The sequence below is a fragment of the Nicotiana sylvestris genome, chromosome 7 (assembly GCF_000393655.2).
Source record: "Nicotiana sylvestris chromosome 7, ASM39365v2, whole genome shotgun sequence".
Lineage (NCBI taxonomy): Eukaryota > Viridiplantae > Streptophyta > Magnoliopsida > Solanales > Solanaceae > Nicotiana > Nicotiana sylvestris.
In genome coordinates this window covers 106,538,215-106,610,303 of record NC_091063.1, presented here as the reverse complement: position 1 = coordinate 106,610,303, position 72,089 = coordinate 106,538,215, and the positions used below count along the sequence as shown (strand labels likewise).

The following is a 72,089-nucleotide window of genomic DNA, read 5'->3' as shown; positions in this document are numbered from 1 at the left end:
TCCCAGTAGAGTTAAACTCCCCTTCCCTTCTCCTTTCTTACTCTTCCGAGGATGGTTCAGGGGGAGCCGGTTCCGCCTCCGGCTGAGGAGGGAAATTTCAATCGATACGCGGTTATTTCTTTTCTTAAAGCTTAGTGTATGGTTGGGAAGGGGTGTGATGCGTATTTAGCTTATGTGAGAGATGTCAGTATTGATACCCCTTCAGTTGATTCAGTTCCAGTAGTGGATTTTCCCGATGTGTTTCCAGCTGACCTTCCAAGCATGCCGCTTGATATAGATATTGATTTTGGCATTGATCTATTGCCGGGCACTCAGCCCATTTCTATATCTCTGTATCGTATGGCTCCTCCTAAGTTGAAGGAGTTGAAGGATCAGTTATAGGAATTACTTGATAAGGGTTTTATTCGGCCCAGTGTATTACCTTGGGGTGCTCCTGTCTTGTTTGTGAAGAAAAAGGGTGGTTCTATGCGTATGTTTATTTATTATCGCCAGTTGAACAAGGTTACACTGAAGAACGGTTATCCTTTGCCTCGTATTGATGATCTATTTGACCAGCTTCAGGGCACATGGGTATTTTCTAAGATTGACTTGTGCTCATGGTACTATCAGTTGAAGATTCGGGAGACAGATATCCCGAAGACTGCTTTTAGGACTCGGTATGGCCATTACGAGTTCCTTGTTATGTCATTTGGGCTGACCAATGCCCTAGTAGCCTTTATACATTTGATGCACAGTGTGTTTCGACCGTATCTTGACTCATTCGTCATTGTCTTTATTAATGATATTCTAGTGTATTCCCGGAGTTGGGAAGATCATGAGCAGCACCTGAGGAATGTGCTTCAGACTCTAAGAGAGAAGAAGTTATATGCTAAATTCTCAAAATGTGAGTTTTGGTTGGATTCAGTGGCATTTCTAGGCCACGTGGTATTGAGTGAGGGTATTCAGGTGGATCCGAAGAAGATAGAGGCCATGCAGAGTTGGCCCAAACCATCCTCAGCTACAAGATCCGCAGTTTCCTTGGTTTGGCAGGTTACTACCGTCATTTTGTGGAGGGGTTTTCATCGATTGCAGCCCCTATGACCAGGTTGACCCAAAAGGGTGCTCCATTTCAGTGGACGGAGGAGTGTGAGGCGAGCTTTCAGAAGCTCAAGACAGTTTTGACCACAATCCCAATTTTGATACTACCTACAGGTTCGGGGTCTTATACGGTCTATTGTGATAACTCGAGGGTTGGTCTAAGAGTGGTGTTGATGCAAGACGGTAGGGTGATTGCCTATGCGTCTAGACAGTTGAAGATACATGAGAAGAACTACCCTGTTCATGACCTAAGTTAGCTGCCATTGTTCACGCCTTAAAGATTTGGCGCCATTATTTATACGGGGTTCCCTGTGAGATTTATACTAACCATCGAAGCTTGCAGCACTTGTTCAAGCAAAAGGATTTAAATTTGTGCCAGAGGAGGTGGTTAGAGTTGTTGAAGGACTATGACATCACTATTTTATATCACCCGGGCAAGGTCAATGTGGTGGCCGATGCTTTGAGTCACTAGGCAGAGAGTTTGGGGAGTTAGGCTTATTTACCAGCATCGGAGAGGCCTATGGCAATGGATGTTCAGACCTTAGCCAACCAGTTTGTGAGATTGGATCTTTCAGAGCCCAGTCGGGTTTTAGCTTGTGTGGTTTCTCGGTCTTCCTTATTTGATTGTATCAGGGAGTGGCAGTATGATGACCTTCATTTGCTTGTCCTCAAGGACAAGGTCCAGCACGATGATGCAAGAGATATGACTATTGGTGATGATAGAGTATTGAGGATGCATGGCTGTATTTGTGTACCCAATGTTGAGGGTCTTCGGGAGTTGATTCTGGAGGAGGTGTATAGCTCGCAGTATTCCATTCATCTGGGTGCCGCGAAGATGTATCAGGATTTGAGGCAGCACTACTTGTGGAGGCAGATGAAGATGGATATAGTTGGATTTATAGTTCGGTGCCTCAACTGTCAGCAGGTGAAGTATGAGCACTAGAGACCGGGTGGGTTGCTCCAGCAGATAGAGATTCCGGAATGGAAGTGGGAGCGGATCACCATGGATTTTATAGTTGGGCTCCCACGGACTTTGAGAAAGTTTGATGCTATTTGAGTGATTGTGGATCGGCTGACCAAGTCCGCTCATTTTATTCCTGTGTGCACTACTTATTCCTCGGAGCGGCTAGCAGAGATCTCTATCTGGGAGATTGTTTGTCTGCATGATATTCTGGTTTCCATCATTTCAGATAGAGGTACCCAGTTCACATCACGATTCTGGAGAGTCGTTCAACATGAGTTAGGTACTCGGGTAGAGTTGAGTACAACATTTCACCCTCAGACGAACGAACAGTCCGAGCACACTATTCAGATTCTTGAGGATATGCTCTGTGCGTGTGTGATTGAGTTTGGAGGGTCTTAGGATCAGTTTTTGCCATTAGCAGAGTTTGCTTACAACAACAGTTATCAGTCCAGCATTCAGATGGCACCGTATGAGGCTTTATATGGTAGGCGGTGCAGATTTCCGGTGTGCTGGTTTGAGCCGGGTGAGGCCAGATTATTGGGCACAGAATTGGTTCAAGATGCTTTGGAGACGGTTAAGGTGATTCAGGATAGACTCCGCACAACCCAATCTAGATAGAAGAGCTACGCGGACCGGAAGGTTTGGGATGTTTCCTATATGGTTGGAGAGCGGGTTCTGCTTCGGGTTTCGCCTATGAAGGGCGTTATGAGATTCAGGAAGAAAGGGAAGTTGAGTCCGAGGTTTATTTGCCCTTTTGAGATATTGAGGCTTGTTGGGGAGGTTTCTTATGAGCTTGCGTTACCTCCTAGCTTGGCAGGAGCTCATCCGGTATTTTATATTTCGATGCTCTGGAGGTATCACATCGATCCATCGCACATGTTGGATTTCAGTTCAGTCCAGTTGGACAAGGATCTATCTTATATTGAGGAGCCAATGGCAATATTAGACAGACAAGTTAGAAAGCTGAGGTCAAAGAACATTGCATCAGTGAAGGTTTAATGGCGGGGTCAGCCGGTCGAGGAGGTGACCTGGGAGACCGAGCAGGATATGCGCAGCCATTACCCTCATCTTTTCACTACTTCAGGTATGTCTCTATGCTCGTTCGAGGACGGACGAATGTTTAAGTATAGGAGGATGTGACGACTCGGCCGGTCGTCTTAAGAATTAATGCCCTGATCCCCTATTAACTGCTTTCCCCAAGTTTATTTCTGCTAATGTAATTTGCCGGGATGTTCGGTTTTGAGTTTTCGGGAGTTTGAGACACTTAGTCTCTAAATGAGAGCTTAAGTGTTGGAAAGTTGACCGTAGTCGGCCTCGGAATGGAAATCTGATGGTTCCGTTAGCTCCGTTGGGTGATTTTGGGTTAGGAGCATTTTCGGATTGTGTTTTGGAGGTCCGTAGCTAATTTAGGCTTGAAATGCCGAAAGTTGAATTTTGAAAGTTTTCGATTCGACAGTGAGATTTTGATCAAAGGGTCGGAATTTTCGTTATGTCATTTGGGATGCGTGTGCAAAATTTCAGGTCATTCGGACGTGTTTTGGTAGACTTTTGATCGAAAGCGTATTTTGAGGAAATTTGGAGTTCTTAGGCTTAAATCCTTGGTTAATTCGAGGTTTCGATGTTATTTTAGGTGTTTTAAGGATTGGTACAAGTTTGAATAAGGTATTAGGTGATGTTTGTGCTTTTGGTTGAGGTCCCGGGGGCCTCGGGGTGATTTCGGATGGTTAAAAATGGTGCAGTTGTTGTATCTTTTGCTGCTTCTGGTATTTTCGCATCTGCGGTTTGGGGACCACAAAAGCGGCTTTGGGTCAAGTCCTCAGGAACCGTAGATGCGGTGAATGTCTCGCAGAAGCGGAACCGCTCCTGCGGTAAATGCTCCGCAGATGAGAAAAATTGGGTTTTAAGTGAATGTCGCAGATGCGATGTAGTTTCCGCAGATGCGGTCCCAGGGCCGCAAATGCGGGAATCGCTAGGCAGAACATATAAATAGTTGCCTTCGCGAATTTGAGGGATCCTTTCACCATTTTTCATCCGGGTTTGAAGCTTTTAAGAGAGATTTTTGAGGAAAACAAAGGGGAATCACTTGGAGGTAACATCCTTGACTTCATAACTTGTTTTTATGTGATTAAAGAGTTAATTAGTGGTGAGAAATTTGGGAAAATGGGTAATTCGGGCTTGAGTTTAAGAGGCATTTAAATGAGGATTTGAGGGGCCATTTGGACTCCAATTTTAGTGTTGTTGTTATGTATAGACTCGTGAGAGTACGAGGTTTCTTAAAATGTAAATTTCACCTGATTCCGAGACGTGGTCCCAAGGGGCATTTTGGTTATTTTACATAATTTCACGTATTAGCTTAGAATTAAATTATAGAATCAGTTACTTGAAGTGTTATTTACATTATACAATTGAATTGAATAGATTTGGGCCATTTGGAGTTGAGTACCCGTGGCAAAGACGTGGTGTTGGGTTGATTTTGAGCCGGTTCGAGGTAAGTGGCTTGTCTAACCTTGTATGGGGGACCTTCACCTTAGGATTGGTATATTTGGTAATTGAAATGCCTTGTACGTGAGGTGACGAGTGCATACTTGTGCTAATTGTTGGAAATCCGATTTTCTTTAAGTACTTACCAGTATGTTTCCTTTCTTGTTTCTATTACCTGCACTATTAAGCCTGTTGTTAGCTTAGGAAAGCATGTCTAAGTGACTTAATTGCTTCATTTGATTTTACCGACTTGAATTCCGTGCAGCATGCTAGGCTAGAATCATTTATTGCCTTAATATGAATTTTGTTATTTCTGTTTATCTTCATGTTGTTGTTGTATGTCACACCTCCTTTTTACCTATACCCCATAAAGGGCATAAGGGAGTTTTTTCCAACTTAAAGTGACAATCGAAACATGATTATTTATTGAATTCAGAGTCGCCACTTGGAATAATTTACGGTGTTCCAAGTCACCGGTTAAAATCCCGAATCGAGGAAATTGACTCTAATTGCGGTCTGCGAATACAGAAATTCGGGTAAGGAATTCTGTTAACCCGAGAGAAGGTGTTAGGCACTCCCGAGTTTCGTGGTTCTAGCACGGTCGCTTAGCAATTTATACTTGGCTTATTTAATTACCGACTTTAGATCCTATGTGCATTTACCCTTTACTGCTTTTTAATTAAGAAAATTATCTTGAAAGGGGTCACACGTACGTGTACCCATTTGTTTGGTGTGTCAAAAATCATGTCACGCAAACGTGTCCACAATTAATAACGCTTTATTATTATTAAGAACAATTAGTCGAAGTTGCGCGAACACATACTCTGAATTAGTCTTTTTAAAACCGTAATTATGTTACGCGAACGTATACACAATTACGGTGGTATATTAAATGGGCCTAAAGCAAACTACAAATATTTGTTGTTTACATCTAAATCACAAGAATTAATAGAGGGTCGTGTATTTTAAGGTTTTATCCGGCATGGTGCCCCTCAATTCCAATTTTAACAAGGATTCAAGACTAATTAATTACAGAACGTACGGAGTCCCGATTTATTCTGGACCAAACTCATATTAATGATTCAATAAAATAAAAAACTTGCAAGAAACCGTCCTAAACTGATTGCCAAATGACCACTGTTAAAAAGGAAATATGAACATTTTCCATGACTTGAACAAACATAAGAGACATTCAACCAAAACTCTAAATAAAATGACACTTCTAATTAACATGGAAACATACAAACAGAGGCAAATTACTTCATAACACCCATACAGAGGAAGACCGAAAGAGGTATTAAAGGCAGCATTTAGACATCTAAGAGCACATAGACAAGAAAACTCACGTTTACAGCAACGTCGAGTTTCAGCAGCTCGAGCTCGACGGAAAAAAATGGACAGCGATAACCATAGACCGGAACCAACGTACGGCAACTTCCACATGACTCAAACTCACAAACGACTCCAGACTTCAGTTGCCTTACGCTCGTTCCCTCACTCCATTCATGTGCGTGACTGTTTGTGTGAAGGTGAAACTCGCCAGATATGGTGTCGCTGGCAGAAGGTCCGGCGGGTCAAAGTCGACGAGATGGGTGGTGGGAGCTGGGTGTTGGGTCGTTTCGCTAGGGTGGGCTCGTTGGAAGCTGCTGGTGTGAGGTCGTTTGGTTCTGCTTGTCGCGTTCGGAACTCGTTACTCCGACGACCTGGTGGAGCTCATTTTTCCAGGCGAGTTTCAGGTAGAGATGGGGTCGTTTGATGGTTAACGTTCAGGGGTCGTTGGCGCTTTTCCGGCATGTATGGGTTGTTCCATGTTTGGGGCTGTTGGTATATGGGGTTGATGAAGAGATCAGGGTTGTTTGGAGATGGGGTGCGATCGGGAAGATGAAGTTTCAGAGGGGGGGTCTTTTTGCACTGCTATGGTCGTTTGGAGAAGACGACGCGCCGGGGCTGGGTTTCTTCTTGCGCAGCTCTTTTCAGCTGCTCGTTCAGCCTTTTTCCGTTGTTTTTTTAAGCACTTATTTATAGGTAGAGTCTAGGTCTAGGTATATCTTTGTGTATTTTGCCCATTAGTCCCTAGGTCTTTTGTGTTAAGTCTTTAGGGTCTTCTTTATTTATTTTTTTATTCCAAAGAAGAGTCTAGAAGGGTCCCTAGGCTTAATGGACTAATCCGAATTGGGCCAAGAATTGGGTTCTAAAACTCTTGATATTATGATCCAACACCTTAATTGACTCATTTTAAAGTAAGATAAAAATATTACCCCATGCCAAAGACTAACATGAAACTAGTATATATTTTTTTTATTTTTAAAATTATATAAAGATAAAAATAAGTACTATTTTTGTTTATTTTTATTTAAATTTATGAAGGATACGTAAGCTAAAAATATATTTTTCGTAATTTTCCATTTTTATGACGAAAATAAAGTAAAGAAGTTAAAAATAGTTGAAATAGCTATATTAGGCCTAAATTAAGTATTTACATGCTAAAATATAAAAAAAATCTTGGGGAGGATCAAAAATCACATGTCTACAGCTACCCTTTTTTGACCGGAAAGACGAAGTATTTTCAGACAAAGAATGACTAGACAGGTTTTTGACCCGACCCTTATTTGGAGAGACTAAAACAAAGAAAGAGGGGAATGTGACCGAGCTCTGGTATCTGAGCTGCTTACATATCCTTGGCTATAAAGGAATCAGACCACGTGTAGTTTCGAAGTGAGTGCGATGATGGAGTATGGTGAGGTGGACAGCCGATTGAGGTACCGTCGAGGTTCCGGTCCGCGGTCCCATTATTACATCAAAATCAAAAATAAAAAAGACTAGCTAAGCCTACCAGCTAAGAGTTACAAGTTTCCTATCTGTAAGTCTTCTAAAGCTTGATCTTGAGTTTTGAATGGTTCTTCATACAGACTTTCGATTTGAACCTTGACGCTTGCTAGTTGCAAGTGCTAGTTCGTTCTTCTTCAACTTTTCAGACCAAAACGGGATATGCAGAGCTTGTGACCTTAGCCCTGTCTTGAGCAGCTCACATCTTTCATTAACTTCTGCATTTGGATTCACTTCTTGTCTTTCTTTTTGTTTTTTTATTCTGGATTGTGACTAACTTCTGTTGATCATCTCGGCATGCTGACTCGCATTCTTGATGCGAGCTTCTTTTGTTGCTGACTTGAATTGCATTCTGAATTGAATTCCCCCTCTCTTTTTCTAGGTGGGCGCCTGATTGCTGAATTTGAATCGTCTTCTCTTGTTACTTGACACTGTTTTCCCTTGCACCTTGAACTATTTTCCCTTGAAACTTGAATTGTCTTCCTTCGAAACTGCTTTCCCTTGAAACTCGAGTTGTCTTCCTTCAACACTGCTTTCCCTAGAAACTTGACTTGTCTTCCATTATTCTCCAGGTGGGCGCCTGATTACAACAAAACAGACAAAAGAAAAGAAAATTTTTTTGACCCAATTTGCACTAGGAAGATTTGTGAGTTGTTAGCAAAATTGTAAATCACTTGTACTATTGATGTAATGATGAGAGTAAACTAAAGAATAGACAAGGAAAACTATAAACTAAGCTTGACTAAAGTTAAGACTGGCCCTATTCTTCAGGCAGGCCCCCCTGATTTCAGGAAAACTAAACATTGATATTCTTAAGAAAACTAAAAAATTGACATATTTTTTCAAATCCAAACTTCCTCTTTTTTTTCTTTTTTTTTTCAAAATATCATAGGAGAAAATTCGTCAGACTAGGTTTTCTATCTTAGGAGAAAGATTCATCAGACTAAGACGTTAATCCTAGGAGAAAATTCATCAGACTAGGTTTTCTATCTTTTTTTTTTTTTTTTGGTATCTTAGGAGAAAGATTCATCAGACTAAGACGTTTACCCTAGGAGAAAATTCATCAGACTAGGTCTTCTATCTTAGGAGAAAGATTCATGAGACTAAGATATTTACCCTAAGAGAAAATTCATCAGACTAGGTCTTCTATCTTAGGAGAAAGATTCATCAGACTAAGATTTCGATCCTAGGAGAAAGTTCATCAGACTAAGACGTTTACCCTAGGAGAAAATTTTATCAGACTAGGTCTTCTATCTTAGGAGAAAGATTCATCAGACTAAGATTTCGATCCTAGGAGAAAGTTCATCAAACTAAGATGTTTACCCTAGGAGAAAATTTAATCAGACTAGGTCTTCTATCTTAGGAGAAAGATTCATCAAACTAAGACGTTTATCCTAGGAGAAAATTCATCAGACTAGGACATACTGCCCTAGGAGGAAAATGTAAAGAGCAATGGCGTGACTTTATACATATTAACAAGACAAATAAAGGCAAAAATTTGACGAACTTCCCTTCATCAGCTCTTCTCTTCTTTTCTTTGTCTTTTTTTTTTTTTTGCTTTTTTTCCCCATTTTTTTTCTGTTTGAATCACTTTCCTTGCACCGCTTTGTTCCTGTTCCATACAAAGAAAAATTTGTGAGTTTTGAAATTGGTGGTCGGTTTGTGGCCTTGAGTTTTGAGCAGCTTGACTTCTACTCAATCAACTTGAGTCGGTCTCAAAAGACTTTTGTTCTGCACCAATTCTGATTGTTTCACACTAGTACCATTTGTATTTGCAGCTCAAACAACCTTATCCCAATTGAAGATCTTTTCTTAGATGACCTTTTCTAACATCTTGAATGACTTCCTGCTTTTGAACAATTTGTTTGTCAGAGAGAATCACAAGTTATCTTTATTTGCGCCAAGCGGGCTAACAAGAGTCTTCTGGGGGAGCCTTTGTATGAATCCTCAAGGCATGTTGACATGAACAACTGAGTTTGCTGACCAAATTTACTTTGTACAACTGAAAAGCTGGTAGCAGGTTTTGAAATCTTTTCTTGCTTGTTTTGAAAAGGACCGTCTCAGAGTAAAGGACAAAATGGTGCAAAGAAACAATTATTAACAAAAAATGCCCATGTCGGAAGGACAGAAGGAAGAGTTTTTCTTTTTCTTTTTTTTCACTTTTTTTTTCACTAACTAGCCTTAATGGTCATGACATGCATTTTGGACTTAGTGGCCGATCTATCAAACTAATTCACTCTTCCCTTTTACTATTCTTATTACCTTTGAAGTCGGGCCTATCTGTGCCAATCCTTTGCATCAGCTTCACGACTCACTTTCGACTAATGGTGCCCCGAGGGGTTTTCACCAACAAGTCTCTCTCATTTATTCATCTCTGCTCACTGTCGTCTTACTTTGCCCGTGAGGGTTTTCACTAATAAGACTCTCTCATTTTTCTTTTATTTTTCTTTCTGTTGCTTTCTTGTGTGGGCAACTTGATAATGTTCTACGTCATGTGACAACCGTTGCTCATTACATGCTTCTCTTGGCATTCTTGAAGGCATATTGGGGGGTCTTTATTTGGAAGGTTTCTGGATAGGGTTGAAAAGAAAGGTCGGCGTGAAGACTCAAAATAAACTCAGAATGAGGGGTTGTAGACTTACAACTCTTGGAATCGACTCTTTCAAAAATGAAATAAAATTTTTGCCCTAGTTTTAGATGATGGGGATTTTTGGGTTTTTTTTTTTGAATTCTTATTTGGTTGGACCGAACCGTGAGGCTGCCTACGTATCCTTTTTAAAAAAAAAGGAATCAGGTCTAACGTAGTTCAAACATCTGACCTAAACTAGTTTTCATCTTTTTTTTTGTTTCTCTTTTTTCTTTTTTTTTCTCTTTTTTTCCTTTTTTTTGTTATTTGCCCCAGCTTCTATTTTTGAGGGCATGGACCTTTAACAATTCTTTTCTTCTCTTTTTTTTCACTTAGAACTTTCTAAAAGCTGTCCCAGTTTGTACTCTTGGGGCATTGACTTTTATTTTTATTTTCCTTTTTCATCTCTTTCTTTTTCCTTTTTTTTATTTTTTTGACTCTTGACTCTAAACTTGATTCCAAAAGAGGGTGGTCAAATAAAATAACACAAGCTCAATAGGGGTAGCAAAGGATATAAAGTGTTTAGGTAGCAAAAAAAAGGGCCTCCCAACCTCAAGAATGTCAAACATGGTATCTTTTCGCGATCATAGCATTGACGAACATGTCTGTCTTCTTGGTGTGCCATGGTCACAAGACATTTTTTCATCCCTTAGCGACAAACTTTCCAACAAACATCAATTGATTAAATATCCTCAAGCCCGATCTTCCCAATGATTTGAAGGTGAATTTTACTCAACCTTAATTCCAAAGTATTTCAACTCTTTATTATTCTCGAAACTGTCTTTTTCTCAGTTGTCCAATTCAAGCTTAAACAATTTTCTATGATCTGGCCAAAAATTCCGCATGCATGTCATGTCATTAAAACTAGCGGGAAAAGAACTAAAAATGGAATGACACAAAAGAAAAAACTGTATTTCATTGAGTAAACAACAAGACAAACAACCTAAAATCCGAGTTACAACCCTAAATAACCCGGCTAATGAAAATAGCAAAAGAACAGAAAGACAAGACTCACACAAATGAAATGGAGGTAGAAGGGCTTGACTCAATAAAACAAATAAAATCCGGATCACAACCCTGAGATAACCCAGATAATAGAAAAAACATCAAAACAAACTACCAAGATTCCTTCCTATTGAGGAGGGAATGACTTTACAATTGCTAAGCTTGACATTTAGCCATAAATTTGCTCATCAGGATCAACTGAGTCTTCTCCAATTTCAAAATCATTAACTTCAGTTAGCAAATTCCCGAGAGGATTCTCATACTCTATGTCACCACGCATCATCCCCACAAAGTGTGCATCATCATGTGCAGGTAAAGAATTCTGCACGATATTCTGGGCGCCACTGTCTTGGATCACAATCAGTTTTTCCTAGATCATCCTTTCTATTTCTCTTTTCAAATCCCGACAGCTTTCAACATTGTGCCCCTAGGCATTGGAATGGTATTCACACCTTTTAGAAGGGTCAAAGCTTCTTGCATGTGGGTCCACATGATTTGGAGGAATAGGTGCAATCATGTCATAATGCCTTAATTTCTCAAACAAGCTTGCATAAGACTCTCCTATTGGTGTAAATTATCTTTCAACTTTTGTTCCCCTCTATACCTCTGGCCTGGAGTGGGTTATAGGGTACCTGAAAATTTTGTAGAGGCTGGTGGAGATTTTGTGATGCTCGTGCTCGCCTTCTGGGGTATTTTGGTGGTTGGCCAACATACTGAGGTGGAGCAACAGAGTATTGTGGGTTCTGAGGTGGATAGTAATGCTCAAGGGAGTTATTGGAAAACAGACGAGGCTGGCCATACCTTTGAGACATTCTCCTCGGACCTCTTCTCGACCCTGATGTCATCATGACTTCTTCATCCATCTCATTCGTGCCACTAAAATTATCAGATTCAATCTGGATAGCCTGAGTTGCAGCTTTGAGAGCTGCTTGACATATAATTTTGCATGTCTTAAGACCATTCTCAACTATCTCCCCCATTTTGACTGCCTCCGAGAAGGATTTACCCACTACAGACATCATATTTTGAAAGTAATCTGGCTCTTGTGCCTGAAGGAACACAGTGATTAGCTCGTGGTCATCCATGGGTGGCTTAACTCTAGCTGCTTGTTCTCTCTATTTAATGGCATATTCCCTGAAACTTTCACTTGGTTTCTTCTTCAGGTTTGAAAGGGAAATGCGGTCTGGGGCAATGTCGATATTGTATTGGAACTGTTTGACAAAGGCATGTGCCATGTCATCCCAGACATACCAGCGAGACGTGTCTTGATCCATAAACCATTCGGAGGCTACTCCCGTAAGGCTTTCCCCAAAATAAGTCATCAACAATTCTTCATTTCTTCCCGCACCTCCAGTTGATTGCAATACATTTTCAGGTGGGCTATGGGGTCTCCATGTCCATCATACTTTCCAAACTTGGGAGTCTTGAAACCAGGCGGCAAGTGGATATCAGGGAACATACATAGATCTTTGAAGGCAACACTCTTTTGACCTGCCAACCCTTGCATGTTTTTCAACCGTTGTTCTAAGCTTTTCACTCTTTGGGTCATTTCTTCTTGTACCATCTTCCGCAGGCTTATCAATATTTGCAGGAAGATCAAACGAGTACGAGTGGTACTCAGGAGAGTGGTACTGCTCTTGTTGTGTAGCAAATTGTGACTCATGACGAGGTTGTCCTTGACCACTGGCCCATGCTTGACACATTTCGGTTATTTGTTGTTTCAGCATTTTGTTTTTCTCAAACACAGTAGACTCTTGTTGAACCCTCTGACCCTGAGTCTCTTGAACACTTGTAACAGCTTCGATATCAGTTATTATTTTTTCTTAGATCTTGTGTTTCCAGCTTACCACAAACCGACCACCTCAACTTTCTTCACAATTCAAAACAAAACATGTTAGAATGGACTCAATCGGTCCTTATTATTATCAATATTTTCATTTTGTTTTGCATTTTTCTTCTCTTTTTTCCCATTTTTCTCATTTTCTTTTCAGTGGTTGATCGAACCTGATATGGGTTGCCTACGTATCATGTGGGAACATGAATCAGATCTTGCGTAGTTCGGGAAGATCATGAATAAAGTAAATAAACTAGCTTCTTTTTTTGAATTTTATCGATATAAAGACTTATAAAGAAGAAAGGGAATATTTTTGGGATTTTGATTCTTCTTCAAAACTTTTGCAAAGAAAGACTTCTAAAGAAAAGAGATATTTTTTTTGAATATTGACCTCTTTTTTGGAATTTCGAAGAAAAACTTCTAAAGAAAGAAGAAAATATTTTTGAATTTTTGGAATTTTATTTTAAAATTGTGAAAGAAAGACTTCTAAAGAAAATATTTTGAATCTTGAATTTTCTTTTCAATTTTTGAAAGAAGAATGAAAATATTTTTGGATTTTGAGAAGAATAAGAAAATATTTTTGGATTTTTTTTTAAACAATTGGGGTCTTAAAGAAAGACTTTTTTAAAGAAGGAAGTAAAGGAAAATATTTTTGGATTTTTTTTTTGAAAATGGTGGGCTGGAACCGATGAGGTTTGCCTACGTATCTCACATCCAGTGAGAATCAGACCCGCGTAGTTCGCCCAATTTTGAAGGAACAGGAAAACATGACACTTGAAAATTTGGCTCATTTTGAAATGACCTTTTTTTCTTCTTCAGAATTTTGGCATATTTTCAGAATTTTCTCAATACCTACCTCTCACTCTTTGATTTTCTATTTTTTCCTCTCTTTTTTTTCTTTTTGATTTTCTTTCCCTATTCTAGAAGCCGGTCAACATGCAAGCCGAAACAAAAAGATGCGCAAGTAGCACGTAAGATGTATCAGGATAGTCTTTTAATTTGGGTAAACATGTCCTAGACGGACCCAACTCCTGTGTTGAGTCCCCAAAGTCAAATGCACGTGGTGCAAACAAATGTTCCTACTAGGGATCCGGCATGAGGTTGCGTTATTCTAGGTTTAAAACCTAGGTGTATAGTTCTAGACCTGGCTTACCCGAGCGGACAACTGGGGCCGAAGAGGGGGAAACGTACCGGGAGCACTGACGTCTACCCGGCCATGTCGCTTGCCCAACCTCGTTCTATTTGGTATAATTTCTACAGAAAAAGCGGGTCACGCGAACGTGTGCACCATTTTTAGAAGACTCAGAGAGGTGGCGTAATAAAACATTTATATACAATTCAAACAATAATAAAGCAGTAAACAAATAACATTTAGCACAAAAGATTCACAGAATACAGTAATATTAACAACAAATGAATCCAAGTAAAAATCATTAACAAGCTCGAATTCTTGAACCCTGAACCAGAGATTCTGGGTTCGATCCCCAGCAGAGTCGCTAGAGCTGTCACACCTCCATTTTACCTACACCCCGTAAAGGGCATAAGGGAGTTTTTTCCAACTTAAAGTGACAATCGAAACGGGATTAATTATTGAATTCAGAGTCGCCACTTGGAATAATTTACGATGTTTCAAGTCACCGGTTAAAATTCCGAATCGAGGAAATTGACTCTAATTGTGGTCTGCGAATACAGAAATCCGGGTAAGGAATTCTGTTAACCCAGGAAGGTGTTAGGTACTCCCGAGTTCCGTGGTTCTAGCACGGTCGCTTAGCAATTTATACTTGGCTTATTTAATTACTGACTTTAGATCCTATGTGCATTTACCCTTTAGCGCTTTTTAATTAAGAAAATTATCTTGAAATGGGTCACACATACGTGTACCCATTTGTTTGGTGCGTCAAAAATCATGTCACGCGAATGTGTCCACAATTAATAATGCTTTATTATTATTAAGAACAATTAGTCGAAGTTGCGCGAACGCATACTCTGAATTAGTCTTTTTAAAATCGTAATTATGTTACGCGAATGTATACACAATCACAGTGGTATATTAAATGTGCCTAAAGAAAACTACAAACATTTGTTGTTTACATCTAAATCACAAGAATTAATGGAGGGCCGTGTATTTTAAGGTTTTATCCGGCATGGTGCCCCTCAATTCCAATTTTTACAAGGATTCAAGACTAATTAATTACAGAACGTACGAAGTCCTGATTTATTCTGGACCAAACTCATATTAATGATTCAATAAAATAAAAAAACTCGCAAGAAACCGCCCTAAACTGATTGCCAAATGACCACTGTTAAAATGGAAATATGAACATTTTCCATGACTTGAACAAACATAAGAGACATTAAACCAAAACTCTAAATAAAATGACACTTCTAATTAACATGGAAACATACAAACAGAGGCAAATTACTTCATAACACCCATACAGAGGAAGACCGAAAGAGGCATTAAAGGCAACATTTAGACATCTAAGAGCACATAGACAAGAAAACTCACGTTTACAGCAACGTCGAATTTCAGCAACTCGAGCTCGATGGAAAAAAATGGACAGCGATAACCATAGACCAGAACCAACGTACGACAACTTCCACACGACTCGAACTCACAAATGACTCTAGACTTCAGCTGCCTTACGCTCGTTCCCTCATTCCGTTCATGTGCGTGACTGTGTGTGTGTGAAGGTGAAGCTCGTCGGATATGGTATCACTAGCAGAAGGTCCGGCGGGTCAAAGTCGACAAGATGGGTGGTGGGGAGCTAGGTGTTGGGTCGTTTCGCTAGGGTGGGCTCATTGGAAGCTGCTGCTGTGAGGTCGCTTGGTTCTGCTTGTCGCGTTCGGAACTCGATACTCCGACGAGCTGGTGGAGCTCGTTTTTCTAGGTGGGTTTCAGGCAGAGATGGGGTTGTTTGATGGTTAACGTTCAGGGGTCGTTGGCGTTTTTCCGGCGTGCAAGGGTTGTTCCATGTTTGGGGTTGTTGGTATATGGGGTTGTTGAAGAGAGCAGGGGTGTTTGGAGATGGGGTGCGATCGGGAAGATGAAGCTTCAGAGGGGGGTCTGTTTTGCACTGCTATGGTCGTTTGGAGAAGATGACGCGCCGGGGCTGGGTTTCTTCTTGCGCAACTCTTTTCAGCTGCTCGTTCAGCCTTTTTCCGTTGTTCTTTTTTTTAAGCACTTATTTATAGGTAGAGTCTGGGTCTAGGTATATCTTTGTGTATTTTGCCCATTAGTCCCTAGGTCTTTTGTGTTTAGTCCTTAGGGTCTTCTTTATTTGTTTTTTATTCCAAAGAAGAGTCTAGAAGGGTCCCTAGGCTTAATGAACTAATCCAAATTGGGCCAAGAATTGGGTTCTAAAACTCTTGACATTATGATCCAACACCTTAATTGACTCATTTTAAAGTATGATAAAAATACTACCCCATGCCAAAGGCTAACATGAAACTATTATATATTTTTTTATTTTTAAAATTATATAAAGATAAAAATAAGTACTATTTTTGTATATTTTTATTTAAATTTATGAAGGATACGTAAGTTAAATATATTTTTTCATAATTTTCCATTTTTATGACGAAAATAAAGTAAAGAAGTTAAAAATAGTTGAAATAGCTATATTAGGCCTAAATTAAGTATTTACATGCTAAAATATAAAAAATCTTGGGGAGGGTCAAAAATCACACGTCTACACTGTGTATTTATTTTGGTACTACGGATGCGGGATTCCGGTAGCTTTCCCTTGTCTGTTTACTTTGGGACTACGAATTAGATTCCCGGTAGATCCCCCTGCACATTTATTTTGGGACTACGGGTTAGATTCCCGGTAGATCCCCTTGCACAGTTATATGGAACTACGGGAATGCACCCGGCAGATTTCCCCAGTACTGGGTATTTACATTTGGGACTACGGAACGGGATTCCGGTAGATCCCCGCGCACTATGAGTTGGACTACGGGACGGTATCCCGAGAGATTTACTGGATATGTAAATATGGGACTATAGGATGGTATTCTGGGAGATCCCCGGTTGTTACTATTGGTGTTGAGCTGTATTTCCTTTCCATGTTTATCTTGTTCTGTATAGTTGTTGCTGTTTTGTTCACCTTGTGTTATTTTACTGATGTACTCAATTATACTGTTCCGTTCTATACTGTTGATCTTTATATTTTATTTAATCTTAGTAGGGCCCTGACCTTCCTCATCATTACCCAACCGAAGTTAGGCTTGGCACTTACTTAGTACCGATGTGGTGTACTCATGCTTCTTCTGCGCATGTTTTTCATATACAGATCCAGGTACCGCTGATCAGGTCTACTATCCTTGAGGGAGGCGACCGCTCTAGAGACTTCGGGTACATCTGCCGCGTCCGCAGACCGAGAAGTCCCTTTCTATTCATGCTTTTAGTATTTAGCGCTTCTGTACCTTCCTATTCTTATTAGACATTCCGGGGTTAGATCTATGTAGTATTGATCTTAGATTGTGATTTATGGATTTTCGGGTCTTAGATTTATGTTTGGTATTGAGAGTTCAACATAGTGTATGCCGAGCGGCACATTTAAACACTGTTACCGCTTTATTTTTGTTTTAAGTTGTTTACTTCGCAAATTTTGGTTTTTCTTCCGCAAATTATGCTTACTTAGTCGTAGAGACTAGGTACCGTCACGATGGTTCATGGAGGGCGAACCGGGGTCGTGACAAGACTAGGTTTAAAAGGTTAGTTGTTTGCATTCTACTTAATTAGTATTAAAGGGTATGACTTACTGTATATCTAAGTGAAAATATGATATTAACAAAGGGGATGTGCGATTTAAAAAGGGTATGAGTTTATAAAGGAATCTTGGAAAATAATGTTGGTGTGTATAATTGAAAGAGTTTTAAAATATATGCATGAGTTGTTGATAATTATACTAAAAAATATAAAGAGGAGCTAAGTTATAAAACACTTTATTTATTAAAGAATGTATGTTCATGTAACTCTAATAAGATAAAGATGTTGTAAGAAGGTGAGCCTAAGATATACCTTGGCTTCTGAAATCATTTAATCTTAGACTTGAGGGAATTATTTTAAAACTCTTTGCTTGGCGGCAGCACTTTGGTTTTGAAAGAGTCGATTTTCTTTTAGAAGGCCAATCTTGTGATTCATTTCTGATTTTTCCTTTGAAAGAGGGACTGTCGTCTTTTGCTAAGCTATTTTGGCTTCAAAAATCTTCATGAAAGGTTAGTAAAACATGAAAGATTAATAATGTGAGCATCAAAATATTAACGAGTTCAAAACTGGTCACTATCTAGTATTTCTTTTAACCCTATGTCTTTTAAGGCTAGCCTAAGTTGTTTATGTAATTCAAAGAGTAAAGTAAAATATTAAATCAAATGTGAAGAGAGCAATGTCATATACATGTAAGAGAATATAAATAACGGGATATAATAAAGTAGTAAAGGGGTAAGGAGTGACTTTGGTTTGGGTCTGAAAGAGGTAGGCCCCAACGATCAGCAGGAACAGACAATAGTGAACTCCAGACTTTCGAATGCACTGGTACGAGATTTGGGCTTGATTTATTTTGAGAACTCAGCAGGCCCAATGGTTGCACATGTTCAAAAGAAAAAGAGAAACCCATTAGATATAATGCTCTACACATACAATCATACATGAAATATATGACTTAAACAAAATATAACAACCAGGAGTATTTAGATATTATGAAAGGTTATACTAATGTGGGGTTACGTATAATAAAGTGATTCACGTTGAAAATATTTTGTTGTCATTAAACACTAAACCTAAAAGGAGTAATGAATGTCAATATGTTAGAGGCTAAAGGTAGAGTTCTACTCAAGATCAAGGCTTCCTTTGGATCCCCGACACTTCAAAGTTCCCAAAGGTCTCAAGGCCCAGGGCAATGCTTGTGTCAGAGAAAGTAATCCAACCAAAAGCTAAACTCTACTCCCAAATACCCCCAACCATTAACCCTCACTCTTTCCCACAGGTTTAAGTGTCAATGAGACACTTTCGATTTGAATTCAATCACTACAGTAATACCATACCACAAAAGTATATGCCTTTCTCATGAGGCCAAAATAGAACATTATAAGACTACAAGATAGTTTATCTATATTGTCATAACCATATTTCCAAAACTGAATGGATGATGAATATGTTAAGCAGGTTCAGAAGGAATAAGCTTCAAACATACATAGAGACAAAGACATTATCAAACTACTGTTAAAGAGCCAAAAACTTAAGGTTAAGTATCATAAGATAGAAAAGTACATAGTTTAAGTCAGTAGCAGTTTATAAACACAAACACATATGCCTTAATAGCCTGTAATTAGACTAGTAATCAGATTGGTTTTAACTTAAGTCTTGTCCTCTAATACACATACGTTAACAATCTTAATTGGGACTTCTAAAGTATTAACAAAGATATGGACTAATAGCTTCAATTAACTTCTAAAGGGGATTAGGAGAGGCTAGATTAATAGCTGCAATTAAGTCCCCTGAGGAGTGTTAACAACTGTAACGATCCGACCGATCATTTTGAGCAATTGAACTTTGCTAGCCAGTTCTCGGGCATGACTAGCCTCATATGATGTATTATGACTTATTTAAATCGTTTGTTTTGGTTTTCAAGATGATCGGAATAGATTTGGAAGAACAATTCTCAGCTTGAAGATTTAAATTTGAAAGGTTTAACCAAGTTTTGACTTTTTAGTATTTGATCTCGGACTTGAATTTTTATGATTTGGTTAGCTCTATTAGGTGACTTTGGACTTGGGAGCGCGTCCGAAATATGATTTGGAGGATCGTGGTAGATTTAGGCTTGAATTGGCGAAATTGGAAATTTGGAGTTTCCGATCGGCAGTGGAAATCTTGAAATTGGGGTCGGAATGAAATTCTGGAAGTTGGAGTAGGTTCGTAGTGTCATTTGTAAAGTATGTGCAAAATTTCAGGGCATTCGGACGAAGTTTGATCGGTTTCAGTGTTGTTTGCGGAATTTTAAAATTAGATGTTCTTAAGCTTGAATCCGAGGTTGATTTGGTATTTTGATGTTGTTTTGAGTGTTACAAAGGTTCGACTAGGTTTGTGTGTTGATATATGACTTGTTGTTGCTTTTGGTTGAGGTCTCGAGGGCCTCGTGATGAATTTAGTTTGTTGACGGAAGAGTTGGAATTGAGTTGGTGCAACTGAAATTTGCTGGTTCTGTTATTTCCGCACCTGCGGATTTAAGACCGCAGGTACGAGGTCGCAGATGCGTAAGGAAGGTCGTAGGTGCGGTTTTGGACTAGTTGAAGCTTGATTGCAGGTGCGGTGATTTTATCGCACCAGAGGGGCCGCAGGTGCGATGTTGTGATCGCAAAAGCAATTTCTGAGGGCATAAGTGGGAACCGCACCTGCGATGGATTTTCCACAGGTGCAGCGTCGCAGAAGCAAAATTTTAACCGTAGATGCGGTACCTCTGGGCAGAAAGTATAAATTGTGGACTTCGCGGATTTTGGTTCATCTTCCACTATTTTTAGTCGGGTTTGGAGCTTTTGAGAGCGATTTTGAGGAGGAATTCAAAGGTTTATTAGTAAGATAAGTGGCTTGAGACCTAATACTTGTATATGTGATGATTTCCCGTTGTTTAATCATGTAATTTATGAAGATTAGAGGTGAAAATGAGGGGTTAGGGCTTGGGATTTTTGGAGAGTTGATTGAGGACTTGAGGGGTCAAATGGAGTCAGATTTTGATAAGTTTGGTATGTATGGACTCGTGAGAGGATATGGATTCTAGTTTAGTGACTTTTATCGGATTCCTAGGCATGGACCCGGGGGTCGGGTTTGGCCAATTTCGGGAATTTTGATTTAATTTGATAATTTTCACGTGGGCCTTGTTTCTTTAGCATGTATTGATGATATGATTCTAATTTTGGATAGATTCGGGATGATTTGATGCCGAGTCGAGCGGCAAGGGCATCGCGGTGTAGATTTCATCCGATTTGATGTAAGTAATAATTGTAAATGTTGTCCATGAGGGTATGAAACCCCGAATTTCAAATCATGGTGCTACTTTAAGGTGATGCACACGCTAGATGACAAGCGTGGGGTCGTGCACCATTGGGAATTGTAAATTGGTCTGTCCCATACGACTATTATGTTACGTATTTAATGGAAAACTAATTGATAATATTGTGTTTTGGAAAGTATTACTATGTTTTGGGTTGGATGCCATTTTTGGGCCTCGTGCCAACTATTTGGACCCTTAGGGGTTTTCTTTACTGAAACTCCTCACTGTTTTGATTTAATAAATGTACTCAGTCATGCTATGTTTTACTGATTTCATAACTCAATCTTATTTACCCTAATTTGATGCATAAATGATATTTTGACTGAGCATCCTGTTTTACTATAGCGCAAGTGGCTTGAGAGGTTTCTGACTGAGTAAGGTCGAGGGCCTGTGTTGAGAGGATATTATGAAATCGGGCTGCGCGTTGCAGCATGTTGTACTCATTGTGATATATGAGAGGCCGAGGACCTGATTTATTATGCCACGAGGTGGCTTGTGATGTGAGGCCGAGGGCCTAATTAATTATACCACGAGATGGCTTGTTATAGTGCTTGGGCTGTAGGAGCCCCTCCGGAGTCTGAACACCACCAATGAGCGCGGGTACCCAGTGTGAGTGATTTGATGTTGCCCGAGGGGCTATTTTTGATTTATGTTGTTGCCCGAAAGGCTGATTACGAGTGATTGTGAGGTAGTTTGAGGGGCTGGTTCTGTTGATATTTTGCCAGAGGGGCGGTTTATGATTCATTTTGCCCGAGGGGCTATATATGAGTGAGTTTTTGCCTGAGGGGCTGACTATGTTTTCATCATTTCTACTCACTGTTTTATCACTTATTTGAAAATTGCTGAAAGATGTTTTAAACTGGATTTTTAACGAAATGATTTAATTTATATACTGTTTTGGAAACACATTGTTCTTACTGTGGTGTTATGACGTGGATTATGTATTTTCTTATTGCATAGCCTTTATTTACTCTTATTACTTACTGAGTTGGCGTACTTACATTACTCCTTGCACCTGTGTACAGATTCAGGTATTTCTGAACCCGATAACGGGTGTTGATTACTCAGTGGCAGGTTCATCGGAGTTAGCAAGGTAGCTGCCTGGAGTTCGCAACCCTGCTTTTCTCCCTCTTATCTTCCTTAGATTGTTTTTAGTATATTTTCAGACTCTTCGTTGTATTCAGACCTTAGTAGATGCTCGTGACTTATGACATCCCGATGTCGGGCATGTGTTATTTTCTTCCGCACTAGTTATTTAGACTTATGTCATGAGATTCTGTTAATTTAATAGCTTTAAAAATGACTTTTATGAAATACTAGTTTGATTTGGGATTTGTGTCGGCTGGCCTAGTGTCATGATAGGCACCATCACGATCGGATCGGTTTTAGGGTCATGACAACAACATTACAGGCTAATTACTTCAATTGATGCTCCGTAAAGAATGCTAATATAGACACATGTTAAACAACTTCAATGATAAATACAAATCAGTAGCCTTAATCAAGAGGCATAGACTGATAACTTCAAATAGAACACTCAAGAAGTATTGACAAAGGTTCAAAACAGTAACCATAATTAGAACTTCCACTGGTACTATCACAGATACCAAACTACAATTAGGATTTCTGAAGCATTAACAGGATCACATATTTTATCATAGAACAACACTTTTAGGAAGATTAACAGGATCACAATTTAGCCAACTGCAATAAGAACTTCTAAGGATATTAACAGGTTTATAAACCCAATTATGGCTCCTAAAAGTACTTAGCAGAATCTCAAACTACCTTGCTTAACATTAAAAATTAATGACATATTCACTTCTTTTAACAGTTTTAACTTCAAACTAATCCCATTGAGAGCAAAGTAGGTTGTTACATTGTGATGACCTGATAGGTCATCTAGAGTTTTAATCCCAATTCCATATTTTGAAACCTCAAATACCTTATTTTAGCCTTTCCCGATTTGTGTGTCACAGACTGGATATTTTTTTGGAAGGCTTTTATGTTAAAAATTGATAAAATATGAAATTTTGCCTTAAAAATCTATTTAAATTGACTTTAGTCAACGTATTGAGCAAACAAACTCGGATCCGTATTTTGACGGTCCCGGTGGATCTATATTGTGATTTGAAACTTGGGCGTATACCCGGAATCAAATTTGGAGATCCCTAACTCGAGTTATCATATTTTGTTGAAAAATTAAAGTTTAAAGGCTTAATGAATCTAAAAGTTTGACCAATGTTTGACTTTGTAATATCGAGTTCATATTTTGGCTCCGGAACCTGGTAAAGGTCCATTATTATATTATGACTTGCCTGTCAAATTTGACAAAAAATGAAATTAGTTTGATGTGATTCGGACGTCTGGTTGTTAAAATAGTAATTCTAAAGTTTCTTGAAAATTTCATTTGATTTGGTGTCCGATTCATAATTCTAGGTGTTATTTTGTCGATTTGATCACGCGAGCAAGTTCTTATGATATTTTTGGACTTGTGCGCATATTTGGTTTGGATCCCCAAGGGCTCGGGTAAGTTTCGGATAGGCTACAGAGTGAGTTTTGGACTTAGGAGAATGTTGGTGTGCTTTAGTTCTGGTGCAGGTCTTTGACCTCGCAATTGCAAGGAACCCAGGTTCCTGTCTTTGTCGCAATTATGAAAAAAATCTTCGCAATTGCGAAGAGTGGTGGGTCAGCCAAAGTTCCCATTTGCGATCAACGGGTCGCATTTGCGAGATGGCCACCGTTCGCAATTGCAAAAAAATCATCGTAATTGCGATGATAGCAGAGATGCTGGGACTTCACATTTGTGAGTTCGCAATTGCAAACCCCAGGTCACAATTGCGACATTTGCAACTGGTCAAAAGCCGAGTTAGACAGGAATTATCTCATTCTTTCAAATTTTCAAACCTAGAGAACCCTAGAGGCGATTTTCCCAAGAGCCCTTCTTCCCCAATTCATTGGAAAGTAATTCTAACCTATTTTTCTTTCAATCATCCATTACATTTCATAAGATTTCAACCTAATCTAGTATTTTCATGGTGTAAATTGGGGGTTTGGGTAGAATTAGGGATTTTTATAAATTTGAATTTAGACCTCAAGTGAGGTCGTATTTCAAAACAAATTATATAACCGGGCTCGGGGGTGAATGGGTAATCGGATTTTGGTTCGAACTTTGGGTTTGGACCAAGCGAGCTCGAATATTTAACGTAAGGCTCGTTCTTATTTATTCTATCTCCTTGTTGTTATATGCTCATTGTTATATGGTAAGGGAGAGTGTTAATGCATGAAGGGTGATGTCGTGTCGTATTTGAGTGTTAATGCACGAAGGGTGATATCGTGCCACATTATGAGAGTTAATGCATGAAGAGTGATGTCATGCCATATTTTGAGAGTTAATGTATGAGGGTGATATCATGTCGTATCTATTAATTTATGATGAAAGTGAGAGTAAAAGCACGAAAGGTGATGTCGTGCCATTATTATTGTTTCATAGTGAGGTTGAGAGTAAAAGCATGAAGAGTGATGTCGAGCAATTTTGTTTATTATGTTTATTCATTTTGCTGGTTAAGGGCTTATTGACTGTTTCTTGATATCATTCCCTGATGTACTTATCATATATTGTACCTCTTTCGCATGCCCCTCCCAATAGTACATGTTTAGCCATTATTTGTTGGTATGTTGTGCGCATATTGTTATCTACATAGGTTTATTTACATGGGTGTCCTGTCATAGCCTCGTCACTACCTCGTCGAGGTTAGGCTCGACACTTACGGAATACATTGGGTCAGTTGTACTCATACTACACTATGCACTTCTTGTGCAGATTTTGGTACGGGTCCTAGCTATCCGTAAGGCGTTTCAACTTGGATTTGCTTTGGAGACTCGAGGTAGATTTGCTAGCATCCAGACCTTGAAGTCCCTTTCCATTTTCCCCTTATTTATTGTTCTTATCATTCGAGATAGTTGTACTTATTTCAAACTTTGTATGTAGAAACTTTAGAAGCTCGTGAATTGTGACTCCAGATCTGGGTTGTACTTAGATATTATTGGTTTTTATGTCATTCCGCATTCAGTTTTAGTTTCATTTCGGCTTAATTGATTTTACTTATTGAAATTGATTGGAATTGGCTTAAAGATCCTCTAACGTTGGCTTGCCTAGCAAGTAAAATGTTAGGCGTCATCACGGTCCCGAATGTGGGAATTTCGGGTCGTGACATACATCCAACAGTAGCAGCTAAGGTTCTCTTTAAAGTTCACAAGTTAAGTCTAATCTACTTAAGGGAGATTAGTGAGGGTTCAAAATAGAAGAGCATATGAAGTCATAAAGGACAAACAAAGACATGGAATAATACAAATGAATATAAGCACACACAAAGAGCACTTAGCAGAAGTCATGTCCTGGAAGTGTTACTAATAGTATCACCATATAGGCTTCAAGAAAAGGATATTTGTATCATCACATTGGAGAAACATGTTAAGCACTTATGGGATACGATTTTAGACATAATGGAACTTAGCATCAATATTCCAGTTGAACAAATGTATCATTATTATAACGACCCGATCAGTCATTTTAAGTATTTGCACTTTGCTCGGTAGTTTACGGGCATGAGTAGCTCCGTATGATATATTAAGACTTATATAAATCGTCGATTTTGGTTTTAAGGTTATTCAGAATTGATTTGGATGAATGATTCTCAGCTAGAAGCTTTAAATTTGAAAGGGTTGACCAAATTTGACCTTTTAGTATGTGACCTTGGATTGGATTTTCGGAAGTTGGAGTAGGTTCGTTGTCATTTATGACTTTTGTGTAAAATTTGAGGTCAACCGGACGTGTTTTGATAGGTTTCGACATCAAATGAGGAATTTAGAAGTTCATAAGTTCTTATGCTTGAATCGATGTGCGATTCGTGTTTTATCCTTGTTAGGGGTGATTTGAGACCCCGAGTAAGTCCATATTATGTTACGGACTTGTTGGTATATTTGAATGGGATGGCTTGGGTGAGTTTGGGGGCGAGTTTTGAGCGAGTCCGGGCATTTCGACACTCTGATGTTGTTCCGGAAAATTGGAAGTGTGGACCACATAATTCCATGTGTTGAGGCATATTTTTGAGTGTTGTAGTAGATAAAAAAGGGCAACAACAAATGAAAATGCGCGAAACGCAGAGGAAAAGTGTGGACTGTGCAATTTTATCTGCGGTCGCACTTCAGGGTGTTCTGCAGGTTCGCTAGTTCGACTTCGGAAGCTTATATCTTTGATCCACAAGGAATTTAGAGACGATTCAAAAACAAAAGTTGTAGCCCTTCGTGTCTTTCCAATTTTGTAAAGAAATCATCATTTGGATATTTGTACAGAAAGTTATGGTCATTTTACTGAAGCATGATAGTGGAGAAGCAATGAAGTGCGGCCGCAATATTTTTTATGCGACCGCGTGACTTGGAAATGTGCGACCGCACTTGGATATGTGTGGACCGCACATTGAGAGGTCAGAGGGTGTACTATATAACCGAGGCTTAGGGTATTATTTCATTTTTAGACCTAGAAAGCTCGGTTTGTGGTAATGTTTTGTGGGTTTTTCAAGAAATTCATCGGGGTAAGTGATTCTAACTCGGATTTGGTTAATATACATGAATATATCATTGTTTTCATCAATTAATTAGTATTTTGAGATGAAATTTGGGGGTTTTAGCCTAAAGACTCATAGCATGAATTTTCGAGTTTTGAACATCGATTCGGAGTCGGATTTGAAGGAAACTAGAATGGTTGGACTTGTAATTGAATGGTTGTCGGATTTTATGAGTTTTGTTTGGTTCTGAGGCGAAGGCATAGGTGTGATTTTTGGCCGGTTTTGGGTTTTGACTAAGGATTTGATCTTTATCATTTAAAGTTATTTCCTTGGGCTTTATTTGATGTATTTGAGTTGCTTGTGGCTAGTTCTGAGCCGTTCGGACATTGGTACGCGAGATGGCATTTTCAGAGCATCACTTGGCTTGTTCGAGGTAAGTAACTCTTCTAACCTGAGTGTTGAGGGTATGAAAACCTGAATTACATGCTATGTGATCGATGTTGAGCTGATGCACATGCTAGGTGACGGTCGTGTGGGCGTGCACACTTTGAATTCTGACTCCGTTGTTTCATGGCACTGCTTAGTGGCCCTATGTTGTTGATATCTTTATTTTTACCCTGTGATTAAGTAATTGAGCTGTCAATCATGCTAGATATCATGTTTAGGCTTTATGCTGATATTGTTAGGACCCATAGTGGCCATTTCTTGTTGTCATCTCATTTATTTCATTGATATTTCGTACTCAGTCATATTCATGTATTTATATCATATCTCAATGTCAGTTGTTGTTTATTGATATATCATATCATTATTGTCGGACTAATTTCATGACATTGTGAGCTCGTGAGTGAGACTAGAGAGATTGAGGATCGAGTAAAGCTAAGAGCCTGTTATGAGTGACGGTTATAGGATCAGGCTGCACGCCGCAGCATGTTATATTGATTTATGCCTGTATCTGGCTTATGATAGCGTTTGGGCTGTAGGAGCCTCTTCGGAGTCTGTACACCCCCAGTGAGTGCGGTTGATTATATTGAGAGATGGATCTTCCCTGAACATGGATCTTGTCCGAAGTATTATATACCTAGAGATGGATCTTCTCTATGGGGTCGTATTAGCCTTTCTCGGTACTGAGTGATTGATGGTCAGTGATGTATATGTTTTGGGAAGGATCTTCCCTGGGCCGTATGGGCCATATACATTACCGAGTGGTTGAGCATGATGAGTGAAAAATGTGAGGCAGTGAGATTGAGTACTCTGAGATTGTGAGTACATGATTCATCTCTCAGATACATTACATAGGCATGCACACATGACATATAGGTATAGAGATGCATTTTCCTCATGTTGTACGGTATCATGTCATTTATGATTTTTTGCACACATTGATATGTGGGCATAGAGAGGTATTTTAGACTTGCTATCTGGGAAGAAAATAAAACATCTTATTTATTGTGAAAAGGATTTTTGAAAAAATTATAGTTTTCAAATTATCTCATATTTTTTGACGATTTCGGTAAAGGATTTGGTATTTTCACTGTTATTCTTGAAAAGCGAAACTATTTTTGGAAAGCTATAAAAAAGCTGAGCATTTTGTTTCTGAGTTACTTCCTTATTTATATGCTCTATATTGTTATGGATTATTGTTGGCTATTGGTGTTGGACCCGACCATGTTCCAGCTCGTCACTACTTTCAACCTATGATTAAGTTTGTTACTTACCAGTACATGGAGCTGGTTATACTGATACTACACTTCTACAAATTGCATGCAGATGTTGCCTGTTAAGGTTGTTGTGTATGATAGGAGCTGGATTTGAAGATGTACCTGCATTCCTGTTATAGCTGCCTTTTGTTCATGGTAGCCTTAGATTTATAAAACTCTATTTATGTACTTTTCAAATAGAAGATGTATTTTTTTCATATTAGCTTTGCAAGCTCTATTCTCAGAAGCTCATGCTTTGTACTACCAGTCCCTGGGAAAGCGTATAAGATTTAGATAATTCTCTTGCTTAAATTGCCTTATTAAATAATACTGGAATTGGATAGTGTAGTTGGCTTATCTAGCGGATTGGATTAGGTGCCATCACGGTTGTATTTTGGATCGTGACAAATTGGTATCAGAGCTCTAGGTTCATAGGTTCTACAAGTTATGAGAAGTGCCTAGTAGAGTCTTGCGGATCGATATGATGACGTGTATACCTATCTTCGAGAGGCTACAAGGCATTTGGGATATACTTCCCATCTTTTTTCCTTATCGTGCGACATCGATTCAGCTTAAAGCGTAATCCTTTGAATTTCCATCCATGCATTTGTATGCACACATGAGCGCTCGGTATCAGCTGTGCATCGACGATTTACGATTCCAGGGATGAGGTGCGAGATGTGATTTTAGTATGTTGATGATGGGCCAGTCTGGAGCACTTGAGGCCGGGTTTTAACTGTAGCTTGAGCATAGATATGTTGATTGTGTGAGCACGTGCTTTTGAACTTAAATGTCCGGTAGCGTCCCTATGAGTGGAGTTTATTACTAGATGAGTGGCCAGATTGCTATATGATGAGTATGATATGACTATGGTTGTGTTCAAACATATTGGATTTGACGAAAAAAGTTTTATTGAGATGTAAATTGGGTACTTGATTTGCGTATAGTCTCGAGTTATGGGTGTATTGAAGGATCTTTCACGTTGTTTAGTTGAGGAGTGAAGTAGATTTTCATGTCGTGATATGAGTTCAGACTCAGAAAGATTAAGTGATTGCATAATAGTTATGACTGGTGAAGGGTATAAAGAGATGTTAGTTTGAGGCAAAGCAGATGGGTTATCTCCTGCGGGGTGTCCTAAGGTTTGTGTGATCCCTATGTTGTTTTGTAGAGAGTTCTCTTTTACTAGTGAATTATGTGTTGAAATTTGAGTTTGGATCGCTTATGAGAGTTGGCTTGACTGTTACAAGGGCGAATGCGAGATTTGCAGATGATTTGAGTTATTAGACGGTTTGTGATACATGAGCTTAGGAAGAATTTAGTTGAATCCTATTGTGGTATTATGCCTCATATGGGGGTGGATATTGTAAGTTATCAAATGCTTTATTCCTTGGCTTTGAGACAAGTGGGGGAGTCTGCTATCGACGGGGAGATTGCACGATTATGTGTTGTATGAGTTTCGGTTTGACTTGTGAATAAGTTATGTTCTGTAGAGGGTGAGATCGAGGATGACTCGAGTAAAGGAATTTCTGGATACGGGTTGTATTATGCTCTGAGGGTATATGGGAAACATTTAATGATTGAGTTATTATTCGTAAGGGATGTAGTATGCATAAAGTAGGGGTTCACTCGGTTGCTTTGGAGCGTGGATTACTTCCTTGGGTGTTGTTATGCTAATGGGGCACAGTTCGTTTGGTCGGCTTGGTCAGTTTAATTGAGATTTGAGTAGATTGGAAGACTCTCGAGAATGGTTCTAAGGAATTCAAGATTTATATGTGGCAATTGAGAATTTTGCAGATTTGCATATGCCTAGAATTAGAGAGTTACATTGGATGGTATCGAGACTCGTAGTATTTCTACATCATTATGGATTCTACACTTCAGTATCAGGAAGGAAAAAGGAACAGCTTTAAATTCTCAAAAGGTCTCTTCAGAGTAGGTATCCCAGTTGTGGTACTTTTGGGGTGCTTAAAGAGCATTTAACGGCTTATGAGCCTTAGGGTAGTATGGTCTTATGTTAGGTCTCGTAGGGCAAGTTTTGGTTAAGGATAGCAGTGTTCTAGCGAGGTTAAGTATCAATTTGAAGGCAATTCGGGAAGAACCCGGAGAGTTAGGACAACTTGATAGTAGGTTAGATCAGCACAATAATGGATGTAATCGGTTCCTTGGGCACTTACGATGTGGCTAGTCTCTACAGGTGTTTTGTGGTATTGCTCTTGGGTCTTTGGTGACCTGCGTGGCTTGGCTGAGTTAGAGAGATTTAGTTCTGATGGCTTGACTAGGTGCAAATGAGTTTCTAAGAGTTCTCAATGGTTTCTACCACGGTTCGAGGAGTATATTTCCTACTAGCGTGAGGAGCATGTGATGTATAGTGATTTTCTTCTGATGAAATCAAATGGAAAGTTCTTGGCTAATTGAGTATGTAGTTGCTTGTGACTCGGAGTGGATTATGAAGTTCTCGTATTTTCATATGATGGCATGGTATATGCGGTATGTTGTGTGGCATCGAGATTTAAATGTACAAGGTCACAAGTTAGTTTTGGAGAGAAGGACATGAATTCTTAGGCAACATGGACGATCTCAGATGACTAAATAGATGATATTACTATTTGATATGGGTTGATGAGAGTGTACATTTCGAAGGGGCATTGTATTTTGATTTATGGATACTTTATCGGTATCGTGACACCCTCCTAGTTTATCGACTGTTGATATTCAAATCTTGCTTTGTGGCACGAAAGAATAATAGAAGTATTTATCATGGGATAATCGTGTATGGGAGATGTGTTAGATATTCGGGCGGTAGAGTTGGATCAGACATAGTGATTCGTTTGTTCTATGAATTTGGAGACTGGTAGTTTTGAGGAGCAAATTGTTTCGTGGTGAGGGACTGTGAAATTGTGGCCAAATCTAGTCAGAAGATGGCATGTGTCATGGTTGGGTCATTATGGATCTTCGGAGAGTTATTTATCTATTTGTGGATGACTAGAGTCGATTTGGGGGTCCATTGGTAGGCCCAATTAGGATGTGTATCCTACAATGCATCGAATTGGTTGGCTCTATACTGCTATTGTTTAGGGATGTGCCATTCGGTTGTTATTGAGCTTATTTGTGTTCTGAAATGATCTGTGAGTTACTTTTCTATGCTACGGGGAGTTGTGATTTCGTTGGTTATATTCACACATGGTGCGGTTCTATTTGGGCTTTATAGCGAAATTTGCGCGAGATGGGTATTTGAGTAATGCATGATTGATTGCGCATTGGTTGTGTTCTTTAGGGCTTGTGTGGCATTGCATCATTTGCTTCTCCATGGTTATGGTAATGCACTTTGGTAACTTGATGTCGAATATCACGTGGTTATGGATTTTGAGCAAGGTGGCTTGAAGTATATGCCATGGACCAGTATTTGGATGAGGTCACGCATTGTATCAGGGTTATGTTGAGGTACGAACCTTTGTGTTAGATCCGTGTGATGGTCCTACGATGTGTGATGGATTTTCAACATTTTGTTGGGGCAGTACTTGTTAAGCTTACGGGACTGTTCTCTCGCTTGAGTCATTTTCTATAATTTGAGTACATGTGGATTGCTGCTTACTGGTGCACGGATTGCACATGTTGTGGCCTTAGACTGTATTGAAGTGGAATGTCACTAGAGTGATTATGTTAGATGCGATGAGGTCATCGTACCTAGAATGGGTGCTATCAGATCTGATTGCGGTATATTTGGAAGGATATTGTTGTTGATCAGCTTAGAAATTTGCTATAGTTCCTATAGAAGGAGAGGGAGTTCCACAATTGGTTGATCTGATGAATGGTTATGAGTTTCTGTATATTTCTTTCATCATCTCCAATATACAATGGTTTTAGAACGAGGCTTTGTTTGATATGAGATTTATTACTGGTATTGGGTTATTTTGAGCAGTTACTGTGATTAGAAATTATCACTATGAGTATTTGAGTTATGCGGTATATCATGTGATTAAATCTTGGGTTATGATTACGGCTTGATACAACTTGTTTAGACTTATACAGTGTGTAGATGCGAGATTCTGATCTTATGGAAAATTCCAGGTGTTGGAAATTTGGTTCTAAGGTTTATGGGCTAGGATGAATTATGAAATTTCAGTTATGTTGTGTTATCAGACCTATATGGGATAGGGTGATGTGAGATCACCCCCCGGGTATGTGCATGTTAAGGTTACACGGTGATTTGGTGGCTTTTGGAACAACTATGGGCATGCTAGAGGACGAACACATATTTAAGTGGGGGAGAATGTAACGATCCGACCAGTCGTTTTAAGCATTTGCACTTCGCTCGGTAGTTTACGGGCATGAGTAGCTCCATATGATGTATTATGACTTATGTGAATTGTCGGTTTTGGTTTTCAGGTTATTCGGAATTGATTTGGAAGAATGATTCTCAACTAGAAGCTTTAAATTTGAAATGGTTGACCAATTTTGACTTTTTAGTATGTGACCTCGGATTGGATTTCCAAATGTTGGAGTAGGTTCATGGTTTCATTTATGACTTGTGTCAATCGGACGTGTTTTGATAGGTTTCGACATCGAAGGAGGAATTTAGAAGTTCATAAGTTCTTATGCTTAAATCGATTGCGATTCATGTTTTATCCTTGTTAGGGGTGATTTGAGACCCCGAGTAACTCCATATTATGTTATGGGACTTGTTGGCATATTTGAATGGGACCCCGAATGGCTCGGGTGAGTTTCGAGGTGAGTTTTGAGCGAGTCCGGGCATTTCAGCACTCTGATGTTGTTCCGGAACATTGGAATTGCGGACCACACAATTCCATGTGCTGAGGCACATTTTTTAGTGCTGTAGTAGATGAAAAAGTGCAACAACGGATGAAAATGCGCAGATCGCAGAGGAAAAGTGCATACCGCACAATTTATCTGCGGCCACACTTCAGGGTGTTCTGCAGGTTCGCTGGTCCGACTTCGGAAGCTAATATCTTTTGATCCACAAGGAATTTGAAGATGATTCAAAAACGAATGTTATAGATCTTTGTATCTAGTTTCTAGAAAGATAAAGAAATTCATTATTTGGACATTTGCACAGAAAGTTATGGTCATTTATTGAAGCCAAGTAGTGCGGACCGCGCATTAGGAGGTCAGAGGGTGTACTATATAACCGAGGCTTAGGGTATTATTTCATTTTTGAACCTAGAGAGCTCGGTTTGTGGCGATTATTCGTGGGGTTTTCAAGAAATTCATCGGGGTAAGTGATTCTAACTCGGATTTGGTTAATATACATGAATATATCATTGTTTTCATTATTTAATTAGTATTTTGAGATGAAAATTGGGGGGGGGGGGGTTAAGCCTAAAGTCTCATATAGTGAATTTTTGAGTTTTGAACATCGATTCGGAGTCAGATTTGAGTGAAACTAGCATGGTTGGACTCCTAATTGAATGGGTTGTCGGATTTTGTGAGTTTTGTTTGGTTATGAGGCGCGGGATCGGGTGTGATTTTTGGCCGGTTTTGGGTTTTGACTAAGGATTTGATCTTTACCATTTGAAATTATTTCCTTGGACTTTATTTGATGTATTTGAGTTGTTTGTGGCTAGTTTTGAGTCGTTCGGAGGTCAGTACGCATGAGATGGCATTATCGGAGCATTGCTTGGCCATCTCGGTATTGGAGTTAGCTTATTCAAGGTAAGTAACTCTTCTAAACTTAGTGTTGAGGGTATGAAACCCTGAATTACGTGCTATGTGATCAATGTTGAGGTGAGCATATGCTAGGTGACGGGCATGTGGGCCTGCACCCTGTGAATTGTGACTCCTTTGTTTCATGGCACTGCTTAGTGGCCATATGTTGTTGATATCTGTATTTTTACCCTATGAATAAGTAACTGAGCTGTCAATCATGCTAGATATCATGTTTAGGCTTTATGTTGACATTATGAGGACCCATAGTGGCCATTTCTTGTTGTCATCTTACTGATTTCATTGATATTTCGTACTCAGTCATATTCATGCATTAATATCACATCACAATCTTAGTTGTTGTTTATTGATACATCATATCATTATTGTAGGGCTAGTTCATGACATTGTGAGCCCGTGAGTGAGACTGGAGAGATTGATAACTGAGTAAGGCTGAGAGACTGATTATGAGTAACAATATAAGATCGGGCTGCACGCCGCAGCATGTTATATTGATTTATGCATGGATCTGGCTTATAATAGCGCTTAGGCTATAGGATCTCCTCCGGAGTCTGTATACACCCCTAGTAAGTGTGGTTGATTATATTTAGGGATGAATCTTGCCTGTACACGAATCTTGTCCGAAGCATTATATACCTGAAAATGGATATTCTCCATGGGGCCGGATTGGTCTTCCTCGGTACTTAGTGACTGATGGTCAGTGATGTGTATGTTTCGGGATGAATCTTCCCTGGGTCGTATGGACCATATACAGTACCGAGTGGTTGAGCATGATGAGTGAAAAGTGTGAGGCATTGAGATTGAGTACTCTGAGAGTGTGAGTACATGATTTATCTCTGAGATACATAGCATAGGCATGCATACATGACATACAAGTATAAAGATACATTTTTTCTCATGATGTACGGTATCACGTCATTTATGATTTTTTTACACACATTAATCTGTGGGAATAGAGAGGTATTTCACACTTGCTATCTGGAAAGAAAATGAAAATTGTGAAAAGGATTTTTGGAAAAATTATAGTTTTCAAACTATCTCACATTTTTCGACTATTTCGGTAAAGGATTTGGGGTTTTCACTGTTATTCTTGAAAAAAGCGAAACTATTTTCGAAAAGCTGTGAAAAAGTTGAGCCTTTTGTTTTTGAGTTACTTCCTTATTTATATGCTCTAAATTATTATGGATTGTTGTTGGCTATTGGTGTTGGACCCGACTATGTTCCAGCTCGTCACTACTTTCAATCTAATGTTAGGTTTGTTACTTACCAGTACATGGAGTCAGTTGTACTAATACTATATTTCTGCACATTGCGTGCAGTTATTGGCTGTTGAGGGTTGTTGTATTCGATGGGAGCTGGATTTGAAGATTTACCTGCGTTCCTGTTGTAGCTGCCTCTTGTTCATGGTAATCTTAGATTTATAAAACTCTGTTTATGTACTTTTCAAATAGAAGATGTATTTTTTTCATGTCAGCTTTGTAAAACTCTATCCTTAGAAGCTCATGATTTGTACTATCAGTCCTTGGGAAAGTGTCTAAGATTTAGATAATTCTCTTGTTCAAATTGCCTTATTAAATATTATTGGGATTAGATAATGTAGTTGGCTTACCTGGCGGGTTGATGTGCCATCACAATTAGTGAATTTTGGGTCGTGACAATTATAATTCAAAAACATATCATCCTTACTCCATGGCTTCAAGCGAAGTATAAGGTAATCTTAGAACATACATATAAGTGATACAAAGATTCAACTAGATTACGACAGATTTGCATAAACATTCATGATTTTAACAAAGTAAATAACAAAATCACAGAGGCATATCAAAGAGGTAGAACAGGTTTAAAGATCATAAGCTAATGCCTTAGTTCTATGGTAACAATCTGATTCTTAACATTGGATAGGATCACACTTTACTTGAGTCTAAGTTATTAAATGAACCATTAAGAAATGCTAGTGATATTTAAGACAGGTTGGCATAATTATCATAACAGGACTAATAGAGCATTAGAGAGATTTGAAACTAGCTATTAAGAATTCTTAGGTCGTTTCAAAGTTAACAGTAAACATAAATTATCGTATGCATATCAATATCAGCATTTAATAACTTAAAGAAGTTCATGGTTGCATAATTTTAATTAACAGTCATTAACAAACACGTGAAATAGCTAAAAGGCATGAACACATTGCCAATAAGATCATTCAATAGAAATAGTAAAGCAATTTATATTCAGGAATTTAAACTAGGGAAAGAATAACAAGGTTGAGCTTTTACTGACCCCCTTTGGGACAACAAACCAAACAAGGGTTTTACTTAACCGTACAGGAAACAAAGAAGTGAAAGAACTCGGAAACAAAAGAGAACCAGAAATTAGTAAGGAGCCTAAACTTTTGAAATCTTAGTGTTGTTTGTTGTGTTCGTGTTAGGTATTAGCTCTATTAGGTGAGAGCATTGAAAGTCCTATTTATAGTGGCTTCAATGCCTTAGGTTCAACGAATTCAAATTAGATAGTGGATGATGATGGTGAGTTGATGATGTGAACACGATTGAGTGAAATCGGAGACGATAGAGGCGAAAAACATCATAGAAATTAACTGTGCATGAAGAAGTGGGAAATCGATCGTTGAAGCATGAAAACTATTAGTCGAAACCCTAATGTCTAGAGGTCATTGAATTTGACCTATGGACATCAAATATCAATGATGAAGCCAACTAATATCTTCATACTTGCTTCGATTTGAAAGGACATAGCCAAAGTGGATTAAATCCCAAGTCACCGTTTTAGACCTAGGGTTTTGATTTAGAGTTTTGAATTATAACAATGAAAGAGGAAAGATTTGAGCGAGAATCGCGGCTAGCAGGGACAGAGGGGATGCTTTTGTGGTTGATTCTTTGACCTTGCACGGATTTGTGCAAGGTCTTGAGGATTGATGTGTTTCCAGGTACGAGAGAACAAGGAGGAAAGGGGAAGGGGGCGGCTGGGCTTAGATGAAAATGATTTTAGGGTTTGGACTTCTCAAAGTTAAAAATACGAGACTAAATCCGGGTTGTTAGATCATTTGATCAACAGACCTAATATTTGGGGAGATAAAGATTTTAGAAAATATTAAAATCTTTAAAAAAGGGTAACTGTCGGAACTCTCTGAATGGACGGTTGATATTAAATCTTAAAAATATTAAAGAATAAAAAGAAAAGGAAGATTAAATGCAGACTGTTGATGAAATAAATCAACGGTCCAAATCTATTTTGTTTTCCTTTGTGAGTGAGGAAGACAAGTGACGTGGCAAGCTTCGATTGGTTTAGAGAGAGGGGAGTGGATCGCCAAGGTGGAGTAAAAAGAGGGTTTGGACTGGGTCAAATTTGTTTATGCTTGGGTATTGGGCTAAAGATGATTTAAAAGATAGTCATTTCATCTTTCATTAAAGACTGCAATTGTAGCCCTTTTGATTTTTAACCCCTTTCGAAATTTAATTTAAATAAACTTAAATATTTTCAATAAAATATAATAATTACAATTATCAAACATACTACTAAATATTGTAATTACTTATTTATAAAATCCTTTATTTTTTCTAATTATAATGTTAATTTCAAATTATTAACATAGCAATCAAATTAATTAGAATTTTAAGAAATAATTCATTAAATCAAATATAAAGCCTATGTGATGTTTTATAAAACTAATTAATAGTCTAAAAATAGCAAGCATGGTATAAATATAACATTGAATTGTTAATTTCAAAACTACTAATACTAAATTAATCTTGTCCAAAAAGTTGTTATTGATTGAAAATATTTTCAAAAATATTCATTGTAAACTATTAAATATAAATTAATTAATTTTAAAACCAAGAATTAAAATTGGCCGTCAACACCAAGCAAGGTGGGAAGCATAAACAACATCAAGAAAAGTAATTGAATATAACTCGTCGTATGAGGATTTACCAATACTTTTGCACAATAGCCAAATCAATAATTCAATAGCCATAACGCCCAATATCTCAATAAGATCAACATAGATAATAGCGTGGATAAAAGAAATTAAAGAGAGTTTCACAAAATATTTAGAGCATGGAAGAACATAATACATAAAGTAACATGGTGCAAATAAAATTAGTGGATTATGTTAATAATTGTCCATGTTTCTATGTCTAGTAGGTGTCATGACCTGGCATCATTACTACTCTACCGATGTTAGGCTTGATACTTACCGGGTACCGTTGTGGAGTACTCATGCTATACTTTTGCACATTTTTTGCAGATTAGGTACTTCTGCTCGTGCCGGACACCAATGAGTTGACTCGGATATCTCGGAGACTTCAAGATATACCTTCTCAAGGCTCGCAGGCCTCAAAGTTACCTTCTATTATTGTCTTTTCTATTCTTTACCTTCACATCAAACAGTATTATATTTAGAGATTTTCTAGTGTATTTCATAGAGCTTATTATTACGTTTCACCGGTTTTGAGGAATTTTGTGATTGTATGCAGTATTGATGTTAGCATGAGATTTATCAGTTTGATTAAATATTCTTAGTCGTTATTTCTGTTAAATTCTCTTGTGTGTTAGGCTTACCTAATCTTAGAGATTATGTGTCATCACGATTACCTCAGGTGGATTTTGGGGTCGTGACAAACCTTCCAAATTTTCACTTTATAAGTTTTATTTCCTTCAACCTAAAAAAAAAAAAAGAAAAGAAAAGTTAGGCAGAAAGGATGAAGTTATATAAGCACAAATCTTGAATAAATAATAAGAAGTTCAAAACATGAAAAATTAATAATTGAAAAAATAATCTTAAATTTATAAATTGCTTATCTTAATTTTAAGTAAAATATTAGTATATATAGGATTTGAACAGCAGTACCTAATATATTCATCTTAGTTTTCGGGTCACATATTAATGTGAAAACATCACTTCGCCTCAAGAGTGGAGAAAAAAAAGGAAGGAGAAGATGAACATGCATGTCTCTAATTTTAATGAGTATTAGTTTTTAGACACGTGCGTTGCACGGGATTTTATATCATAAATTATTATAAATTTTATATAAAAAATAATACATTTTCAACGGTATACATGTTCCAAGAGTAGCTGTTTGAATTATTAGATGCACGAAAATGTAAAACGCTGATTTTTTTAAAATTTTTAAATAAGCTGATATGATCTACTACACCCCTTTCACCAATTGTGTATGTACATAGCAATATAGAATCCTTCCATGCATCTCATCAATATGTTACTCAATGTAAATTGGCCAAAAAAATTATTTATTTGTATTAACTAACTAGTTTCTGTACACGTGCATTGCACGTGTGTCCCATATAAATCAAAATAGTTTTTATTTAAAACAACATCAATATATATTAAAGCATGTATATAATGAGTAATAAAAAATTTAAAATGGAAAAATTATCATCTTCATTTGATAAAGGTCTTTAGTATAGTCCTGGAAATTTTTCATATCAGCTTATCATGCTCGTGAGTTTTTTTTTTTACTTTAAAACTCTTCCAAAAACTGACAAAAAGAAAATATTGTCATAATAACACGACCTGAAATTAGTTTAGGCTTTAAACTTTTAAATATCACCATTGTCTATTGTAGTTACCCATTCTAACATGGATAATTTTATATCTAAAAAACTATACCTGTACAATAAACTTTAATTTGAATATCACCAATTATCCATTGTGGTTATCAGTTCTAACATGAATAATGCTACACCCCAGAAAGAGAAAATATTTGTACAATTCCATGAATACTCGTAAGAAGTAACTGTAACGCCCCGACCGATTATTTTGAGAATTGTAGCCCTGTTCCTCCATTTTTTTGCTTTTTTTGTATTCTACAGTTGTATAGTGACTTAACAAGTTAGTTAGTTCGGGTCCGGAGTGATTTCAGAACGAATTGAGACATTTAGTCTCTTATTTGAAAGCTTAAGCTGAAAAAGTTGTTCGGATATTGACTTATGAGTAAACGATCTCGGATTTAAATTTCGATGGTTATGTTAGCTCCGTTAGGTGATTTTGGACTTAGGAGCGCATCCAACTTGTATTTGGATGTTCATAGTAGAATTAGGCTTGAAATGCCGAACGTTAAAATTTTGGAAAGTTTGATCGGGAGTGGACTATTTGATATCGAGGTCGATTAGATTTTCGAAAATAGGCTTGATCAGATTGGAAATTTGGAATTGTGTATTATGACTTGTGTGCATGGTTGATTTCAATTTTTGAGTTATTCGGTATTTGATTTGGAAGAATGATTCTCATTTTAGAAGCTTTTAAGTTGGAAGAGTTGATCAAGTTTGAGTTTTGCATATTTATCTTGGATCGGAGTGTTAATGGTTCATTTAGGTCCGGATGGTGATTTTGGACTTGGGCGTATGCTCAGAATTAAATTCAGAGGTTTCTAGGTTGATTTGGCTTGTTGTCGAAAGTTGGCAATTTGAAGGTTTAGAATTTTCTTAAGTTTGACCATGGATTGACTTTATGGATATCGGGTTTGGATTTCAGTTTTGGAACTTTGAATAGGTCTGATTGTTATTTGGAACTTTTATGTTAAGTTTGGCGTCATTTCGAGTTGATTTGATAGGAATATGATGTGTAGTTGAATTTTTAGAAGCTCTTGAGTTTCATTGTAATTTTCATGTGTTTTGGTGTTTGATTCGTGATTTTCGAATATTATCTTGATGTTTCGATTGTACGAGCTAGTTCATATCATGCTTATATACTTGTGTGGATATTTGGTGTGGAGCCCTGGGGGCTTGGGTGAGTTTTGGACGTGTTTCGAAGTGTTTGAGTGAGTTTTTATTTTGTTGGTTTTTCAATTGATGCTTCAGGTCTCGCAAATGTGAAATCTTGTCTGCATTTGTGAACCTCGCATTTGCGAGGTGGGATCGCATTTGTGAGGTGGTCTGGGGGACTTTATGTTCGCTTTTGCTAACTTTGGATCACATTTGCGATTGGGCTCCTGGGCAGGGATATTCGCATTTGTGATCATTTGATCGTTTTTGCAGAAGGGGAGGACTTCGCAAATGCGAAGTCTAAGTGGCATTTGCAACATTCCCTGAGTTCAGCAGACATCACTTTTGCGATGCATTCTTCGTATTGTGGGGTTCGCATTTGTGAACCTCATATTGCATTTGCGACTCCTGCAGCTGAACATAAGGCTGGAAACGGGACTTAACTTCATTTTATCATATTTTAGAACCTAGACTCGGTAGGAGGTTATTTTGAGGAGAGATTGTAATGATCCGGTCGGTCATTTTGAGTTCTAATGCGTGGTTTGAAGGTTTGAGGCCTTGGGCAGCTTCACTTCATGTATCATGACTTGCACGTGTGGTTGGTTTCGATTTTCGTGAAGTTCGGAGTTGATTTGGAAGAATAATTATAAATTGGGAAGCTTTAAGTTGAAAGAGTTGACCAAGGCTTGACCTTTAAGTAAATGACTTCGGAATTGAGATTTAAAGGTTCCAATATGTTTGTATGATGATTTTGGACTTGAGCATATGTTCGAATCGAGTTTCGGGTGGACCTGGAGCGTTTCAGCGCTTATTGTGGAAAGTTGGCATTTTGAAGGTGTCAGAATTTCCTAAGTTTGATTTGAATTGGACTTTGGTGTTATCGATTTCTGTTTGGGATTCCGAGCCTTGGAATAGGTTTGTAATGTGATTTATGACTTGTACGTAAAATTTGGTGCTGTTCCAGAATGTCTAAATGTGATTCGAACAAGTTCGGCAAAGTTTGAATGTTTAAAAGTTAAAACAAGGTTTAATCGTCGATTCTTTGTTTTGATGTTATTCATAGCATTTTGTGCCTTTGGATAAGTTCGTATAAAGTATTAGGACATGCTGGTGTGATTGGATGGGGTTCGGGGGGCCTCTGGTGAGTTTCAAATAAGCTAAGGCCATTTCGCCATATTTGGACAATTGTTTCTCGTGCTTCCTTCTTCGCGATCGCGACTAGAGGGTCACGTCTAGTCGCGATCACAGAGGTTTTTAAGGCATCAGGCAGTTTGTACTTCGCACTCGCAAAAAGGTGTCGAGTTCACAAAGCTTTGGGCGGCACAACATCGCGATCGCGAGATGGGTTCCGTGATTGCTTAGAAGAATAGGTAGGGAGGGGTACCAGGTACAATATCCTACGCATTCACGAGTGATGGGTCGCGATCCCGTATGGACTGTTGAGTTGGCCACCGCATTCGCGATCTATGTGTTGCGTTCGTGAAGAACGAATAGACAACTGGTTGAGTTTGGTCTTCGCGATCACAAAGGATTTTCCACGACCGCGAACAAGGAATCATTGGTGCACACATCATTTTATTTCGGGTTTTGGCTCATTTCTTCCACTTCTCACTTGGATTGGGCGATTTTTGGAGCTCTTTGAGGGAGGATTTTCATTATCTATGGCAAGGTAAGTAATTCCCACATACTCTGAGTTAAATACGTGAATTATATATGGAGTTCAACATGGAAATTAGTAGAAATTGTGGGATTTTTTATGACAACCTAGAATTTGAATTTTGGACTTTGACCATGAAATTGGATATGGAATTTAAAATAAATTACATAGTTGAGTTCATGGTGTTGTAGATAATATTTATCTTCAAATATTTTCGTAATACAGGCACGTGAGCCTGGTGATTGACTTTGTTGACTTTTTAAGTAGACTTGGAAATTGTTATAAATTGTTAAATTATGAGTATTGGGGTATATTTTGATTGGGTTTCACGTTGTTTGATTAGTTTCGGATCGTTTGGCATCGGTTTGAGGTGTTAGAAAGGTGTTGGAGCTGGTTATCAGACTTCAGAGCAAGGTAAGTCTTCTGTCTAACCTTGTGAGAAAAAATTTACCCCGTAGGTGTTATACTTGCTATGTGCTAGTTGATGTGGGAGCTACATACGTATGAGGTGTCAAGTATTCGTGCGTATGCTATAATTCCTGATTAGGTCTAGGTAGATTTGGACTCACACCATACTTTAATTGTATGATTTGAGTTATCACTACTTATTTACATGCCTTAATTATCATATTTAGCCTGATACCAGACTTGCATAAAGTATCAGGTTTCTATTTTTGATATTTGGCGAGCTACTTGATTAGCAATAGAGATTGCACTTTCTTTTTACAGATTTCTCTTGTGTTGTATGTACTTATCTGGAAAGTTTTTAGAATTTCACAGCTCACATGTATATTCGTGAGTGGGACTAGTGACCCCTCAAGTCTTCACTATTCCTATAGGATCGGGTTGAACGCCTTAATAGTATCATTATGGGATCGGGTCGTTCGCCTCGACAGTATAATTGAGATTCATCCATGGATCGGGTCGTACGACCTCGGCAGTGTATGTACACGACTATTATAGAATCGGGTCATATGCCCCAACATGCCTTTACTCTTATGGGATCGGGTTGCTCGCCGCGGCAGAATCGTGCAAAATAGTTGATAAAAGGACAACGTACTTATGAGTTTCCCCCTAAGTTGATATGTGACCGTTGATTTGGTGTTGACCATTACGTATTCCATTAGAGAAAGTATCCAGTATTTGAGGACTTTGTTTTTACTGTTCAATTGGTAATCGTATTATGTACCTATATCTGTTGTTGTTGTTTCATACTATGTTTCATATCTTTCTACCTTATTATATTTGATTTATTGGACTATTAGTATGTGTCAATATCGGCCCCTCGTTGCTACTTCTTCGGGGTTAGGCTAGATACTTACTGGGTATGTGTTGATTTACGTACTCATGCTACACTTCTGCACTGATTGTGCCTGTACTAAGACATGTACATTTGATGGTCATCTTGGCGCATAGGTGTTGCTACTGAGGGGACTTTATGGTGAGCTGCACTCCATGTTACGATCCGCAACACGTGAAGTCTCCATCATATTCATTTATTTTATCTTGTCTATTTTATATCCCAAACAAATATTGTAGCAGTGTTGTATTATTCTAGTGGTGCTCATGAACTTGTGACACCGGACTTTGGGGATTTATAGGAGATGTTCATAGTTGTATTTCACATTATTATCATCACTTCATTTTATGATTTATTCGTACTCAGAAATTTGGTAAAGAAAAGCAAATATTCTTATGAGCATTAGGTTTTTATTCTATTTATTTATTGAAATTCCTGATTTTTAAGAATTAAAATGGATAACTAAGTGGGGGTTCATGTGTTGGCTTGCCTAGGAGCATCGTTGGGCGCCAGCACGACCTATTAGGGGGATTGGGTCGTGATAATTTGGTATCAGAACCCTAGGTTCACTTAGGTCTCACGAGTCATGCGTTAGTCTCATAGAGTCTTGCGGATCGGTATAGATACGTCTGTACTTATCTTCGAATGGCTACAAGACTGTTAGGAGAACTTCTCTTTCTTGATTACTTGTCGTGCGATTTGATTTCGTTAAAGTTTATGTCTTCAGTTCCTTCCTACTCATTTGAACGCGATATTGAGCGCTTGTTATTAAGTGGGCATTGATGAGTTGTGAAGATGCTACGAATATGGTGTAGAATGTATTTCCCCACGTATGCGGATGGACTTTTATCGTCGCCTTGTGGAGGAGTGTTCAACCTAGTGTTAGTGTTAACTACAGCTTCGAGGCTATGCATAGTGTATCGTGATGATCATGTGTTGTTATTGCACAATGTTGATGTAAATGGTAGGGTTCTTATTATGTGTCGTGGCAGTGAACTACTCTAGAAGGGGATTATTCGGATCATGGTTTAGAGATTCCGGAGTGGGAGTGTATCATTTGGTTTTTGTGGTAGGATAGCCACATGCTTTGAGAGTGGTAGGATAGCCACAGATCGAGTAGTTGGCTTAGGAAGATGGGTTAGCCGGAATGAGAGTGGAAGCGTATCATTTGGTTTTTGTGGTAGTATAGCCACATGCTTTGAGAAAACTTAGAGTGATTTGGGTCATGGTGGACAAATGACTAAGACTGTGTATTCTATTGGGACAATGGTTTTTGTACTTATGAAGTTTGAATGTGACGGGAAGAGTTTGCTTGGAATATAGAGGGATGTGAAAGCTTGAGTATCATTTTGGGATGCAACATGATTTCGAGTTTTAGAACGCATTGTTAGATCTTCAGTTGGTGTTAATGGAAATGGACAGACTCTTACAAATGGTGGGCAAATGTGGGCTCATGAGGATTACATGATTTCGTGGTGGTTGTAACTATGTCAATGTCGTTGGAAGGTGTCGATATGGAATTACACAGGTGGGCTATCTTATGTGAGCAGGTTAGCGGTTGCGTGATTTCTGGTGAAGTTTCTATGAAGATTTCTACTTTCTATCCAGCGAGAGGCATGTACTACTATGTGGGCTTGGATTGCGGTAAAGAAGATATTGCGACTCCTAGGAGGTTGAGTGTGGGCTTGGGGCTGGTAATTCGGGGTGTGTCTCGATTAGTGCAACAAGAGCTTGTGAGAATTTAGATGAGTTACAATTTGAGATCATGGTAACTAAGAAAGAAGAGTCATTGTCGGTTCTGGATTATGTGATTGTGGCTCAAAGTTAAGTGCGAGAGTCTACCATCTATGATTGGGTCACGTGGTTATGTGCCTTGCAATTTTTGGTTATCGGTACATTGGTGGATTAGTTATGACTAAGGGAAGAAAACATCAGGGGTAACTAGAGCAAGGGATTTGATGGATGTGTGCTACGTGTAACCTTATTGATATGTGAAGGTGGTGGAATGGCTCAGATTTTATACTTCTAGTGGATGTGACGTACAAGGGAAAGAATTCATCTGCTTGCTTCTTTGGAGTATCCGTACACTAACGGAGCACTAGTTGTTGGTTGTATAATCGCGACTAGATTTTAGTGGGTGACTTGGAGTATTTCTATGTTATTATCGGGTCTGCGGTGCAGTGTCAGAGAAATGGGAGATATAACTTCGGGTTCGCAGAAGGTCTAATTAGAACGGGTGTATCAGATAGAGGTACTATTGAGTGCATGAGGAGAGTATAAACTAGCTTATAGGTATTGAGGCGAGGCGATCTTGCGGTTTGGGGTCATTCGGGATGAGTGTCGAATGAGGTCCATTGTGTCTTGGGAAAGAGAGATATTGATTCTGAAAAGCAAGACAAGAAGAAATTGCAAGAAGTTGAGTTAGTTTGGTAGTGTTTGAAACGGCATGGTAAAGGAAATGATCAATTCCCTTGAGTATGATAATGCTATACAAATGTTTCATGGTTATACTTACGGGCTTGTCAACCTCTATAATTTGGTTGTTTGATGGGATCCGATTCTGATGATTTGGTTATGTACAAAGGGGTACCGAATGGTTATGACGGGCTCGGCCACGACTTGAGTTTTGTGTCTTTTGTGGTTATGGGAAGTTGGTTGTGTGTTACGATTATTTTTCTGAAATGAGTTAAGTGAAAGGTTTCTAGCCGATGAAGTGTTTATCCTACTTGTGGTTTAGGAGTTTTGATAAAGTTCTTGTACTCTTGCGTAACAGCCTGCTAGGTGCAATGAGTGGTATGAGATTGGAATATGAGGATCAATGTTACGATCCAGGTTTAACAGGAATGTACGAGCTCGGAAGAGCGGGGTAGAAATTTCAGGTATCCAGAGTATGTTGGCGCTATTTTAGTATCGTCTGAGAAGGGTGTCTTGCGGAAGAGGTATTGTGTGTTGATTTGTGGTTTTTTGATTTGCATTACAGAAATAGTACAATTAGGGGTTGTGGATGTGCAAATTTTGCTACTTGGTGCAGAAGGTTGTGGGAGTATCTCCCACGGGTGATCGTATAAGTATGGTGTGTCAGTTATTTAAAGGTAAGAGATTGAGATCAAGTATGGAGATTCTGGTACTGTCACTATTGGGAGAGTTTATATCCGAGAGACACTTTATTCCTTTGGTTGCAGATAATGAAAGTTTGTCCTTGATTTAACAGTTGATCGTATGTGACATGAATATGGTCATTGTGGATCTTTGGAAGGTTACTGACCAATTTTGGGATGATCGGAATCGGCATGAGGTCTGTTGGTGGGCGTAATGTAAATGTATATCTTATAGCATATCAGATATATGTATTCAGCATAACATTGCTTATAAATGGGCCTTTGGGCGTGGTGGATGATATTCTTGCCTTCGTCTATTCCAGGTACTACTTTTATGCCATGTGGGTTGTGAGACGACTTGATTATTCACGCGTGTATTGTGATCATGTGTAGCTTGTGGTGTTATATGAGATGGCTCTCGAAATGCAGGTCGTTTATTGCACCTTAGTTGTGCTTGGCAATTTGTAGCGCATGAGGCTATCTGTCTAGGGTTGTGTTTATGCACTTGTCGTGCTTGTGGTCCATATATAGGCACTTAGTAGGTATGAGCATTTTGGATCGATGTGTATTTCCTTATTGATTGTTATATGTGGATCGGGTGGCACGTCGTCACGGTATAATGTTTGGATCGGGTTGCACACCGTAGCGGTATCATGTGTGGATCGGGTTGCACACTACAACAGTGAGATGATGTGTATGATCTTTATACTTATTTTGTGTGTTTTGTGTCTCATCTCTGAGATAAGTTCATAACATTTGTTTGGTTGTTTTATTCGTTACGGGGGCCAAGTAGTCCTGGATTCGGGTTCATTTTCCTTATTGTCATATTCGAGTTGTGGCTTGTTGGCGTATTGATGGCATCATATGAGATTTTAGACATTGTTAGAGGTGGCTTATTGCCCGATCAGTTTTATACTATGTGAAACGAGGTTGTTGGACCTAAAATCAGTGTAATCAGTGCAATATAATATATATTAGAAGGAAAGCACCACTAATAAGTTTAGAACGAAGCAATCGTTCTTGCCAAACGGGGTGACTCCATGAGTTATTGTTTTGATAGGTGGATATGAGTTTCTACACATATCTTTAATCGTTGCAATATTACAAGGGTTGCAACAGGTCTTATATATGTTATGAGGTATATTACGGGCATCAAATTCGTAAATTTGCAGCTACTGTAGTTGGAGAATGTTACTATAGCGAATGAATTATGTGGTGCTTTGCACGATTACAACGTGGGTGTATGATCATGTTTTGATACAACTTATTGAGATTGATACGATGTACGAACACTGGAATCGGAACTTGTAGAGAATTTCGGGTATTGGAATTTGGTTCTAAGGCTTGCGGGCTAAGATAGCAAGAAGGATCTTCAGTCTGGGTTGAACTAATGTGCTCATATGGATTGTGGGCACGGGTAGGTGCATGAGGTGTTAAGAAGTGATTTTGGGCAACTCTGGAACAGTTCTTGGCACGTTCAAGGACGAACGTATGTTTAAGTGGGAGAGAATATAATGACCCAACCGATCGTTTTGAGTTCTAGCGCGTCGTTTGGTAGTTTGAGGCCTTGAGCAGCTTCTCTTCATGTATCATGACTTGCATGTGTAGTTGGTTTCGATTTTCGAGAAGTTCGGAGATAATTTGGAGGAATAATTATAACTTTAAAATCTTTAAGTTGAAAGAGTTGATCAAGATTTGACCTTTGAGTGAACGACCTCGGAATAGAAATTTGAAGGTTCCAATAAGTTCGTATGATTATTTTGTACTTGGGCGTATGTTCGAATCGAGTTTCGGTGGACCGGGAGCGTTTTAGTACTTATTATAGGAAGTTGGCATTTTGAAGGTCTTAGAATTTTCTAAGTTTGATTTGAAGTAGACTTTGGTATTATCGATGTCCATTTGGGATTCCGAGCCTTGGAATAGGTTCATATTGTGATTTGTGACTTGTACGTAAATTTTGGTATTGTTAAGGGATGTCTAAATGTGATTTGGACTCGTTCGACAAAGTTTGAATGTTTGAAAGTTAAAAGAAGGTTTGATTGTTGATTTGTGGTTTTGATGTTATTCGTGGAGTATTGAGCCTTTGGATAAGTTTGGATAATGTATTAGGACTGGTTGGTGTAATTGGACGAGATCCTAGGGTCCTCGGGTGAGTTTCAGATGGGCTACGGGCCATTTCGCTATGTTTGGACTGCTATTTCTGGTATCTGGTGCTTCCTCTTCGCGATCGCGTTCGCGGAGGTCTTTTGGGCATTAGGCAGTTTATACTTCGTGTTCGTGAAGAAGGTGACGCGTTCGCGAACCTTTGGGTGGCGGAGCATCGCATCGTGAGATGGGTTCCGCGATCACATAGAAGGATATTCGGCAAGAGGCACTAGGTTCTTTGTCCTACACTTCCGCGAGTGATATGTCACGTTCGCTAAAGATTGTTGAGTTGGTCACCGCATTTGCGACCAGTGTGTCACGTTCACGAAGAACGAATGGGTAGCTGGTTGAGTTTGGTCCTCGCTTCCGCGATAGCGAAGAAGGGATCGTTGGGGTAGATTTCATCTTATTTCGGATTTTGGCTCATTTCTTCCACTTCTCACTTGGATTGGGCGATTTTTTAAGGTATTTGAGGGGATACTTTTATCATCTAAGGTAAGGTAAATAATTTTCACATACTGTGAGTTAAATATGTGAATAATATATGGATTTTAACATGGAAATTGATAGAAAAATGTGGAATTTTTGAAAAAAATCCTAGAATTTGTATTTTTAGACTTTGACCATGAAACTGGACATGGAATTTGGCATAAATTATATATTTGAGTTCGTGGTACTATGAGTAATATTTATCTTCAAAATTTTTGGAATTCGGGCACGTGGGCCCGGGGTAGACTTTGTTGACTTTTTGAGTAGAGTTGGGAATTGTTGTAAATTGTTAAATTACGGGTATTTGAGTATATTTTGATTCGTTTGCACGTTGTTTGATTAGTTTTGGATTGTTTGACATATGTTTGAGGTGTTAGAGAGGCGTCAGAGCAGGTTATCGGATTTCAGAGTGAGGTAAATTTTTTGTCTAACTTTGTGAGTGGGGAATTTACCATGTAGGTGCTACACTTGTTATGTGCTATTTGTTGTAGGAGATAAGCACGTATGAGGTAACCTCAAAACCTATTTCCGCAAATGCCACTGCTCTTATGAGTGTGTGGGCGTATAATTTTTTTTTCATGTTTCTCACTTACATATCAATTCAAAATAATTAGCATTAATAAAATATGATGGCTGGAGCGCTGCTAGAAATGAAGGATTTTAATTGAAATGTAAGACAAGGTTATTTTTGAAGCTAAATTTTAACGGAGCACATGAATACCTAATTGCAAATTTAGAACCAAATTGATACGGCGAAGACAAAGACAGAAAAACCTCTCGGATCTCTATTGGAAGGGTAATAGCCTCAAGGGTAACAAAGTCAAATCGTATCATTAGGATCGGTCTACTAGGGTTTTTGTTTAGGTATTTTAGCTTTGCCTCGCACAAGTATTTGTTCTCTCCACAAACAGCTTTTCCTCATTTCCCCACCCCCTCAACCCCCCGCCGCCGGAGGCTAATCCAGGAAGAACAATGGTAAGATTCACTGATCTTCTAGCTTGTTCGGATAATCATATGTAGCATTTCTCCATTTCCTCTTTCCTTTTCGTTGCTTTTGTTACATAGATTTGCTAAATAGTTTTTTCTACCTTTTGATTAATACAATTTACCTTATCAAAAAAAAAGAAAAATAGCTGAAAGACTGCGTTACTATTGTTGTAAAACGGCTTAGGATTCTGGGTTGTGAGGTTTATAAAAATTAATCAGCCATCTTCACTACTTGACGGTTTATGCGATGTTTACTGTTTATATCCTGTAACTTACTTGTTTATTTGTGCTCGTAGATAATTTTTTGAGGAGCTTGAATCTTTGGTTCTGTTGTCTGCTCGTTTACACATTATACACACACACTACATATATATGTATATATGTTTGTATGTGTGTAGATTGATCTCTGTGTATATGTTTATATGTGTATGCGTTTGTGTATATTTTGTGTTTATCAGGAACTATGGTCCTTATTGACATATAGTCGTGCTGACACGCAGATGCTTTTTTTTTTTGCTTAATTAGTCGTGTTGAGAGCTTGTAATTGATGCACTAGTGTCAATTTTAACTTAATGCAGAGAATAACTCTGCATTTAGATTGAAGTACATTTTTAAAATTGAAGCTTTATTCTCTTGCTTTATTTCCCAACAGAGTTTGCTATGAATTTTTCTCAATTTATCTCTATACTTCTGCTAATGTAAGTATGCATACTTTCTTATTGATTCTTACCAAAATTATGTGCAGGCATTCATCAAAGTCCAGAAGACTAGGGCTTACTTTAAGCGTTTCCAGGTTAAATTCAAGAGAAGGAGAGGTACAATGTACTTTTATTCATCCTTTATTTTTTTCGATATCAAACCGTTTTCCTCTGCAGCTCATAACTCTTGCTACTGTGCAGAGGGGAAGACTGACTACAGAGCGAGGAATCGCCTGATTAATCAGGACAAAAACAAGTACAACACTCCAAAATATCGTTTCGTTGTCCGATTTGTATCCTAAACATTTACTCTACCTTAGAAGCATCAACTTCTTGCTTTAGATGACTTCCTCTTGGGATGTGATATATTTATTTTTGACAATATCTTCAATTCAAGATCAGGTTGCTATTGCTGTTAGTTCTTTCCTGTTAATATCTGATGCCGAATGGGTGAAGTTGATAAATTGGCATTAGCTGTTCTACGTTGCTTTATTTTCCTTAACGTCTTTCAGACTAACAAGGACATAATCGCCCAAATTGTGTCTGCTAGCATAGCCGGTGACATGATTCTTGCTTCTGCATATGCTCGTGAGCTGCCTCAGTATGGCCTCAAAGTTGGACTGACAAATTATGCTGCTGGTATTTTCATAACCTTTTCTTGTTGGGTCATGTCACCTGAAATTGTGTATTTCTTCTCTGATTGGTGCTAATTCATTCAATGTTTAATTAGCTTACTGTACTGGACTTCTCTTGGCAAGACGAGTTCTCAAGAAACTCGAAATGGATGAGGAGTATCAAGGAAACCCTGAGGTAAGTGACAGCTGCTATATCAAGGATACATGTTATTTTGCTGTCTGTATTTCCATTATTTACTTTGTAATGGGTGTTATCAATCTTTACAGGCCAGTGGAGAGGATTACTCAGTTGAACCCGCTGAAAGCAGGAGGCCGTTCCGTGCTCTCTTGGATGTGGGCCTTATTAGAACTACTACTGGAAATCGTGTTTTTGGTGCTCTAAAGGTATAATGCTACTTTTGCTGTCCGGTCTATTATACCCTGTTGTAATCTAAATTGCATTGTAGTTGTGATTTGAAAAAAGTTTTTGATGAAACAGCTGCTTCAACTTGGCATAACCCCCAAAACTGCATTGCAACAATAGTTGCCAATGTCCGAGGAACTCAAAGAGTTGTTTGTCTATTTAAATATTTCTGGTTTAGTTGGTTCTTTTGATGTGCCTGGCAGATGGTCTTTAAATACAAGTCTCTTCCCTCTTGTAGTGGGCCTCTCTCAGTAGGATTTATCCTGCAATATGACTGATCGCATTTACTATTCTTTGCTTCTGTCCAGGGTGCATTGGATGGTGGACTTGATATTCCTCATAGCGAAAAGAGGTTTGCTGGGTTCAGCAAGGACTCCAAGCAACTTGATGCTGATGTTCACCGCAAGTACATCTATGGTGGCCATGTCGCAACATATATGAAGGTGATGCAGAAAGCACTATATTTTGATCGTTATATTGTTGTATCAGTTATAGAATCCATGGACAATGTTTGTGCTAAGTGGGTAATGAGGCGGTTCTTGTTTGATGGACCTGGCATCTTCCTATTGTCCATCTCTAAAATGCCGACAAACCTGTGTGTTTTTTCAGACTTTGACTGAAGATGAACCTGAGAAATATCAGTCTCACTTTAGTGAGTACATTAAGCAAGGTCTTGAGGCTGATGATCTCGAGGAGATGTACAAGAAAGTTCATGCTGCCATACGTGCTGATCCAAGCCCAAAGAAATCTGAGAAGCAGCCTCCCAAGCAGCACAAGAGGTCTGGTTTTATTTTTAGTTTGTTTAATCCCGTATGAGCCGTTATGAGTTTGTTATTTCTATTAAAAAGTTTTAGTTGCACTTGCAAAAAATGCGTCAAAGTGCAAATGTCAGGGTGATTTAAAGTCCTCCAGCACATTGGTTTTGTTTTCTGTGCATATGGAGGCTCCATACTTCCTGTTTATGTTATTCGAACATAGGTCTTCTTTGATTGTCTTCTGGTGGATCTTAATTCTGCAGTGCCATGCATTGAAATATATATGGCATGTTTGCTGAACAGACCAATTAAAATGCTCTGTGATTGTATCAGTGTGCTTAGTATATGGCATGTTTGCCAACCAGACCAATTAAATTGATGTAAAAGGGCAGTCCGGTGCACAAAGCATCTCGCCGCCCTTCCACGCAGAGTCCAGGGAAGGGCTGCACCCCAAGGGAGTGTGATGTAGGCAGTCTACCCTGATGCAAGCATCAGTGGCTTAAGGTCACGCAAAGACAACTTGACCGTTGCTCCAAGGCTCCCCTTCTGACCAATTAAATTGATGTGATGTCAGTATTCTAAGTACATGGCATGTTTTTTGCTGACCAGACCAATTAAAATGCTTAAAATGCTGTGATTATCCTTGTTCTAAATAATTTGTTCTTTGGGCTTCTATTGCAGGTACAACCTGAAGAAGCTGACTTACGAGGAAAGGAAGGCCAAGTTGATTGAGAGACTGAATGCTTTGAATTCAGCTGCTGGTAACGACGATGACGAGGAAGATGATGATTGAGCGACACTAGAATTATGAGATGTTGTTGCTTATGGTTTTGTTATACTGTCTGTTCTTCCTAGATAGAAATCTCAGTTTTGCATGCTTTAGTAGAACGGTAATCTCTCTCTTTGACAATGTATGAGGTTAGATTTGACAAGTGCATGAATTCTGTTAAGTACTATTGAATAGCAATCTGTTGTTTTGGGACCTTGACCTCATGCTTTAGATCAATGCAATGGGATTTTTTTGGATTATTTTCGTGTCTTTGTGAAGCTTTTGGTTTCTTTATGATGAACGAATGTAGTGTGCGTCACTTATCTTGCAAAGTTAACCTTGTTAGTCATGGCTTTAGCAATCGGTGTTTGGGCTCAATAACTGGTTGGTCATGCCTACAATAATTTGCAGCTGTGGATTTGTGGCATCGCAGTTAATAATAATGCCTAATAAGTTGCTTAGGCATCTAGCCCTTTTCTGTTGTTAGGTTCTCTTGTGATGATTGTCATTCATTTGCCTGCAATTGAAAGTTTATGCTTTCTTTGGTGTCGATCTAATCTAAAATTTATTCTCTTGTTTTGTTCATTAGAATGTTTTGATTTGTTTAATCTCGTCATGTAGTATGTACTTCTAGTATGGCGAGTTCGTTGGCTCTTCTACCAGTTGAATTAGATCCCTAATTGCTTTATTTCAATAGTCTTGTATTGTTCCATCGTGTTGTCCCTAATTGCTTTTGGTGTTGAGTAAAGGAGAATTGTGGAGGGTGCGGTGCCTGGAATGGGTTGAATTAGTCAATGAATATAGGTTGTGAGCGGAATTTTTTTTTTAATTAAAAAAAGGGAAATTTCACATTAGAACAATTGAGCTCCCTACTTTTCAATTAGAATTTTTACATTCCTATGCCATATAGTAAACTATATTACCCTTAATGTTTAAGATTTGATATAATTATATTTAGTATACCTAATTACCAATCATATACCATTATGTCTTTTAACGGTACATTAATTGTACCATATATCCCTCCTAAATTAATGGTATCGTATATTCCTCCAAATCTCCCCCCCCCCACCACACACACACACATTTCTCTCTCCCAAACCCACACCCTCACCCATGTATCACCCCACACCCACGTTTCTTTCCTATTATTTCTTCTGCTAAAACCAGAGAAACAGATGTAACCCCCACCATTAACGTCCAATTTCAAGTTTTTTCTTCTACAACCAATCAAAATTGAAGTTAATTCTTCAAAGTTCATACACATTTACCTTCAACTTCAAAATTTCTCAATGAAGAAGAACAAACCTTCAAAGCACAATCCTAAAAAAGCTAGTGAAGCTCATATACCTTCTTTCGATTTGGGTGTATTATCATCACATTCACCCAAAAAGCATGGGAAATCTGCACGTGCAATTGTAGATAAGAAGCATAATCTTTCTCCGCGTCAAATCAGGGCTGAAGCTAGAACTAAACAAAAACATGTTCGATGCTGGAGAATCTTCGACGCCAATCAAACAAGCGAAAATGAGACGAAAAGAGATAGTTTCCGATGATGAATTTGTAGAAGATGTGTCTATCATTAAACCTGGAAAGAAAGCGAAGGTGTCTCCCAGTTCAAAAACTCCCCAAAAGAAGAAAAATTCAAAAAAAGCCCCTAGTGTTAAATCTCCTAAAAATGTTCGAAAACAGTCATTGGTGAAGGTAAGATTTTGTAATTTCTTCACTAGTTATTTCGTTTGTTTTAGTTATTAAAAATCTACATAATCTGTATTTTTTCTGCTTTGTAGATTTTTTGATATTATTTTGTATATAAATTGCAAATGTATCTATGTTTTTTAAGCATTGAATTAATGTGAGATTATTTGTCTTCATTTTGAAGATTAATTGTAGCTTTATTGATCTGTTTAAAATTTGTTGATATTTTGTATATTTTTTGAAGTTATTTTGTAGATAAATTGCAAATGTATCTATGTTTTTTAAGCACTGATATTAATGTGAGATTATTTATATTTTGTGTAGAATGGACATTTTTTTGCATCCCATAATGTTGATTATGGGGTGCTTAGATTCCAGACATTATGTGACCCTAGCATTTCTAGCCAAATTAAAGGGCTTTTGTCTCCAAATAGTTTGAAGCTATTCGAGAAGACATGCTTTGGTTATTTACTGTCATTTTTCAATTTATGCATGCAAAATCAAGCTATTCATCTTCTTATGAAGTATGAATTGAATTCATCCGATGCTTCTTATTTTTCAGTTGAGTTAAAAGGTGAGAGGTTAAATTTTGGATTGAGAGAGTTTGCAGTAATAACTGGTCTTAGATGTCATACCGATGTGACAGATTTTGGTTACACACCGAATTATGTCAGTAAGATAATGAGCAGTTACTTTCCAAACAAGGTAAAAGTGGAGAAGATATACCTAAAACAGATTGTAATCAACAAAAGCTGGTAAATGATGAGGATGCAGTAAAGTTATGTATTCTATATCTCATAGAATTCTTCATTTGTCCTTTAGAGGAAGACCATATTGGGTTGATAGATCATTTTAGGTTTTATTTGGTGGAATCCGGTCAGTACGAGACATTTCCATGGGATATTTAGTCTTACAAACAGTTGATTGAATCAGTTAGCCACATGCTAAATCCTTTCGTTCATTCTTATCTCATTCGAGGATTCCCACTAACCATGCAAGTATGGTTGTATGAGTGTTGCTCCTCCGTCAACACTGATATAGCTACAAAGATTTCTAATTCAATCCCTCGCATACTTAATTGGTCAGCTAGTAAGGGTCATATTTGGTTAGCTGCAATTGAGGACAGAATGATCAAGCATGAATGGATGAAGGTAAATAGTTTTTATTTAGGATTATATAATTTACCTACAAAATATCTACAATTTGTCTACATATTCTACCTTAATCAAACTAATCTGTTTTTTTTTTCTCATTCAGTTCACCAACATAAATGAATCATCTGAAGAGCTTTCAGTGATGTCTTTGCCTAATAAAGTTGAGTACATAATTGAAGAGGTTGAACATGTTTATGAGGATCCCAAAGTTTATGCTCCTCCATTGGAACCCAAAGAATCAATTGGAAAAGAGGACAAGAAGTCTATTCTTCGTAAAATAAGAAAGTTAAAAAGAGGTCTTGAGAAGGTAACATGTATTCCTAAACAACATTGTGATGTATACATAATAGTGCATCTGTTCTTTAATGTATGTTAAGACATATTTTGAAGTTAATTATGTATTTTTTTAATATGTAGGTCGATGAAAAGCTTGAAGATTTTAGGAAAGATGTCTTTGAAGAACTAGGTAGCCTTCGAGTGCTAATAAATGAGTCAGTCAAGACTGTTTTGCAGGTGATAAACAGTCCAAATGATCAAGTTGATGCAAATGTAACATTTGAATTTTATTCATATTAATAAAACTATTTATGTCACCTCTAAACTATATATCCTAAATAATATAAAACTTTCAGTTTGCTGGGAGTTCAACCAAAAATACTGACCAACCAAAAGACAAGAACAATCAGCAATTTCAGTTCACTAGTAGAGAACCAGTGCAGGCCAGCACCAGCAAACAAGTATCTACAAAATAACTCCACTTTATCTACAATTATCTACAGAATATCTACAAAATATCTACAATTTATCTATATTATATATATATAAAATATATACAAATAAATACAACATATTGGCACAACTCTACAGATTTATGTTGATTTTATAACACACCTACATATCTTCTTAAACTGTCAAGCCACTACTATCTAGTATGATTTAACATTATTAATGAAAAAAACAGAACATGTTGAAGGTGCACTTGGTGAAGAAAATCATCCAGCACGTGTTGATTTATATACACATTTTAAAGGTGCAGTTGATGAAGAAAATGCAGGTATAAAATTGTATTCAAAGATATTTGCTTTATGTTTCAATATTTTTACCATTCTATTAAGCTAGATATACATGGTGTTACAGAGAGGGAAGATATGCATGCACAATCTCCAATTCACGGAGTGACAGTAGCATCTCAAAGAGAACAACAGAATGAGGAAGATGACAATGTAGGTGAAGAGGCAGAGTATGTGAATGTAGGTGATTCAGAACAATCCGGAGGTGAGAAGAAGGAGGTTACACTTGATGATTTCGAGCTACCTGATAACTTCTCTCAATTGGTTAAGTTCGGCGAGCCTATACAAGATGAAACAACACTCGTGCATCAAGGTAGAACAAGGTATCCAGCTAAGCATGCCCGATCACCATTTCTCCCTTTATACAGTTCTGATGACAGCACCTCGGTTGGACCTCAAATTTTTCACCTCAAGCACCCATTTACTATTGTTATTGCTCAAAATGTAGATCCTAAGTTGTTGGATCAATTCAACAAGTGGTTATACCATGGTACCAACACAGGTTCAAGGAGGTTAGTTTGCACAATTTGACATTTTTATTTCAGTATTCATCTTTTACACATCCACTTCATTCAACAATTTTATTTTAATTTCTATTTGTTTATATAGGAGGAAGGATCCGTATTCTATAAAGGACAACCAAATTAAGCCATGGTTAGATCCTGGAGTGGAAAAGGTTGACAAGAAGGAGTGGTTCTTTTCCCTGGCACACCCCGGACAAGTCCTCAATGACTCGGTAAGATTCAATGTATCTGATTGTAGATATTTTGTAGTTAATTTGTAGATAATTTGTATTCTGATTGTAGATGCTTGATTTTCTGTTTGTAATGTAATTGTAGTTATTTTGTAGTTTTGTGTAGATTATTTGAATATAACTTGTAGTATAAATGCAATCTATTTTTGTCGTAGCACATTAATGTTATAATGTATTACTTGAGAAAAAGAGGCAAGTATGGCCCATACAATAAGACTAGGTTTACTACAACAAATTGTTTGTTCAAGACTAGGATTGATCAAATTTATGAAAAGTTCAAAAATTCTCCTCAAGAAAAGAGTTTTCTGTTGTCAAACCCCAGGACGTTGTAGCAAAATATATATTGGGGTATAGACTACTCGCAAATGTTGCATGAGATGAAGTTGATTATGTCATCATGCCCGTCAACATTGTAGAAAAATTTCACTGGGTGTTGTTTGTTTTTGACATTGCAGACATGCAACTTTATACGTGTGATTCCATAGTCTCTTCACGTAATTACCCAATTGTTGAATCTTGTGTCGACAAGTTTTCTGTTATTATCCATTTGTATCTGTCATGCACCGGTTTTTATGGGAAGCGTAAAGACATCAACTTCAAGAATACAAAGGCATACATTGAGAAAGTTGTTACCGACCCTCTTAACATTCAGTGGATCGTCGGAGAGATACCACAACAAAAAGAAGGATCACTGTAACAAAAATCTTCTTTCTTTTTATACATTTAACCCTTTTTTCTAATCTTTTGGTAAATATTGACATTTTTTTTATCTTTGCAGCGATTGTGGTGTATTTGTTGCTGCCTTTGCAGAGTATGTTAGTCTTGGAGAGTTATCAATTCCGGCAGAAGACCTTTTTGATATTGATCAACACCATAGACGCTATGGAGTGCTACTTTGGGACTATGCTAGAAAGAAGCAGGAGCATGGGGCAATTAGAGAAAGTGAGGTGACAGGCAAATTGGCAAGGAGAAAAGGTGCACCAGCCTTGAATGAGAAAACACGAGTCCAGATGAAGAAGAAGTAGTTGTAATGTTTTGTATGGAACATGTAATACAATTGTTTAGTTGATACTAGTTTAGAAGAAAGATGGTAGACAAGTTTTTGAACAATATTGTTGTGTTTTAATTGTAGCAAACTTGCGCTACAATTATAGTAGCCTTTGTTTTTTTTTTCTTATCCAGTATAGTAGTTCAAATGGAAATATTCTGTTGGTTTTATATTCACTTGTTGAATCTTTACAGTACTTGATCTTCATTATTTTAGCATATAAATCCTTTCCAACTGAATTTTTATATAGTTTTTCTATCAACGCAAAAATATGTAGTTATTTTGTTGTTTTTCTATAGATAAAGTGTAAAAATCAGTAACTAAACATTTTGTTGCTTTTACATTCAATTTGTTGAATGTAAAAAGTACCTAATCTACATTATTTTTAGCATATAACTTCTTTCTAGCTGGATTATAATCTAGCTATTATGTCAGCTCCAGCTATTGTAGCTTTTTTGTAGTTGTATTTGTAGATAATTTGTAGAAAATATTTAACATTGTGTTTTGTTGCTTTTAAATTTATTTGTTGAATGTAAACAGTACTTGATCTGCAATATTTTAGTATATAACTCCTTTCCTACTGATTTATAATGTAGTTACTCTATAAATTCCAGTTAATGTAATTTTTTTGTAGTTGTATTGTAGATAAATTACAAAAAAACATTAACAACTATGTAAAGGATGCTAGAGATAGTAAAAAAATGGTAGATTATATATATAGAAACCATTTATAAACAAATCACTCTATGAAAGTATTATCTCAATACAGAAAAATCCTAACTAACTACATTATGATCTTAAAAAATCTCAACAATTACACATCAAATTTTGTTATCCTGAACTCACCAACAATTTTTATGAAATATTCTGTTAACTACATAAAATTTTATTTCTTTTTGGGTGCATTCTTGCAAGATCTTTTGTTATGCCCTTCTCCTACGCAGTTTCCACATGAAACCTTGTACTTCTTTGAATTTATTTCATCATTTGTTTTGTATCTTTCTTTTTGAGGTCTTCCTGACTGCCTTTTCTCTCTTGTAGGTGGATTTACTACTTCTTCAGATATATGTTGTGGCGCATTCCATTTGCTTTCATCAGGCAAGGGATTTACTAGTATTTCATAAGTACGCAAGAGGTTCTCCCTTGTATGATAAGGAGAACAATATTGTTCAAAAGACTCATCCCTGTATCTTAAAGCAACCAAAGCATGTGTACAATGAAATTTATCAAGCTGGAATTGCCCACAACTACATCTCTTGTTTTCAAGACAAACAATATAGTGCCTCACACTATCTAGTACTGTATGGATGTAGTCTGTTGAAGCCCTAACCTACGATTACATTACAAACAAAAAAAAAATTCATATATGGTTAAATACAAAATATCTACATTGTCCTGTATAAATTAATTTGAATCAATAAATGATCAGATCTTACTCTAAGCTTGTGCGACAATATTCTGTTGTCATCCAACTCTTTGTTGAATTTAAACCCAAGGTATGTGAATGTACCCTTTGCTTTCAATAACTTTTCCTTCGTCCAACATTCAAGAAGGGCCCTCATATACTCTAATAGTTCTACTATCGGCAACTCTCTTGCATATTTTGTTACAACATTCAACGACTCTGCAATGTTTGATGTCATAGTCCAAGTTCTGTTCACCGTAGGATGTACTTGAGACCATCTAGGATAGCCAATATCGTATAAGTATGCTTTAACACGCGGGTCAATCTCTTCAATCTTTGACATCATTTCATTAAATTCATCAAGCGTGTATGACCGTGCCGTGACAAAGTACAATTCACTTAACTTTAGATGTCCCTTCTTGAACTTTGCCCTTATATTTGTCCAAATATGCCACATGCAAGAATAATGTGGCATGACGGGATAAACAATAGATGTTTCTTTCAAGATACTCTCTTTCCGATCTGAAACAACACACATATTTGGTCTTTCACCATATGCATGTTTGAATTGCTCAAAAAACAACTTCCATGATGCGTCATTTTCTGAATCAACAACAACATATGCGAATGGTAATATGGTACCTACATTATGTGGCAAAAAACAATTAATTGGCTGCAGGACAAATTCAGAAGAAGACATATACATACAAACTACAACTTTTCTACAATATATCTATAATATATCTACAATAAATCTACAAGTACTACAAAAAACAGACAAGCTATAATATTTCTATAATAAAGCTTCAATACCTGCTGCATCAATTGTACTAGTTGTTAGTATTATTTCCCTGTATGCTGACTTTAAGAAGGTCCCATCAACTACTACAACTGGCCTACAATATTTCCAACCACTGATTGACGTACAAATCGCAACAAATACATACAAGAAGTAGTTATCGTCCGTCTTCTTCAATTTAACTACATACCCCGGATAAGTTTTCTCCAGAATATACAAATAACTAGGCAATTTGCTGTAGGAGTCAGTAGGATGACCTCTCAAAAACTGTAAAGCCTTTTCCTTTGCTCTCCAAGCTTGCATGTAGGTTAGATTCATTCCGTGTTCAGACAACATGTCAGTTTATATGTTTTTTGGTGTGTAAATTATCTTAGGATCAGAATATTTTGGAATAACCATGCTACAACTACCATGGCAGTAGGTTTGCGTTGTATGAATGTATTGTCCATTAAAGAGCATGTGTGTTGGCTATTGAAATTTCTGACCTTGAACATTGCAGAATCATTTATGCTAGTTGCCTTGGAGTGCCATGTACAGTTTTCACTAACACATATTAGCCAGTAGCTACAAAATAAATACAATTTAAACACTGGTTTAAAATGTAGTTTTTTTTTAAAGAAAAAGACTGTTTTAGCTTAAACGATCACATTATACAATTTATATACAACATAACTACAATTCATCTACAATACTGATAAACATTATCACAAGAAAAAACTGAAGAAGTAAAAATTACAAATAAACTGCAAAATTAAAAAAATAATGATCTTTGACCATTCATATGTTCATACCTTCTAACACTAGATCTTTTTACCCTGAATTGGAACTTGTGCATGACAGAATAGTGCTTCATTGCAGTTGCAATTGTTTGCTTGTCTTGGTATACTTGTCCTACTTCAATAAAACTTGGTGTACTATCTGTTATTATTATACTTTCATATTCCTCTATAACGGAAGATGTTGGCATATCAAGTAACCTTAGTGTTCCAGATGAACCTGCATGAAAATAAAGATAAATACTGTTATGAATAGTTTGTAGAAATTTTGTAGATAATTTGTAGAAATGTTGAAATTCTGTATTTCATATTAAATTTTCAAATGATATGTAGTTTTATTATAGAACAAATGTAGATTTTTTTTAGATATTATGAAAATCTATACTGATATATATATTTACTCTGACATGTAGTTTATTTGTAGATAAAATGTAGATAAAGTGTAGGACATCGACATAGAACCAGAATTTGATAGAAAATGTAAAAGCACAAACCTGCAACTGTGTTCTCATTGGTGGTACTCAATTCCATATTGAAATCGCGAACAATTATACATACCAGATATGATCCTAAGTTTTTGTTTTCCTTTATCGTCTCCATGTATACACGAACACCCATATCATTCCTAATTTTCATTGGAGGACAATGCTCGTTGACAATGTATTTGATTTCTATAATTTTTTCGGATGTATCGATCATTAATTGGTGTGCTATTGTAGAAATCAATAGACTATAACTCATATCCTCATCGACTACAATGCCATTGACCTGAAATTCTCTAAATCTCCCATAACTATCCCAATTCCCATTCAGTTGTAGCATAGTTGGGATTTTGGACATAATTGCGTTTGTTGTAGAAGATTTAGTCGTTTTTGATTTGTGAAATCAGAAAAAAGGTTGAAACACAGTGTATCGCAAAAACAGAGTCGCTAAATTTGAATGGAAACAACCGATAATTATTAAGGTGCGTGATTTGCGTTGTAAAATATCTGAAAGAATATTTAATTCCCCAATATTAGCTCACCTAAATAAGGAAGCCTATAGCTACAATGATTCCTTATTTAATGAATTGTCTATATTTTGTAGAAATACTATTAGCATGGCGGGTAATATGCAACTATGAACATATTTGGTAATATAGTTTCCTATATGGTATAAGAACGAAAATTTTCCCTTTCAATTTTACTGCCCATATTTTAATTTAGGATTTTTTACCTCCTATAGCAAAGGTTGATACCTTATTTATTTTAAATAAATACCCTTTTAAAAATTTATATTCCATAACTACCTTTTGATTTTTATAGCCAAATATCTATTTATGGTTGCCTCCTACCCTTAAGCCATAAAATACTCTTTGTATTATTTTTCTCTCTCATTCTTTCAGATTTTCTCCACCCTCTATCTCTCAACGCCAGTCTTTCTCCATGAATGCAACCACTATTCTCCACTAATTCCTCTCCATTGTCTCGCGAAATTTTCATTATCAGTGAAATATTACTTCCTGATCGATTCAGTTTTGGATTTTGGAGTTCTAATAGTTTGGTTCAGAATGTTTCTTCGTACTTTGTGTTCGGAACCCAGTGTCCTCTAGCTTGGTATCTGGATAATAATTGGATTATTAGCTATCGAACTTGTGATGGACTTTGATACACTTGTGTTGCCTGTGTCTCGAATAAGTGGAGGTTTTTTCTTTTGGTCCCAAATTGACAAGGTAAATTGGCTTTTTGACTTCTCAATATGGACATGGCCACTGCTACTCTTGCCTTTCATCACTTCCATTGCTGTTTTTTTTTTCATCTACCAAATTCACAATTACTAACAAAACAAGACATCTGCTATTGAAAATAAGGAATTTCTTTCATTTTTGCGCCAAATTTTGAGAGTTTCGAGTCAGAATCGCGGTCCTCTTGACGAGACGATATTAGGGTTATTTTTGAACAAAGATGATGGAGTTTGGGGCTAAACAACTTGAAGAGTCTATTACTTTTTTTCCCATTGTATTTCAATGTATCTCGCTGTATTCTATGTATTTCATTGTCTTTTTTCCATTGTATTTCAATGTATCCCGTTGTATTCCATGTATTTTATTGTCTTTTTTTTTCATTGTATTTCAATGTATCCCACTGTATTCCATGTATTTCGGTTAAAATTTTTTTTTATAACTGGAATACAAATTTTGTGTGTTATAATTGAGTTTGTTGAGTTATATTAGGAGTCTATTGTGTTAATTGATTCACTTTCCATTTAAAAACAACTGAATAGATTATGAATTGCACTATTTACGTTACTGTATTCACAAATATATATCTTAAATACAGTCGAATACTGTAATCCCTTGTTTCACGCCGTGAATACAGTCGAATACAAAAATTTGTCTAGCTGTAATCCCCTGTTTCACGCCTAGAAATGCTACTGTATTCATGAATATAATAGCTTAAATACATCGAATACACTCTAAAAACCTGAAAACATAGCTATAGGAAGTAATATAGTAAATGGTAGTTATAACTAGCTAATAACCACTAAAACATAGTGGTTTCTGAAAGTTTCTCTTTAATTTACAATCAACTAGCCCAAAAATAATAGGCTAAGATTCAACATCCAACTCTAATAGGTTCTCAAAATTACTATTTAATTTTTAAAAAAGATTCTCAAGCTTTTAAGTTAATTTTCGAATCAGTAACTGTGACTCAAATATTAATTCAACAAACCAAATCCATTTGGGTGGTGAAAATTAAATTTTTAACAAGCTTAAATATGTGGGTTTAAATTCCCGAATTTGATTTTGTGAGAAATTTGGAGTGAATATTATTTAGACTTGTTAGAAATAGTATAAGGAGGTTGTATATAAAATTTGAAGTCATTTAATGGAGATTTGGAATGGTTTTGAACAAGAATTGCAACTGAAAATCGTGGAAGAAGTTCGTCTACTGACGCTTGTATAAATGTGTATAATAGTGTATAAGATATGTTTGTACACTCATATACACTATTATACAAGATTATACATAATTATACAAAAAAACTGACTTCGTCTTCTTCCTTGCGTCTTTTCTGAAATTTAACTCAAATTTTGCTCAAATCTACTCCAAATCACTTCAAATTTAAATTTTGAACTCCTTTTGATATTTTCAATCAATTGGAACAATACCCCATCCAAACAACTAACAAACTCAAAAAAACTCATTTTCGAAAGCCAAACCTTGAATGGTCTTCAATGGTGGATTCCTACTCTTTAATTTTCTTACATTTGAACCAGGTGACACAAGAGTACATGCAGAAAATATATTGCTCCTTGAAGCATATGTAGAAGATGTGAGAAGAAGAGAGAGTGAGAGCAATGGTTGTGAGAACACAGATTTAATTCCATAGATTTTAGAAGCAATGGTTGTAAGAATATAGATTTTGAATTTGCTAGTGCTTTTAAAATATGTATAATATGGATTAGATCTGGTAAAACTTAAAAGTATGGGCCATCTTTTATTATGGTGTCAAGTCATATGTATTTTCTTGTAATTCTTAAAAAAAAAAAAAAAAGAAGAGAGAAGTAAAACTTTTCCCAAAAGGGTTGTGTTACTTAGAAGGAAACTTTCAATCGCTCGAGGTTAAAGAGTTTGCTTGTTATGCATTTGATAATAAAGAGAATTCATGGAATAGTCTATTGCTTTTGCTTCCTTCAAGCATTTTACCATGCTGATACGGAATGGGAATGACAAAGATAGATGGGCGACTGCTTTGTTCTAATTTTGGTGCATCGGAGAAATAGGCTCCTACTCCTATCCTCTACAACCAAAGAGCCACGTTGCACTGGATTCCTCTTTTGGACAACGATCTCTTATTCTTATTCGTTTTAATTTGATTTGATTTAAAAATAGGCTCCTATTCGAATTCCTAATGATGTAAACAGAAAGTGAAAAACTTAGCAAGATTTTTTAAAAGATTTATTGGGTGGAAACACAATTTTCTTGGAATATGAAATGTAACTAATTACTAAGCTTTTTCTATATCAAGAAACCCACAAGTATCAGTTTCTCGCTACCAAGAAGCAATGAAATGACATCTTCTTTGTATGTTCCTCTGTTTTTATCGGCAATGCATGTGTTTCCATCTTGTTTTAGAATACAATTTTGGACATTTTCAACTTTTCGATAGTAATTTATTAGATTTTACCCACGTATATCGATAGATGTGTCTGATTTACTCGTGCATGTCTTCTTCTTTTTTTCTAACAATGAACCAATTTTAATTACATATAAACTTATTACTTTTGATGAGATTTCAATTAAACTGAAATAGTGCATGGTTAACTAGACTTTTGGTTTAAAAGATGACTTTTTACATTTTTTTATATTGCCGAATATTTTTATGATTCATTTAGTTGGAATATAAATATCCTAAAATTTTGATTTCACAGATTTTTATAAAAGAAAGTTGTTAACTACATGAAAAAGGGACATTTTAAGGGTAATTCCCGCACTTGCCCCCCCCCTCCCCCCCCCCCCAATGTTATACGCTTAGCTTTTTAGCATGATTTATACTTCATGTTATAGTGTATAGATATGTGTAATTTTGGAAGTTAACAGTACAAAATTTAGACATTAATATAGAAACTATATATGCTTCAAAAACATATGCCTAACAATAAAAAAAATAGAGAAAACACAAATTGAATAGATAGGGGGGAACATCCATATATATATATCTTGGTGCAAAAATAGTGAGAAAAATCGTAGTGGACTGTATGTATCTCATATAGAAAATAGCACCTGAACAAAGATGTACATTACAGAATATGCTAAAAGAAGACTATATCTCTATGAAAATTTTGTTGCGAACTATTCGAGTCAAACATGTTCTTCTTTGACCATCTCAAATGCTCAGAGAAAGAAATGAGATTGTCTACCTCAAAATTAAAGAAAATTCTAATATAAATAGACAACCCAGTTTAGGTAAGTCATCATCAATATGATGAGGACAAGTGAAACTGCTCTAGCTTTTACTTTTCCAAACATATTAGCTGAGGTACTGACAAGTATTATCTGCACTAATATGGCAAAAGCCGGACTTTATATGTGTCATTTAGGTTTTTGGATATCGCTTTTGGACTTAAACCTCCTTGTTTTCCTGTTATTTGTTTGTTGAAGGTTGCAGTCATATGTTTTGTGCTTGATATGTTGTCGAGAAACACGAGTTATGCTCTGCAAACAATCAAGAATTACTACCACCTAAATATCTTGTGTCATGCATGTTTCCACTCAAAGGCTACTCTAAGGTGACCATTATTCTCCTTCGCTAACTGACCTATTCTTACAAATAATTGAATCTGGTGTATTTATTATCTCATGCTTAAGTAGTCTTTTCATTTAGCTTTGCAGATATACCCTATTAGCGAAAATTGGTTATTTTTCGATAAGTGATATGGATTGATCTATGTATTTTCTTTTGCGGTGGGAAACTGCACTTAAGACCTCTTAATTGTGCATAACTTTTGTTCAACGAGCTAACAAACTAAGCATAGTCAACTATCAATTGATTAAAAATGCACACATTTGGTTTATCTATTGGTGAACTCCTAACAATCTTACAACACCTTTTCATGATGTGATTATTGTATGTTACCCTTTCAGTTTAACAATTAATTGTATGCTATTATAAAAAGCAATAATTTTTAATTTCTATTTTGACTTTTCACTTGTGGCAAACTAGCAAAAAAAAAATTCTCCAAGTAAGGGATAGAAGAACAGAAAGAAGCTCATTTAATATAGTCAGTCATCACAAAAGGATTTTCTCTCTCTAAGAAATTCTCTCCAACTACTCACTAAAAAAAACATTTCTTCTTCAGCTTCAACTGCCCAGCCTAAGTTAGTGGTCATGGCAATTTTAAGCCAACCAAACCAAATTCCTCCCGAACCACCTAGTATAGACCCTAAATTCACTCATTCTATGTCTATTAATCATGGTTCAACTTTCAAAGATAAATTAGTAGCGAGTGAGCATGGTTCCTTAATCAATGTTCTAACCCCCACTCTTGACAATTACCCATCATTAGCATAAGGATCAAGCCAACCACCAAAATTTTTCACTCCTATAGAGGGACACCAAATTCACTTCTCCTTGGAAGACCAAAACCGTATCTATCAACCATGGAAATTCTCACTCATTATTAAGCTTCATGGCAAAAGAATCCAGCATAATCTTCTAAAAAGAAAAATTCAAGAAATCGGGAAAATACATGACAATTTTTCTTTAATCGACCTATACATCACTAAGTTCAATTGTGAAGAATACATGTTAAAGGTCCTACACTATGGTCCATGGTTCATCTTTGGACATTTCCTCTCAGTCCAAAGATGAAAACCAACCTTTGTAGCAACAAAAGAAAACAATTCTCTTACAGCTGTTGGGTTCTATTACCACAATTACCAACTGAGTTCTATGATGGTATGATTTTAGAGAAAATAGGCAACAACATTGGGAGATTATTAAAAATAGATGCCTTCACAACTTCGACCTTACGGGGCCACTATGCAAGATTATGTGTCACACCTCCTTTTTCCGCGCCCGCAGGGGCGCGAGGGAGTTTTTTCCAATTAAAGGACAATCGAAACGGGATTTGTTTATTTATTTCAGAGTCGCCACTTGGGAGGTTTAGGGTGTCCCAAGTCACCAATTTTAATCCCGAATCGAGGAAAATAATGACTCTATATTACAGTCTGCGTACCAGAAATCCGGATAAGGAATTCTGTTAACCCGGGAGAAGGTGTTAGGCATTCCCGAGTTCCGTGGTTCTAGCACGGTCGCTCAACTGTTATATTCGGCTTGATTATCTGATTTTATACAAGTGTGAACTTATGTGCAAAATTTAACTTTTAACCGCTTTTATCATTTACTGTTTTTATCAAGAATTGCAACGTTGTGAAAATGTATCTCGAACCGCGTTACAATCAATGTACCCGTGGTCGTCGACACACTTTGACTCCGTTGAGATTTGGATTTGGGTCACATCAATGTGCACCCGAGTTTAAGGAAATTAAATTATTAAAGGCGCGCCTAAAGCGACTAGCGTATTTATTTTGGGTAAGACCGTGGAATTTTACTAAACGGTCCATCCCGAAGTCCAAATAATTTTTAAAGCAAATATTTACTGAGGGCCCCGCAATTTGTATTTTATTTGGCGAGGCTCATCTCATTCTTATTTTTTAAAATGAATTTGCAACGTCATGGACACGCATCTCGAACCACGTCACAATCAATGTACCCGTGATTAGAAACACATTTCGACTCCGTTGAGAATTGGATTTGGGTCACATCAATGTGCACCCGAGTTTACGAAGGTAAGATTTATTAAGGCGCGTCCTAAAGAGTCTAACGTATTGTTATTTTAGGAAGGTTGTGAGATTTGCTAAACAACCCGTCCTGGAAACTAAATGCTTCACTAATATACATTTAACAAGGGCCCCGCATCTGCGTTTTGTTTATTTTTATCGAGGCTCATCTCGTTGTTATTTTTAAAGGATATCCTATAGCAACTACGTTTCTTGTCGTGTTTGTCTCTATCAATTGAAAGCAGTAAATAGCCTTAGTCGATTATAAAACCGGATTTAAAATGCTTTTACAGAATAATAAAACGTGACTGCACTTATGGACAACTAGTCGCAAATTATGGGCCCAAACCTAGCTCATGCGAGATGGCCAGACTTGGGCCCTGTTTTTCCGATACAGGCCTAGCTGATTTTTTCGATTTGGGCTCGGCCTTCCTGAGGTTGAGGCCTAGAACTGATTCTTTGTTCTTTATCAATTTATATGTGACAAACTAGCAAAAGGGGAAAGAACTTTAACTCATGTGGATAGTTTTCCTATTTTGGCCTACATTATAGAATATACTACACCATCAGACTAAGTCTAAAATACAACTTATTACACTGGGAATGTTTTTTCACCTAACAGCATATATACATGACTATCATTCATTAACCTTCATTGATATACTGAGCATGTAGGCTACTTCTATTATCCAAATGAAAATGTAACCATTTCATGACATTTAATGTAACAGTTCATGTATATATAAAAACAATCTGCAGGTCCTCTCTTTTGCATTCATGCTCAAACTCTCAGTTACATTGGTGATATCAATTGTGTACCTGGTATAGAAAGGAAAAGGAAGAAGGAGAGTGATCAGTTGAGTAGTATGCAGTAATCACAGCAACAACAGATACACAGCAACAGCATAGCAACAACCAACCAAACCAAATGTTTTCCTCAGCTACAGACAACCAACAGTGTCTCCCAGAATACAAGAACTAACAGATAGTCGAGTAACCCCAGGAAAGAGTAGAGAAACCACAGCACTAACAGAGTGTTCAATGCAGCAACACCAACAGTTCAACAACCATAAACAGCTCAGTCAATGCAAGCAACAGACTTGGCCAAGACAGCCTGACCAAAATGCACTCTTATACAACTTTCAAGCAGTGTTTGGTTGCAATGTCTATTGGAACTACCTTGTGTTTACACTATTATGATTTGGGACTCACTAGACCACCCTTCAGACTAAAGTTTTTTTTCCAGCCTTTTGTTTTGTTTTTCCTTTCTGAAGACTCAAAAGTCCCCCTGTTTTTGTTTTCGAATGGCCTATTTATAAGCCAAAGTGACCAAGTGCAGCTAAGCTGCCCTCATCTGCAACTTGCAGTCTGCCCATACCCCTTAAACCCCCATGCCTAAAGGCATCTTTCTTGGAATCCTTAATCAGCCCCCATGCCCTGTCTTTATTACTCTAATCAAGGGTTATGGATTTAGTTAAGTATTCAATTAATTCCCATACTCTTAAGTCTGGTCCCCCATTAGCATTAATTTAATCCTATTTTAATTATCACTTGACATATTCTGAAATTATCCCCTAATCAGACCCTGTCTTATGCCAAGATTACCCTTATACCTTGCATATTACTGTATTACCCTAACTCTTAATAGTTAGTATATAGACCTCTCTAATTTCAGCCAATACCTGACTACTAGCTAATTAAACTCAAACTGCTTTCAGGCTGATTTGTTAGATTTCTAAAACTAATTGCCAATTTTCTGCCTAAGTTCAGGCAATGATTCAAACTTTAAGCAAACAAAGGTGCCAATTAAAGGGTACAAGTTGGTCATGCCGATACAAGTAACACCAACAAGAAACAGGCATAGCAATCAATACTGAAATATAGACTCATTTAGATGACTACACAAGCTATAACATCTTTCAAGTGAATTCAGTTGACGACACTTATTTAGATGACTACACAAGCTATAATATACAGCAAACAACCAATAAAACTGACAACAAACTCATTATTAACTTAAAACGTACACACATGGACAGACGAATCACGAAACAAAACAAACTAGAACACGAACGACATATAGATTTTAGGAGGAAAAAAGAAAAAGGAAAAATACCTCAGGAAAATGAAACTAAGATTGATTCAAGTTTGAACTCGGGCCAGGTGATTTTGGGGTCTAATGGACTTTAACCGAAGCGTTCTCAACTGAGAACACTTCGGTAAAAGTCTGCTAGGCCCTGATCCTGCCACTGATTCGGACAAACCCATAGATCTGAATCCTAGGGCTCTTGAGGTTCGATTTGGGAACCGTTCAATCCCAGTCAGATTCGAACGGAACCAAAGCCACTCCGGGGGTGAGGGAGGTCAGGAGGGGTTGTGGTGTGAGTTTGGGGTCAATCGGTGTAGATCTAGTTTTTGCTCGAATCTTCGTTCGAAGATTCGAGAAGCTACGGGTTGATTCGAGGTGAACGGTTAACGGATTTGTGTTCAGGGTGGTTGGGTGCATCGGGGATGTTACTTTGGTGGTCATCGGAACCATGGTTACTGGGCTCACGGGGGAAAAACTAAGCTGC

At 37.4% G+C, this 72,089-nt stretch overlaps 2 protein-coding genes across 2 annotated transcripts; one reads left to right on the top strand and one right to left on the bottom strand.

Annotated features, from left to right (window-relative positions):
- The first annotated feature begins 50,089 nt into the window (after window positions 1–50,089).
- LOC104247372 (large ribosomal subunit protein uL18-like) lies at window positions 50,090–53,747 on the top strand. Its single transcript, XM_009803400.2, has 9 exons — window positions 50,090–50,215; window positions 50,973–51,042; window positions 51,127–51,218; window positions 51,438–51,564; window positions 51,656–51,735; window positions 51,828–51,944; window positions 52,272–52,406; window positions 52,573–52,742; window positions 53,400–53,747. Exons 1-9 carry the CDS (start codon window positions 50,213–50,215, stop codon window positions 53,509–53,511), a joined length of 906 nt encoding a protein of 301 aa, XP_009801702.1. The 5' UTR covers window positions 50,090–50,212; the 3' UTR covers window positions 53,512–53,747.
- A 6,350-nt stretch (window positions 53,748–60,097) lies between these two features.
- Window positions 60,098–61,751, bottom strand: LOC138873576 (uncharacterized). The gene is made up of 3 exons (XM_070152048.1): window positions 61,430–61,751; window positions 60,648–61,258; window positions 60,098–60,541 (listed from the first exon to the last, which is right to left on the bottom strand). Exons 1-3 carry the CDS (start codon window positions 61,749–61,751, stop codon window positions 60,098–60,100), a joined length of 1,377 nt encoding a protein of 458 aa, XP_070008149.1.
- Window positions 61,752–72,089: the final 10,338 nt, after the last annotated feature.

Coding starts and splice junctions, on each gene's coding strand:
- LOC104247372 (XM_009803400.2), top strand. Junction 51,945..52,271: donor GTGTTTTTGGTGCTCTAAAG/GTATAATGCTAC, acceptor GCTTCTGTCCAG/GGTGCATTGGATGGTGGACT. Junction 52,743..53,399: donor CCTCCCAAGCAGCACAAGAG/GTCTGGTTTTAT, acceptor CTTCTATTGCAG/GTACAACCTGAAGAAGCTGA.
- LOC138873576 (XM_070152048.1), bottom strand. CDS start 61,751: ATGTTGTCTGAACACGGAATGAATCTAACCTACATGCAAGCTTGGAGA. Junction 61,259..61,429: donor TAGTACAATTGATGCAGCAG/GTATTGAAGCTT, acceptor CACATAATGTAG/GTACCATATTACCATTCGCA. Junction 60,542..60,647: donor TATTGTCGCACAAGCTTAGA/GTAAGATCTGAT, acceptor ATGTAATCGTAG/GTTAGGGCTTCAACAGACTA.